The sequence below is a fragment of the Hypomesus nipponensis genome, chromosome 19, assembly GCF_054491055.1.
Source record: "Hypomesus nipponensis isolate SF chromosome 19, ASM5449105v1, whole genome shotgun sequence".
Classification (NCBI taxonomy): Eukaryota; Metazoa; Chordata; class Actinopteri; order Osmeriformes; family Osmeridae; genus Hypomesus; species Hypomesus nipponensis.
The window spans coordinates 1,072,429-1,140,000 of NC_140379.1; the positions used below are offsets into that span (position 1 = coordinate 1,072,429).

General features: G+C 50.5%; 3 protein-coding genes and 1 long non-coding RNA gene across 7 annotated transcripts; all 4 read right to left on the bottom strand.

Moving 5' to 3' along the window:
- Positions 1-8,274: 8,274 nt before the first annotated feature.
- Positions 8,275-9,103, bottom strand: LOC146246489 (uncharacterized). Its single transcript, XR_014732217.1, has 3 exons — positions 8,981-9,103; positions 8,760-8,873; positions 8,275-8,475 (listed from the first exon to the last, which is right to left on the bottom strand). It is a non-coding gene; the product is annotated as an uncharacterized LOC146246489 (long non-coding RNA).
- A 12,614-nt stretch (positions 9,104-21,717) lies between these two features.
- Positions 21,718-46,180, bottom strand: LOC146246490 (uncharacterized). Of its 4 annotated transcripts, none has more exons than XM_084681964.1 (26): positions 46,047-46,180; positions 44,939-44,998; positions 44,670-44,831; positions 44,426-44,551; positions 43,754-43,867; positions 43,235-43,402; positions 42,639-42,818; positions 42,413-42,535; positions 40,811-40,924; positions 40,049-40,322; positions 39,208-39,323; positions 39,000-39,117; positions 38,441-38,532; positions 37,570-37,714; positions 34,603-34,709; positions 33,826-33,907; positions 32,939-33,072; positions 32,023-32,070; positions 30,903-31,012; positions 30,314-30,482; positions 30,098-30,202; positions 24,931-29,976; positions 24,100-24,215; positions 23,762-23,872; positions 23,566-23,668; positions 21,718-23,455 (listed from the first exon to the last, which is right to left on the bottom strand). In XM_084681964.1, exons 2-26 carry the CDS (start codon positions 44,981-44,983, stop codon positions 23,297-23,299), a joined length of 8,067 nt encoding a protein of 2,688 aa, XP_084538090.1. In that variant the 5' UTR covers positions 44,984-44,998; positions 46,047-46,180; the 3' UTR covers positions 21,718-23,296. The 4 variants fall into 4 exon arrangements, with proteins under 4 accessions (XP_084538090.1, XP_084538089.1, XP_084538091.1 ...); XM_084681963.1 differs by having other exon boundaries at positions 33,793-33,907; XM_084681965.1 differs by lacking the exon at positions 32,023-32,070 and having other exon boundaries at positions 33,793-33,907.
- A 573-nt stretch (positions 46,181-46,753) lies between these two features.
- LOC146246491 (guanylyl cyclase-activating protein 2-like) lies at positions 46,754-49,434 on the bottom strand. Its single transcript, XM_084682036.1, has 4 exons — positions 49,138-49,434; positions 48,903-49,052; positions 48,282-48,390; positions 46,754-47,504 (listed from the first exon to the last, which is right to left on the bottom strand). The coding sequence occupies exons 1-4, from the start codon at positions 49,336-49,338 to the stop codon at positions 47,377-47,379; spliced, it is 588 nt and encodes a 195-aa protein (XP_084538162.1). The 5' UTR covers positions 49,339-49,434; the 3' UTR covers positions 46,754-47,376.
- Positions 49,435-51,615: 2,181 nt separating this feature from the next.
- On the bottom strand, positions 51,616-59,777 carry zdhhc13 (zDHHC palmitoyltransferase 13). Its single transcript, XM_084683039.1, has 17 exons — positions 59,624-59,777; positions 58,834-59,054; positions 58,118-58,240; positions 57,577-57,654; positions 57,034-57,178; positions 56,714-56,778; positions 56,142-56,301; positions 55,805-55,930; positions 55,277-55,410; positions 54,523-54,625; positions 53,742-53,864; positions 53,522-53,584; positions 53,314-53,407; positions 53,008-53,091; positions 52,764-52,921; positions 52,542-52,639; positions 51,616-52,332 (listed from the first exon to the last, which is right to left on the bottom strand). The coding sequence occupies exons 1-17, from the start codon at positions 59,645-59,647 to the stop codon at positions 52,200-52,202; spliced, it is 1,932 nt and encodes a 643-aa protein (XP_084539165.1). The 5' UTR covers positions 59,648-59,777; the 3' UTR covers positions 51,616-52,199.
- Between the last annotated feature and the right edge of the window lie 7,795 nt (positions 59,778-67,572).

Sequence of the window (67,572 nt, forward strand, 5' to 3'; positions counted from 1 at the left end):
GGGGGGGATCGTGGCAGGAGGAGGGGGGGTTGATGGGGCCGGAGGAGGAAGGGGGGGGGGGGAGATCGTGGCAGGAGGAGGGGGGGTGATGGGGGCCGGAGGAGGAAGGGGGGGGGGGGGGGGATTGTGGCAGGAGGAGGGGGAGTGATCGTGGCCGGAGCAGGAAGGGGGGGGGGGATCGTGGCAGGAGGAGGGGGGGTGATGGGGGCCGGAGGAGGAAGGGGGGGGGGGGGATCGTGGCAGGAGGAGGGGGGGTGATGGGGGCCGGAGGAGGAAGGGGGGGAGGGGAGATCGTGGCAGGAGGAGGGGGGGTGATGGGGGCCGGAGGAGGAGGGGGGGGGGAAATCGTGGCAGGAGGGGGGGGGGGGTGATGGGGGCCGGAGGAGGAAGGGGGGGGGGGGAAATCGTGGCAGGAGGAGGGGGGGTGATGGGGGCCGGAGGAGGAAGGGGGGGGGGGGATCGTGGCAGGAGGAGGGGGGGTGATGGGGGCCGGAGGAGGAAGGGGGGGGGGGGGAGATCGTGGCAGGAGGAGGGGGGGTGATGGGGGCCGGAGGAGGAAGGGGGGGGGAGAGACCCTGGGGGGGCATGTCTGGGGGGTGAGCAGGTATGATGGCTGTTTTCAGTACAGAACACACGTTCCCTCCTCTCTGAGGTCACATCCCTCATTTTCATCCTCCTCTCTCTCCTTCCATCTCCTCTCTCCCTCCATCTCCTCTCTCCCTCCATCTCCTCCTCTCTCTCCCTCCATCTCCTCCTCTCTCTCCCTCCATCTCCTCCTCTCTCTCTCCCTCCATCTCCTCCTCTCTCTCCCTCCATCTCCTCCTCTCTCTCTCCCTCCATCTCCTCCTCTCTCTCCCTCCATCTCCTCCTCTCTCTCCCTCCATCTCCTCCTCTCTCTCCCTCCATCTCCTCCTCTCTCTCCCTCCATCTCCTCCTCTCTCTCGCTCCATCTCCTCCTCTCTCTCTCTCCATCTCCTCCTCTCTCTCTCCCTCCATCTCCTCCTCTCTCTCCCTCCATCTCCTCCTCTCTCTCCCTCCATCTCCTCCTCTCTCTCCCTCCATCTCCTCCTCTCTCTCCCTCCATCTCCTCCTCTCTCTCCCTCCATCTCCTCCTCTCTCTCTCCCTCCATCTCCTCCTCTCTCTCTCCCTCCATCTCCTCCTCTCTCTCTCCCTCCATCTCCTCCTCTCTCTCTCCCTCCATCTCCTCCTCTCTCTCCCTCCATCTCCTCCTCTCTCCCTCCATCTCCTCCTCTCTCTCCCTCCATCTCCTCCTCTCGCTCCCTCCATCTCCTCCTCTCTCCCTCCATCTCCTCTTCTCTCAATCTCTTGCTGTATCTTCCTTCCTCCCTCTCTCTCCCTCCTTTTCCCTCCCTCCACCCTCTCCTCCCGCTGAGGAGCACTGAGGCTTATAAATATCCTCACAGGGGTCCTTCTCCACACAATCTTTCCCTCTCTCAGTCTGGGGGGTGATTTGAATATTTATCACCTGTAATGACGGTTACCCTCCCATCCCGCCACCTGCTCCCTTCAGCACACACACACATACATACATACACACACCTGCTCCGTTCAGCACACACACACACACACACACACCTGCTCCCTTCAGCACACACACACACACACCTGCTCCGTTCAGCACACACACCACACACACACACACACACACACACACACACATGTATACACACACACACACACACACATCTGCAGACACACGTACACGCACACACACACACACACACAATCACACACTCTCTCTCAGACATCCCAGGTCTCCCTGGTCTGGGCCTCGTCCTCACAGCTTGTTTTGCTGCCCGTTAGCATTTCATAAACCAGGAAGAGAAATTAGGATTCTCTTGATGTGGACTTGCTGTTGGTGCAGCCATCTGTGAGAGGATGTTTATGGCCAAAGAGCGGGGAGAAGCTGGCCTCCGCCCCAAGAACAGGAGAGACACACTGGGCTGTACACACAGTCAGGACGCAAACACAACTTCAGACTGTGAGACCGCACAAAAACACTTGACAGTCGAGCATTTCTTTTACTGTGTGTGCTGTTTTCAAGCCATCAAATGTTTAGTACGTGTGAGGGGTCTTTGGGGAGGGGGGGGGGGTTGCAGAAATCAAATCAAATGTATTTTTATAGCCCATTTTACAAGCAATGTAGCAGAGGGCTTCACATACGCCCTCAACCAACCAAACCCCCATGGAAGACGAGGAACACTCCACAGCCAAACATCAAGAGAAGTGCTCATGGGTGAATCACAGAAATCCAAGGTTCAGCTAATGTTTAAATATCATCAGGCCTCTTTGGAGCTTGTCCTGAACAGCAAACTGCCCACAACCTTCTGCTAACGTCCTCCCAGAGACTGAGGCCCAGAAACGTGAAACACTCTGGACGTTATCTGCATCTCTCAGCAGCTGAGTGGGGGATTTTCACACACTGATATTGTCTCTGTTCAGCTCCTTCCCAGCTCTGGAATAGCGAGGAGTCTTTGTTGTGAAAAGTCTGACATTCTCTCTCCAGCTTGCCTTCCAACTTTCCCTACAACCCACATCTCCCTACGTGTGGAGCTGGGGTGAGGCTTCACAGAGCTGTCTGCCTGGATAACACACTCCACAGCCCGGAGGGAGAGGGGGGAGGAGGGAGACTCACCAAACCTGGACCTGGATCTCTTCTCATCTGTTTAAGATCTGTTTGAACTTTTCTCCTGCCTCTGTCGGCCCCCCCTCCCCCCTCCCAGGGCGACCGACAGCTAGAATGCTAATCGCCCTTTCAAAACACACTGTGCTGGGGATTCACATCCAATAATCAACTGTACTCTGGTTCAGTACGAAGACACCTTTGGAAAATTGGGCCAAACTTTTTCTGAGTTTTCTTGAAGGGTAGATTACAGTGTGAACGTGTGGATGTGTGTGAAAGGGTGAGAAAAAGTGAGAGAATGAGAGAGGAAGAGAGAGAAGGGGAGAGAGAGAGAGGGAGAAGGAAAGAGAGGGATGGAGAGAGACAGAGACAGAGAGAGAGAGAGAAATGGGGAGAGAGTGGCAGAGTGGTTGAGGAGAGGTCACTTGCATAAGCTGAAACAGAGAAGCTCTCTCTCTCGTCCCCTCTCTCTCTCTTCTCCTGTCTCAGGCAGATGACGACCGACCGACCTAACCCCAGAGAAGGTTCCAGGATTCCCAGAGAGGCTCATGGGAAAGAGAGCAAGATGACAGAGAAGAAGGTTAGATCCAAGGAGAGGGGTTTGTCTGTGCAAGGACCACATTACCTTTTATAGAGCAGGTCTACGTCCGTGTGCAGAACCCTTCCTGGTTCTTGGAGACCCTCTCTCGTTAGCCTCTGACAGCTTCTCTGACAGGCTACTCAAGCTTCTCCACGTTAAGAAAAAAATTGTCTTATCTGGACGCAAATACACACAACTGTTAAACCTATCAGCAAATTAAACACATGACTTATTACTATTATTTTATGCAGGCTTATCTCCGGCCACACTCCTGCTTCTCAGACCGACGGGTCCTAATCACCTGGATCTCTGGCGTCTTTAAATGATGTCAGTTCAGCTGTGACATCACAGCCGTGACCAGCCGTGTCCAGGACTTCAGAACTGACCAACTGTGATTACAGAACTGTACAATCCTGACTGAGTGTGCGTGTGTATGTGTTGTGTATGAGAGTATGTGCGTGACAGGGCTTCTGTCTGATGTGCAGCTGTGAGTGTGTTTCAGGAGGGAAATTAAACATAATAGCATGTCCACACACACACCCTTCCCCTGCCATCATGCAGTCCAACAGCGTTCTTCTGGTTCCTTTTCACGCCTGTCTGTGTGTGTGTGTGTGTGTGTGTGTGTGTGTGTGTGTGTGTGTGTGTGTATGCATATCTGTGAGTGGTTAGGGTTAGGGTGTGTGTATCCTGTCCTCTCTGTTTGCTGCTAGAATAATAGAGTGAGAAACCAGGGACCTGTAATCTTCCCAATTAGAAGATAACAGCAGTCCATGTGTGTGTGTGTGTGTGTGTGTGTGTGTGTGTATGTGTGTGTGTCTGAGACAGTGTGTGTGTGTGTGTGTGTGTGTGTCTGAGACAGTGTGTGTGTGTGTGTGTGTGTGTGTCTGAGAAAGACTGTGAAACAGAATGTGTGTGTGTGTCTGAGTGTGCGTGTATGTCTCTGAGTGTGTGTGGGATCAAAACACACAGTTCTGAACTCACATACAAACACACCTCCATAGGTGCCATTAAAGGGGATTTCAACGGTGAATTATGAGATCAAATATGATTGGCTGTGTTGCCGTGTGACGCCTCGTGCCTCATTGATTCAGCCATGGCATCGCAGGACCATCTGTTGCCGTGGTAATTGAAACCATGGGAACAACAAGAAATCAAAGCCTAGTCAGAGATGAACTGGGAGTGTGGTCCAGGCACTGGAACAGGCCTGTCTAACTGGGTTCACCACAGTCAGAGAGAGAGAGAGAGGTGGAAAGGGAGAGGTGGAGAGAGAGAGAGATAGAAGTGGAGAGAGACCAAAGGAGAGAGACCAAGTCGAAGTTGTCTCATTTCAGCACCATGGACAGCAGCTTGTCAGTCTGTGCACAACTTTGGCCTTTAAACTTTCATCAACGCTTTTGAACTGTTCATTTCTGTATTTCTCTCTCTTCTTCTCGCCATCTTTTCTTTATCTCCATCTGTCCATGTGTGTGTGTCTCTCTGAGTGTGTGTGTGTGTGTGTGTCTCCGTGTGTGTCTGATCCATGCTGTCTGCCTCTTCCTCGTTAAATCCCCCCCAACCTTCACCAAGCAACCAGGCATCCCCTGACCTTCCAGAAGCCCCGCCCCCCGCCCCGCCCCGGACCAAGCAGCTACTCTGGTCTGCTCCCCACACCACCACCAGATTGATTAGTCTTGACTGGCTAATAACTCCTCCAGGCACGTCTCAGTGTCTCATCTGTGTGTCTGTGGTCTCGTCTCAGTCTGTAATGACGGCACCCTGAGGTCTGATGAGAACATGAAGCTTTTTATAACATCAAGTCAACAGAACAACACCGGTGATCGTTCAGAGATCACACGCTGTCGTCCTGACAACAAAAACACGACCTGGGGGTTCATGTGTCCTTGTATGCCTTAAACTCCTCAACTGCTAACATCAAGTCGCGCCGCTAACTGCTAACATCAAGTTGCGCTGCTAACATCAAGTCGTGCCTCTAACAGCTAACATCAAGTCGTGCCGCTAACTGCTAACATCAAGTAGTGCCGCTAACTGCTAACATCAAGTTGTGCCGCTAACTGCTAACATCAAGTCGTGCCGCTAACTGCTAAAATCAAGTCGTGCCGCTAACAGCTAACATCAAGTCGTGCCGCTAACAGCTAACATCAACTCATGCCGCTAACAGTTAACACCATCTCACTAAGCTAACAGCTAACAACATCTCATTCATCTACACACACCGGGGATGTCTGGGGAGGATGGAAGAAGACTGGGGTAGGTGGGGGAGAAGAAAGGGGCAGGACCGTAGGGGGGACCGTAGGGGGTCGGTTGACCTTTCTGTGTGAATAAAATCCTTTAGACCAGACACCAATCAATGCTGCTCCCTCGTCCACAAATTGACTGGTCATTCTGCAGAGCAATAGAACATATAGGCTAGGCTAGGGCTACAAAACAGTGGCAGCGGCGGCCATAATAAAATCAGTTGGCACGGCGGCCGAAAGGTTTTTAAATGACATGGCTTACCTTTGATGATCTTTACTTGAAAACGAAGTCTATTCTTATGTCTTTTTGGATGACTTGGTTGATGGCTGGGCCATCAAAGCACAATTGTCAAAAGGGGAGGCATGATTTCTTGATAGTTGTTGGACAGCTTTGGTGTGACTTGGTGTGGTGGTGGTGGTGGTGTGTGTGTGTGTGTGTAGTGTAGGGGGGGGGGGGATTTGAGTTTGTGTTTGTGTGTGTGAGATAGAAAGATGGAGAGAAACAGTAAATAATTGATTTTACAATAGCATATATCTATTTTCTTTGAGGTACAAAACAGAGTATGGTGAACTTGAAATAACCTGACAAAGTTAGCTAAGGAAACTGAGTACAGGTCAGATGAATAGGGAATGAAGAAACAACTCCACAGCTTTCTCTGTTATTACATCCGTTGCATCAGATGCACAAAGCAGTAGAGAACCGTGACTCTTAAACCTTGGCCTTCTGACCCCAATTACTCGTCAGAAAAAAACACGATGCAGCGCGCACACAGCATTAGGCCTACATGAAATTGTGTTGGTCAGTACGCACTATTTGAGCCAGCCCTTGCGTCACTCGTTACGGTAATTGTGCATAATGACGTTGCGTTGGTACATTTAGCCTACAGATTGACCAGTCATTCTGCACAACACTAACATATAGGCTAGGCTAGGGCTACACAACAGTGGCACGGCGGCCGGAAGAAAATCAGTTGGCACGGCGGCCGAAAGGTTTTTAAATAACATGGCCTACCTTTGATGATCTTCTCTTGAAAACAAAGTCCATTCTCCTGTCCTTTTGGATGTTTTGCACACATTTGAGTTTGTGTTTGTGTGTGTAAGATAGAAAGATAGAGAGAAACAGTAAAGAATTGATTTGACAAAAGCACATATCTACTTTCTTTTTCTTTGAGGTACAAAACACAGTAGGGCAAACTTGAGATAACCTGACAAAGTTTGCTAAGGAAACTTTGAGTAAAGGTCAGATGAATCGGGAATGAAGTAACAACGACACAGCTTTCTCTGTTATTACATCCGTTGCATCAGATGCACAAAGCAGTAGAGAACCGTGACTCTTAAACCTTGGCCCTCTGACCCCAAATACTTGTCAGACAAAAAAACACGATGCAGCGCTCACACAGCATTAGTCCTACATGAAATTGTGTTGGTCAGTACGCACTATTTAAGCCAGCCCTTGCGTCACTCGTTACGGTTATTGTGCATAATGACGTTGCGTTAGTACATTTAGCCTACAGATTGACCAGTCATTCTGCACAACACTAACATATAGGCTAGGCTAGGGCTACACAACAGTGGCACGGCGGCCAGAAGAAAATCAGTTGGCACGGCGGCCGAAAGGTTTTTAAATAACATGGCCTACCTTTGTTGATCTTTTCTTGAAAACGAAGTCCATCCTCTTGTCTTTTTGGATGTTTTGCACACATTTGAGTTTGTGTTTGTGTGTGTAAGATAGAAAGATAGAGAGAAACAGTAAAGAATTGATTTGACAAAAGCACATATCTACTTTCTTTTTCTTTGAGGTACAAAACACAGTAGGGCAAACTTGAGATAACCTGACTTTGAGTAAAGGTCAGATGAATCAGGAATGAAGTAACAACGACACAGCTTTCTCTGTTATTACATCCGTTGCATCAGATGCACAAAGCAGTAGGGAACCGTTACTCTTAAACCTTGGCCCTCTGACCCCAAATACTTGTCAGACAAAAAAACACGAAACAGCGCGCACACAGCATTAGGCCTACATGAAATTGTGTTGGTCAGTACGCACTATTTGAGCCAGCCCTTGCGTCACTCGTTACGGTCATTGTGCATAATGACGTTGCGTTGGTACATTTAGCCTACAGATTGACCAGTCATTCTGCACAACACTAACATATAGGCTAGGCTAGGGCTACACAACAGTGGCACGGCGGCCAGAAGAAAATCAGTTGGCACGGCGGCCGAAAGGTTTTTAAATAACATGGCCTACCTTTGTTGATCTTTTCTTGAAAACGAAGTCCATCCTCTTGTCTTTTTGGATGTTTTGCACACATTTGAGTTTGTGTTTGTGTGTGTAAGATAGAAAGATAGAGAGAAACAGTAAAGAATTGATTTGACAAAAGCACATATCCACTTTCTTTTTCTTTGAGGTATAAAACACAGAGTAGGGTGAACTTGAGATAACCTGACAAAGTTTGCTAAGTAAACTTTGAGTACAGGTCAGATGAACAGGGATTAAAGAAACAACGACACAGTTTTCTCTGTTATTACATCCGTTGCATCAGATGCACATAGCAGTAGAGAACCGTTACTCTTAAACCTTGGCCTTCTGACCCCAAATACTTGTCAGACAAAAAAACACGATACAGTGCACACACAGCATTAGGCCTACATGAAATTGTGTTGGTCAGTACGCACTATTTAAGCCAGCCCTTGCGTCACTCGTTACGGTAATTGTGCATAATGACGTTGCGTTGGTACATTTAGCCTACAGATTGACCAGTCATTCTGCACAACACTAACATATAGGCTAGGCTAGGGCTACACAACAGTGGCACGGCGGCCGGAAGAAAATCAGTTGGCACGGCGGCCGAAAGGTTTTTAAATAACATGGCCTACCTTTGATGATCTTCTCTTGAAAACAAAGTCCATCCTCTTGTCTTTTTGGATGACTTGGTTGATGGCTGGGTCAGAGTGGGCCTCATTTTCAATCCTGGAGGTTCATGCCTCAGACAGGTCCACTTTAGTTCACGACTGACTGTATTAAAATATTGTAATTAAACCCTCAGAATACAAGTCTGCAATGGAGCACTGTTCTCTGCAGCCTTGAAATTCATTGAAAACAATTGTCAACATTTATTTCTCACCACAAATCTTCCATTTTTACAAACCTTTCAAGTTAAGTCAGTTTCATTAATGTATTGCTTAATTATCAGGTATCCTTATTATCTCAGGGCATTTTTCATTAAGCAGGTGTACACACCATGCTCTTCATTACTATTAGTTCTTCAAATTCTTATATGTACTCAATGACAATCCTACCTGCCCATTATGGTGTGTTGGGCTCATGACTGGAGCCTGGTAACGTTACTGGGCCTGTGCCTGGGTCTTCACTGTTGGCAGCAAACAGGACTAGAGGCTGTTGCTGCTGAAGAGCTACAAGAAAAAGTTTGATAAATGATCGATGGTTTTAGACGACGTTGTTTTGCACGGACGCTAGCATCTGTACTTGCACTGCTCCCAACTCCCTAACGTTAGCTTACCGTCCGTCTCGTCGTCTTCTTTTGTCTATTTGAGGAAAAATGTACTCAGCTTAGAACATTTGGCCGCGTAAGTTTCTAAATATGTTTTTTTTTTTTTTTTTGCCTTTTCAGCGCCGTCTTTGCGCTTTCTGTTATTTGACGGGGTTTTTTTGAACAAGGTGCGCGCGGTCGGGGGCGGGGCCACGGAGTCGAATGATAACACGTCATCGTTAACCTGCAGGCTGCACTCTGAATGTGGCTGCGAGAAAATAATAAATAAAATAAAAAAATAATGTGGCTGTGGTAAAATAATAAACACAACGAGCGGGGCTGCTGTGAGCGCAGGCAGCCTAGGGACAGCGTCCATGTGTCTACCCAGTGCCATGAGAACACCGGCCCTCGCGGCCAAAAAAAACAGACCGGCCCACCGGGAATTCTTCCGGTGCTCCCGCTTAGCCAATCCGGGCCTGGTCGCCACACACACACAGCCACACACACACAGCCACACACACATAGAGCATTATTCTACAGGTACACTCTTGCACTTTTTAGGTTCATGTTGTTTAATTGTAACTTGTGTGCTGCCTTCGGGTCACATGACCCAAAGGTTCATAACGAACCATCGTTGTGTTGACCCAATTTTACCCATTACAAAAACAAATAATTTTATTTTAACCTTCACAATGTGGGGGGTTTGAGACAGCCCAACGGTTAAAAGAAAATGCTTCACTTTGTTTTTGTATGTGGTAAAGTTGTTGCAATACAATGGTGGGTCACAATGACTGATGGGTCAGAATGACTCAATGATAACACAAGGGTTAACTGCATGTCCTTATGGCGCTTCCCATTGGAACTTTTTTGTTTTTTTACAATGTATGTTTAATGTTTTGGCTACCCGCAATGTTTTGGGGGTTATCTCGTTGTTATGATCCTTGACCTATGCACTTTTGTAAAGCTCTCTCTTGGAAGTCGCTTTGGATAAAAGCGTCTGCTAAATGAATACATGTAAATGATTCAACCATCCACAGATGCACAGCTACAGGTCTGGTAGAGCAGAGCACCACTGACTGGTCCAGATCTGGTAGAGCAGAGCACCACTGACTGGTCCAGGTGTGGTAGAACAGAGCACCACTGACTGGTCCAGGTGTGGTAGAGCAGAGCACCACTGACTGGTCCAGATCTGGTAGAGCAGAGCACCACTGACTGGTCCAGGTGTGGTAGAGCAGAGCACCACTGACTGGTCCAGGTGTGGTAGAGCAGAGCACCACTGACTGGTCCAGATCTGGTAGAGCAGAGCACCACTGACTGGTCCAGGTGTGGTAGAACAGAGCACCACTGACTGGTCCAGATCTGGTAGAGCAGAGCACCACTGACTGGTCCAGGTGTGGTAGAGCAGAGCACCACTGACTGGTCCAGATCTGGTAGAGCAGAGCACCACTGACTGGTCCAGGTGTGGTAGAGCAGAGCACCACTGACTGGTCCAGATCTGGTAGAGCAGAGCACCACTGACTGGTCCAGATCTGGTAGAGCAGAGCACCACTGACTGGTCCAGGTGTGGTAGAGCAGAGCACCACTGACTGGTCCAGGTGTGGTAGAGCAGAGCACCACTGACTGGTCCAGGTGTGGTAGAGCAGAGCACCACTGACTGGTCCAGGTGTGGTAGAGCAGAGCACCACTGACTGGTCCAGGTGTGGTAGAGCAGAGCACCACTGACTGGTCCAGGTGTGGTAGAGCAGAGCACCACTGACTCCAGGCAAGAGAAGAGCTCTCTGTGTTTAAGGGCTGAAAGGAGAAGGTCAAACAAGAACCCCTGAACACAGAAAATCTGACAGTGAGAAGTAGAACAGGAACATGACAGAGAGGGGGAGAGATAAGAGTCTCTCTGCCTCTAGCTTTGGCAAAACGGTTGCTATGACTGTCATGCTAATAAAGCTAAATTGAATTGATAGAGAGAGAGAGAGAGAGAGAGAGAGAGAGAGAGAGAGAAAGGGGGAGAGACAAAGGGAGAGAGAGAGAGGACATAGGGAAATAGGGTAGGACAAGGAAACCTCTTCATCCTGAGTTTCATTTTCCACCATACAATGACAGAGGGAGTTTTGTATGACGTCTGTTACGATCATGAAAGGAGAGTGATGTCTTAGACTGGGACATGGCTGCATTCATCCAGCCAGCTCCTGCCATCTCACAGATTAAATCATGGAGTGACGAATAAAGGACAGCAGACAATGTCTCCAGAAGGAATTAAAGACTCCCCTCTCTGTGGCCTGAACGCAGTCCTCACTCCAACAGAGAGATGACAGGGAGATGGAGAGCTGCATTCACATGTTCTCTCAGTCTTTGTTGAGCAGTGTGTTGTCAGTGTGTGTGAGTGTGTGTTTATGTGTGGGTGGAGATCAGTACCAGACCTCCTACATCTCCTCTCTCCTCCTCTCCCATCCTCCCTCTCTTCTCCTCCTCTCTCCTCCTCTCTCCTCCTTTCCCCTCCTCCCTCTCTCTCCTCCTCTCTCCTCCTCTCCCATCCTCCCCTCTGCTTCCTCTCTCCTCCTCTCTCCTCCTCTCTCCTCTTCCTCTCTCCTCCTCCTCTCTCCTCCTCCTCTCTCCTCCTCTCTCCTCCTCCTCTCTCCTCCTCTCCCATCCTCCGTCTCTCTCCTCCTCCTCTCTCCTCCTCTCCCCTCCTCCCCTCTGCTTCCTCTCTCCTCCTCTCTCCTCCTCTCTCCTCTTCCTCTCTCCTCCTCCTCTCTCCTCCTCCTCTCTCCTCTCTCCTCCTCTCTCCTTCTCTCTCCTCTCTCCTCCTCTCTCCTCCTCCTCTTCCTCCTCTCTCCTCCTCCTCTCCCTCCTCATCCCCCTCTCTCTTCCTGCCCCCTCCTCCTTGTGCTCCTCTCCCTCCTCTTGTTCAGGGAGCCAGAGGCTGGGCTGACTCATGCCAGCAGCCAGAGGCCGGGCTGACTCACGCCAGCAGCCAGAGGCTGCTCCCCTCCAACACACACAGCAACGTCTTAATAAGCCCACTGTTGTCTGAAGGATGACCTTTTCACTGACAACAGCAACAACCTTAACAACAGTGCAATCTGATGTGTGAATGGAAAAAGTCTCTAGTTCAAGGTGTTTGCAGCTCTGGTTCGCAAAGCCTGACGGTTCCGAAGGTATCATTAGTTTGTGTACTATGTGTCTGCCCGTGTGTGAGAGCTCAGTAGAGAACAGTGAACTGTAATCAGGACGCATTCCCTGACTCCATGACAACGAGAGGAGAGAACGTTGTGGATAGGCACAATGTCTACGACGTTCTACGGTTCCAGTGACACCAACTGTTGTTGAAATGCAGTGCGTAATATTCCCATCTTCATCCACTTGCTACTGTCACGAGGACATGACCCCTGACCTCCAGGGGACGGTAAAATCACTACAGACACCCACAGACACCTAGCATCTGTCACCAACAGCTGGGGCTGTAGTCTGAAAGTCTTCCTGGATCAATGATCTCACTGGGCTGGGATTGGCTGTGGGGCTTGGAACTATTCACAGAGCTGGGCTGGGATAGGCTGTGCTGGAATCGGTCTCCTCTGATTAACTGTCTATTCTCCTGTGGATTCGAACATTAGATATCTCCCAATCTAATTAGCAAGTGAATTAAACATCAAATGAGCAACAGCAGCACTAACAAAGTCCTGCCACATTAAGCAGCCAAATGGAAAATCTCCATAAATGAACATCTATAAATGAATGTCTGTGGGATGCACAAGCACCAGAGCAGGACTGATGCTGATGCAAGCTGCAGCTCTACAAGCCAATCATCTATGATCTTCAATGACCACATCCTGTTTACCTGGGGAAGCAGGAAGTAGCATCACAGGGCATGATGCTTTCCTTCTCTTTCTCTTTTCCATGCTCTGTCCCTCACTCTCTACCTCCCTCTCATTCTCTCTCTCTCTTCCACACACACGCTCACACACGCTCACACACACACACAGCCACCCTGTGTTCCAGTGTGTACTGCGTCATGGTGGGTTGTTCGGCAAGGGGCAGGTGGAGGGGGGTGTGCAGGGGGCAGGTGGAGGGGGGTGTGCAGGGGGCGGGTGGAGGGGGGTGTGCAGGGGGCAGGTGGAGGGGGGGTGCAGGGGGCAGGTGGAGGGGGGTGTGCAGGGGGCAGGTGGAGGGGGGTGTGTAGGGGGCAGGTGGAGGGGGTGTGTAGGGGGCAGGTGGAGGGGGGTGTGCAGGGGGCAGGTGGAGGGGGGTGTGCAGGGGGCAGGTGGAGGGGGGGTGTAGGGGGCAGGTGGAGGAGGGTGTGCAGGGGGCAGGTGGAAGGGGGGTGGAGGGGGCAGGTGGAGGGGGGGTGTAGGGGGCAGGTGGAGGAGGGTGTGTGCAGGGGGCAGGTTGAGGGGGGGTGCAGGGGCAGGTGGAGGGGGGGTGTGTGCAGGGGGCAGGTGGAGGGGGGGTGGAGGGGGCAGGTGGAGGGGGGTGTGCAGGGGTCAGGTGGAGGGGGGGTGTAGGGTGCAGGTGGAGGGGGGTGTGCAGGGGTCAGGTGGAGGGGGGGTGTGTAGGGGGCAGGTGGAGGGGGGGTGGAGGGGGCAGGTGGAGGGGGTGTGCAGGGGGCAGGTGGAGGGGGGGTGTGTAGGGGGCAGGTGGAGGGGGGGTGTAGGGGGCAGGTGGAGGGGGTGTGGAGGGGGGGTGTAGGGGGCAGGTGGAGGGGGTGTAGGGGGCAAGTGGAGGGGGGGGGGTGTAGGGGGCAGGTGGAGGGGTGGTGTAGGGGGCAGGTGGAGGGGGGGTGTGCAGGGGGCAGGTGGAGGGGGGGTGTAGGGGGCAGGTGGAGGGGGTGTGCAGGGGGCAGGTGGAGGGGGGGTGTAGGGGGCAGGTGGAGGGGGGGTGTAGGGGGCAGGTGGAGGGGGGGTGTGCAGGGGGCAGGTGGAGGGGGGGGGTGGAGGGGGCAGGTGGAGGGGTGGTGTAGGGGGCAGGTGGAGGGGGTGTGTGCAGGGGGCAGGTGGAGGGGGGGTGTAGGGGGCAGGTGGAGGGGGTGTGCAGGGGGCAGGTGGAGGGGGTATGCAGGGGGCAGGTGGAGGGGGTGTGCAGGTGGAGGGGGTGTGCAGGGGGCAGGTGGAGGGGGTGTGCAGGGGCCAGGTGGGCTCCCCCTCACCTGTCAGCACCTGCCTTTGATATGGAAATGGAGTCAGGAACTTATGAGGGGATGAAGGAATAAATCCCAGGGTTTTTATTCATTCAAAACTGGAGACTGGAAGAGAATTTAGAGAGCAGCAGGGTAAGGAACATCCACAGAGGAGTTTCCCCCTGCCTCCCTCCACTTCCACCCCCCCCCCCCCCCCACAGATTTCATACACAAGGGAAAAGATTCAAACACGACTTATTTATAAATATAGAGGACTTTGATCAGAATAAAAGACCAATTATCTGTTAACACAGGTTTTGTAATGAAGGCTGGCAGCTAACCAGACTCCCTGAACACAAAGCAAACAAAAGACACTTTTTAAAGATCGTTTTTGTCAGTCAAATTGTCTGAAACTCCAAGCTTACCTCTGATGCTTTAATGCTTGGGCTTTGAAAAGTGGAGTAAACCTGTTTGGTGACAGAAGCCAAGACAAGCTTCCAACTACAGCTTGTCAGTGTCCTTCTATGTCTGCCAGCGATAGCTTCCTGTCTGTCTCCATGACTGTCCACTCCCTCCTCCCTCCTCCCTCCTCGCTCCTCCCTCCTCCCTCCTCCCTCCTCCCTCCTCTCTCCTCCCTCCTCTCTCCTCTCTCCTCCCTTCTCCCTCCTACCTCCTCTCTCCTCTCCCCTTCCTCCTCTCTCCTCTTTCCTCCCTCCTCTCTCCTCTCTCCTCCCTCCTCCCTCCTCTCTCCTCCCTCCTCCCTCCTCTTTCCTCCCTCCTCCCCCCTCCCTCCTCCCTCCTCCCTACTCTCTCCTCCCTCCTCCCTCCTCTCTCCTCTCTCCTCTTTCCTCCCTCCTCTCTCCTCCCCCCTCCCTCCTCTCTCCGTCCCTCCTCCCTCCTCCCTCCTCCCTCCTCCCTCCTCCCTCCTCCCTCCTCTCTCCTCCACGCCCTCCTCCTCCTCCTCCAGACATGTGGTGAAGCTACCATGGTGCATCCAGAGGGCGGGCTGTGATTGGTCTGCCTAGCGCGTCCAGAGGGCGGGCTGTGATTGGTCTGACTAACGTGTCCATAGGGAGGGCTGTGATTGGTCTGACTAACGTGTCCATAGGGAGGGCTGTGATTGGTCTGACTAACGTGTCCATAGGGAGGGCTGTGATTGGTCTGACTAACGTGTCCATAGGGAGGGCTGTGATTGGTCTGACTAACGTGTCCATAGGGAGGGCTGTGATTGGTCTGACTAACGTGTCCATAGGGAGGGCTGTGATTGGTCTGACTAACGTGTCCATAGGGAGGGCTGTGATTGGTCTGACTAACGTGTCCAGAGGGAGGGCTGTGATTGGTCTGACTAACGTGTCCATAGGGAGGGCTGTGATTGGTCTGACTAACGTGTCCATAGGGAGGGCTGTGATTGGTCTGACTAACGTGTCCATAGGGAGGGCTGTGATTGGTCTGACTAACGTGTCCATAGGGAGGGCTGTGATTGGTCTGACTAACGTGTCCATAGGGAGGGCTGTGATTGGTCTGACTAACGTGTCCATAGGGAGGGCTGTGATTGGTCTGACTAACGTGTCCATAGGGAGGGCTGTGATTGGTCTGACTAACGTGTCCATAGGGAGGGCTGTGATTGGTCTGACTAACGTGTCCATAGGGAGGGCTGTGATTGGTCTGACTAACGTGTCCATAGGGAGGGCTGTGATTGGTCTGACTAACGTGTCCATAGGGAGGGCTGTGATTGGTCTGACTAACGTGTCCATAGGGAGGGCTGTGATTGGTAGGAAGGAGACTAGCTGCCTCAGACACACTGCCTCAGACACACTGCCTCAGACACACTGCCTCAGACACGCTGACTCAGAGGGAAAGGAATGCTGGGAGGGGAGGAGTGGAGGAGCGTGCGAGGAGAGTGGAATCAATGTAGTGTAAAATTGCTCCTTAATTGATAAATATTTGTATTGACCTGAGCTAAGGCAGGTGGGGAGTGTGTGGTCTCCGTCAGTTTCTGACTAGTTCAGCCTGATGGTGGTGGGGAGCTCTCCAGAGGCCCAGACTGCCCTGAGTGGTGCTGCTCCTCTCACCTGTCTCTCACCTGTCTCTCACCTGCCTCTCACCTGTCTCTCACCTGTCTCTCACCTGTCTCTCACCTGTCTCTCACCTGTCTCTCACCTGTCTCTCACCTGTCTCTCACCTGCCTCTCACCTGTCTCTCACCTGTCTCTCACCTGTCTCTCACCTGCCTCTCACCTGTCTCTCACCTGTCTCTCACCTGTCTCTCACCTGTCTCTCACCTGTCTCTCACCTGTCTCTCACCTGCCTCTCACCTGCCTCTCACCTGTCTCTCACCTGCCTCTCACCTGTCTCTCAACTGCCTCTCACCTGTCTCTCAACTGCCTCTCACCTGTCTCTCACCTGCCTCTCACCTGCCTCTCACCTGTCTCTCACCTGCCTCTCACCTGTCTCTCAACTGCCTCTCACCTGTCTCTCAACTGCCTCTCACCTGTCTCTCACCTGCCTCTCACCTGTCTCTCACCTGCCTCTCACCTGCCTCTCACCTGTCTCTCACCTGTCTCTCACCTGCCTCTCACCTGCCTCTCACCTGCCTCTCACCTGTCTCTCACCTGCCTCTCACCTGCCTCTCACCTGTCTCTCACCTGTCTCTCACCTGTCTCTCACCTGCCTCTCACCTGTCTCTCACCTGTCTCTCACCTGTCTCACCTGCTCTAAGAGGGCTTGTTCTTGAAAGGTAAACCAATCATGTTTCTTCAAACACGTGTGGAAGGCCAGAAAACTGGTGTCAACAACCACACTTGACCTATACAAACATCTTAGGACACGAGACTAAGGAGGGTACGAAGGTGCCCCAATTTAACACCTACTTGTGAAAGACAAGCTGATGTAACTAGCAGCCATCCAAGCGGGATGAGCGCTTGAGCAAATAGTAATCTCAACAAATGTCTTCTTGTTTGATGCAATAAAGATTTGAATTTTGAACTGAACCCAACCTCTCCTGAGCCTTATTCTTAAGAAGCAACCTGTGGAAGCTCAAAACCAGCCTCCCTCAAATGTACTAAGAATAACAGACTGGCATTGTTATTATTTGTCTGAATACAGTGTTACATTCCTGTTCTCATGTTCTGTTCTCCTGAATGTTAGATCTCACCCTCCCTCTCTGACTCCCCCCCCTCACACTCCTTCCTGTGTTCCTGCTGCTGTTCAGGTTTCTCTCCTACAGCATTAGAGGGAGAGAAACTCACTACAGGGAGAGAAAGGAGATCTAGCCAGGCAAGCCTATTACGGGGAGGGCAGTTTCATTGCCATTATTGTTTGTTATTGTCAAAACAAAGTTCGAAAGAGGTCTCGGGTTGGAAAAACGCAATTTCTTATATTCTCTCGTAAAGTACAAAGCCTCTTACAATTGAATTGGTGACTGACCAGGCACCCCACCCAGTTACCATGGAGACCAGACACCCCACCCAGTTACCATGGAGACCAGACACCTCACCAGGTGAGGAGCACAGACATGCTAGAACATAAGAGCATAAACATGGGCTCTCCGTGTCCCAGAGAGGAGCCCCTGGGTGCTCCCAGGTGTGGCTATCTGCAGCTCAGTGGCAGAGCTCTCGCTGCACATCCACACATCACAGGCTCAGATCCCCCCTCCCACTTCCATCTGGATAAAAGCTGTTAAGTGAAATCTCTACATTATTCATTTACCAGTGGGACCCGACTGAGAGCTCTGGGTCCTACTGCCCTCCAGATCTGGTGACGTCTGGGACTTGACTCAGTGTGCTCTGTGTTTGTCAGCTGTCCTGACAGCCGGCCGTCTCCATTAGCTTCATGTACGTGTCGTTCCTGTGGCTCTGCTTCTGCTCTGGATGAGCACTCAGTCAGCCCAGAACTGCTCTCCTGAACACAGGCTGGATAGAGCCAGAGCAGCTCTCCTGAACACAGGCTGGATAGGAGAAGAGGATGTTAGAAAAAGAGAGGAGAGGGGGATAGAAAGCGGGAGTTAAGGGGGATGGTGGGAGAAATAGAGAGGATGATGGAGGGTGAACACTGGAGAGTGCAAGGTGCTGAAGCCTCTTGCTCTATGCTGGGTCTCTGATGGTCTGGTGAATGGATAAGTAGCAGGGCCTGTCATGAGACCTGGCATATCTGATTATCGAAGATAATCTGCTTCTCCAGAGAAGCTTAGAAACAGATAATGATGTATCAATGGACAGGGACAGTGTGTCTACGCAGGTCTCTCCCCCAAATGGGAGTCTGGTGTGTGTGTGTGTGTGTGTGTGCGTGCGTGTGTCGTCACCTGCATGTCTTAGAACCCAGAGTGGGTCTGACAGACTTGTGAGTGAGCTAAGAGTGAATGAACTCTTGATGATGAATAATGATTGGTTCTGCCTGGGGCGCTTTCAGACATGTCATCAGTGTGTGACGTTGATCTGACTCTTTCAGACAAGTCCTGTGTGTGTGTGTGAGACAGAGAGAGAAGAGATCGAGGAAGATAAAGAGAGAAAGACTTTGTAATGAGTAGGAGGGTTTGGGTGGAGGGGGGGGTGTAGGGGTGGTGGAGAGGGGGGGTGTAGGGGTTGTGGAGAGGGGGGGGTGGAGGGGGGAGGTGTACGGGTGGTGGATAGGGGGGGGGGTGTAGGGGTGGTGGAGAGGGGGGGTGTAGGGGTTGTGGAGAGGGGGGGTCGGAGGGGGGAGGTGTACGGGTGGTGGATAGGGGGGGTGTAGGGGTGTTGGGAAGGGGGGTGGAGAGGGGGGGTGTAGGGGTGGTGGAGAGGGGGGGTGGAGGGGGGAGGTGTACGGGTGGTGGATAGGGGGGGGTGTAGGGGTGTTGGGAAGGGGGGTGGAGAGGGGGGGTGTAGGGGTGGTGGAGAGGGGGGGTGGAGGGGGGAGGTGTACGGGTGGTGGATAGGGGGGGGGGTGTAGGGGTGGTGGGAAGGGGGGTGTAGGGGTGTTGGGAAGGGGGGTGGAGAGGGGGGGTGGAGAGGGGGGGGGGGGTGGAGGGGGGGGGTGGAGGGGGGGGTGGAAGCTTTTTCTGGAATCACAGACGAGGGTTTTATTAGAGACGGCCAGGTGTGTCATCCATTAAGGGAGTGAGTCTGATGGATGACCTGGCTGGGAGCTGCCTGTTCTGACACACAGATGTCCTGCACTTTAATAGAGCTCAGCCAGGCGTTAGGACAGACATGGGGATTAAAGCCACAGACAGACGCTTCATGTAACCAGACCGGTCTACTCTGGACACCCACTGAGCAGACAGCCAGCTGGTCTCCTTCCTACTCTCCTCTCTCCTCCAGACAGCGCGTCTCCTTCCTGCTCTCCTCTCTCCTCCAGACAGCTCGTCTCCTCTTCCTGCTCTCCTCTCTCCTCCAGACAGCGCGTCTCCTTCCTGCTCTCCTCTCTCCTCCAGACAGCGCGTCTCCTTCCTGCTCTCCTCTCTCCTCCAGACAGCGCGTCTCCTTCCTGCTCTCCTCTCTCCTCCAGACAGCTCGTCTCCTTCCTGCTCTCCTCTCTCCTCCAGACAGCTGGTCTCCTTCCTGCTCTCCTCTCTCCTCCAGACAGCGCGTCTCCTTCCTGCTCTCCTCTCTCCTCCAGACAGCGCGTCTCCTTCCTGCTCTCCTCTCTCCTCCAGACAGCGCGTCTCCTTCCTGCTCTCCTCTCTCCTCCAGACAGCTCGTCTCCTTCCTGCTCTCCTCTCTCCTCCAGACAGCGTGTCTCCTTCCTGCTCTCCTCTCTCCTCCAGACAGCTGGTCTCCTTCCTGCTCTCCTCTCTCCTCCAGACAGCGCGTTTCCTTCCTGCTCTCCTCTCTCCTCCAGACAGCGCGTCTCCTTCCTGCTCTCCTCTCTCCTCCAGACAGCGCGTCTCCTTCCTGCTCTCCTCTCTCCTCCAGACAGCGCGTCTCCTTCCTGCTCTCCTCTCTCCTCCAGACAGCGCGTCTCCTTCCTGCTCTCCTCTCTCCTCCAGACAGCGCGTCTCCTTCCTGCTCTCCTCTCTCCTCCAGACAGCGCGTCTCCTTCCTGCTCTCCTCTCTCCTCCAGACAGCGCGTCTCCTTCCTGCTCTCCTCTCTCCTCCAGACAGCGCGTCTCCTTCCTGCTCTCCTTTCTCCTCCAGACAGCTCGTCTCCTTCCTGCTCTCCTCTCTCCTCCAGACAGCGTGTCTCCTTCCTGCTCTCCTCTCTCCTCCAGACAGCTGGTCTCCTTCCTGCTCTCCTCTCTCCTCCAGACAGCGCGTCTCCTTCCTGCTCTCCTCTCTCCTCCAGACAGCGTGTCTCCTTCCTGCTCTCCTCTCTCCTCCAGACAGCGCGTCTCCTTCCTGCTCTCCTCTCTCCTCCAGACAGCGCGTCTCCTTCCTGCTCTCCTCTCTCCTCCAGACAGCGCGTCTCCTTCCTGCTCTCCTCTCTCCTCCAGACAGCGCGTCTCCTTCCTGCTCTCCTCTCTCCTCCAGACAGCGTGTCTCCTTCCTGCTCTCCTCTCTCCTCCAGACAGCGCGTCTCCTTCCTGCTCTCCTCTCTCCTCCAGACAGCGCGTCTCCTTCCTGCTCTCCTCTCTCCTCCAGACAGCGCGTCTCCTTCCTGCTCTCCTCTCTCCTCCAGACAGCTCGTCTCCTCTCCTCTAATGACAACCTGACAGGATCCCTTCAGAGGAGCTGGCGGGTCCAACTGATGGATATGACTGGCCACAGTCCCCTCACCTCCACACTACCAAACACTGTCGGTTTGAATTCTTACTCCATCTGGAAGCCATATCATGCCACTCAACATCAGTTGAATAAATCCTGCATTAATGTTCCAACCAGGGGCACAGGGGGGCCCTAGGCCCCCCCAACCCCCTCGTGGCTGTGCCCCTGGTTTCTGATGGCAGTGAGTCACTCCCAACCTTCCACCTCTCCAAAACAGAAATCTGGCCTCGCTACTGGATGCAGCATGTACTCAAGACCTTTTGAAAAGCAGAATTCTACCTAAGCTAAACTCACTACGGATATGAGAATGAAATTCATGGCAAATGTATTCAACATGCTCCTCTCCAACCTCAAAAGAAGAGACGCCAAAAGGAAGGAGCGCCTGAACACCAGCGTTAGTGAACAGCGACACCTAGTTGTCAGAACGGCCTACTGCAGGACGTTCAATCAGTCTGCAACAGATGTGATCAAATATATACAGAACTTTGTCATTTTTATAAGGCAAATATGCATGAATTAAGGATGTAGGGGAAACGGCTATAGTGTCTCATTGATTTATAGCTGAATTGGGGTTGGTTGTTCAAGTCGTACACAGCAGTGCCAACGTTCCCACAACAGTCAACCTTCCGTCTGGATAATAAAGTTGTTCTGGTTCTTGTTTGTTCTGTTCTATGGCTGGTTCTCCATCCTGGGTTCTCCATCCTGGGTTCTCCATCCTGGGTCCTCCATCCTGGGTCCTCCATCCTGGGTCCTCCATCCTGGGTCCTCCATCCTGGGTCCTCCATCCTGGGTTCTCCATCCTGGGTCCTCCATCCTGGGTCCTCCATCCTGGGTCCTCCATCCTGGGTCCTCCATCCTGGGTCCTCCATCCTGGGTTCTCCATCCTGGGTTCTCCATCCTGGGTTCTCATCTGCCATTCAACCAAACTAAGACAGTGGAATTGTTCTTGCTTTAACAAAACCATCTATCGAGCCAGAAAAATCAGATTCAATTTTTTTATTATTATGTTTTTCTAAGATTGCAAAGTACATCCGAAAAACACCCCCAGCCCAGTATTGCACATACTCACAGCTCGACGTCATAACCAAAAGGTTTGAAAAGTATTTAACTGTTCCTTAATGATTTGAAGAAAAAAATAGATCCTGTTTAAAAAACGAAATCTTATATTTGTGCAATAATTACACATTTTTATAAATACATTATTTTTAATCACACCATATATACAGATTTGTAGGCTTGTGGTGATGTACCTCTCAAAACATTTGAACAGGGAGAACATTTCACAAAGTAGGGTCAATAAATTGTCCCCTTTCTAACGTACTGAAACACCTAGTCCAGCACATAAATAACACACTCAGTGCTTTGACTATCATTACAAATTCAAACATTCAACCACTTCCAGAATTTCAGTTTCACCATATTGTAATAAACATTTTAATTTGTTACATAGCTTTGGGAAACGCCCTCTTAGTTACTAGTGTTCTTAATCGTGTGACGTTTACATGTAAACAGTCAACAGGTGGATTAAAGTGACCTCACAGACAAACCCATATCCCGGAGATAAAAACAGAAACTCTTCCAGGAAGCACAACAAACCACATCATTCTGAATCATAAAGAATCCCTCGCAGCTTCTCTGCTGCTCTGCTTAGCAGCTTTCACAGGGTCCGTGTCATCAACAGACACACATCCCTCCCCGACGTTCAGTTCCAGCCCTCCAGTGTTATGGATTTATAAAATATCAATATCTGAATGGCATGAACATCCAGAGTGCATATACAGTGTTGGGTGTGAATAGCATGGCTTCAGCTGTCCCACAGGCTCACCCACACAACAGCAGCTTCGCAGGAGGCTCAGCGGAGACTCAGGAAGTACATTAGCATGTTAGCATGTAGCATGTTGGCATGTAGCATGTTAGCATGTAGCATGCTTGCAGTACTGCATCCTCACATCATCTCCTCTTCTCTGCGTCAGTTTTAGAAAACACAAGACATGGACCAAGTCTGCCACAGCAGTCAGTCTACCTCAACAGCCTGGCAACAAACCTTCAGTAGTTTCTTGTTCCATAGTTAGATGTGAAGTTCCTGGCTGACTGGAGCTTCTTTGGGAAACTTGGGCGTGGTTAAAGTGCAGGTGGAAGTTGTGTTGTCGAATTTAAATCAACGTCAACATCAGTTAATACCTCTATCTGTCTCTCTTGTATACAGAATAACATATACGAGAAACAGGGAGAGAAAATATATTTCTGATGCACACACTTCAAAATCGAATGCTTTTCAGTGTCATACATCCTCTGTTCACATCACTGCTGAATAACAGTGTTTCATTTCAGCACAAAATGAGATTATTTTCCTGTGAAGAAGCCTTGTGTTTCTTTAGAAGTTTGGGGGCGTGTTGACCATGTTGGTGATGGGGTGTGGGTGTAGGTGTGTGTGTGTTGGGTATATAGGGGAGTGTGTGTGTTGGGTATCTGGGGTGTGTGTGTTGGGTATCTAGGGGTGTGTGTGTGTGTGTTGGGTATCTAGGGGTGTGTGTGTGTGTGTGTGTGTTGGCAGTGCTGACTACAGCACCCCTGTCAGGCACAGCAGGAGCACCAGGTGCAGGGTCACCAGGTAGGAGAGGAACAGGTACCGCGAACGCCCCCGTGTCCTCAACAGCTTGGAGCAGTACAGGCTCCGCCCTCGCAGCCAACGTCGCCATGCCAACACCCCGCCTCGCACCTAGAACAGCAGGGGTCACGGGGTCAGGGAAGTTAATCTGCTTCTTCACTTCCAGTTGAAGGAGAAGAAAGTCAGGGTCAACACACAGGATGTGTGTGTGTGTGTCTGACCTTGCGTGTCAAAAGAGGCTCGTTGGGATCCAGAACCAGACCCTCCCATTCGTCTTCTGTCTCCATCTGAATACTGACGTCTCTCTGGGGCGAACCAGACTCACTGGACACACACACACACACACACACACACACAACACAATTACAGCATGGACACACGACACACACCATTCCAGCCTGGAGACACAACACACACCTGAATCTGTCCTCTGCCAGCTGGAGAGCTTCCTCCACAGCCGCCCTCCTGCTCCTCTCCTCAGAGACGGTCTGGTTCAGCTGGTCCACCCTCCGCTGGAGCTCACCCAGCCTGGAGCACACACACACACACACACACACACACACACACCATTATACACCACACACCAGAAGTACTGGGCCACCTGATAACTCCATATGAAGGATTCTGGAATAAGAGGTTCAACACCTGTCCACATATCACAAAAGCTTTTAGTGCACATTCACACACACGCACGCATGCACACTCCCTCTCTCTCTGTCTCACACACGTCTCTTGGGTCTCTTGGGTGGAGGTACCTCTCACGGAGCTGGCTGTCTGCCAGGGTGTTGATCATGTCTGCAGCACTGCTCCTCTCCTGGGGAGCCCCTGGGGCCTCCTCCACAGACAGCACCTCCTGCTGGATGGAGGACCGCTGCAGGGAAACACACACACAGCACCACAGGTAAACACACACACAGCACCACAGGGAAACACACACACACACACACACACACACAGCACCACAGGGAAACACACACACACACAGCACCACAGGGAAACACACACACACACACACACACACACAGCACCACAGGGAAACACACACACACACAGCACCACAGGGAAACACACACACAGCACCACAGGGAAACACACACACAGCACCACAGGGAAACACACACACAGCACCACAGGGAAACACACACACAGCACCACAGGGAAACACACACACAGCACCACAGGGAAACACACACACAGCACCACAGGGAAACACGCCATTTCACCAGGAGGTATATGCGAGGGAACCCGCGAGCATCCTGATTTACAACAGCTTTTAAGAGGCGCAGAATTTTCAGCGCAAAATAGAGGCGCACTTTCACGGGCGTTTTTTGTACATACCGAGGAATACATAATTAGGTGCACTTTACCCATGCCCACCCATCTCTTTATGGGAAACTCCCACTTTACATTTTCAGTCCCCGCGACGGCTAGTCTGCGCTTTTACCTCAGTGCGGCATGTTCGTACATACCTCGACATGCTTTTACGCGCAAATTGCGAAATAAATATGCCTGAAGTATGCGCAAAAGCGTTAGTACATCAGGCCCTGAGTGTTTAGACCAGGGATGTGCACGCTTCTCACACTCACCTCGCTCTGTAGCTTCTCCTCGCTGGCGGACATTTTCTCTGATGCTTCCTTCCCGCCGCTCGACAGCAGCAGGAGCTGTTCCTGCTTCTGGTGAGTTCTGACCTCCTCTCTCTTCTGCCAGCTCCGTGCCTCGTCCCTCTCCACCACCACGGCCCACATCTCTCTCTGCAGCTGGGCCTTTTCTTTAAGGACAGCATCTAGCTGCTGCTGGCCGTCCTGTTTGGTCAGAGCCGCCTCCCCCTCTAGCTCCTTGTTCTCATCCTCCAGTCTCTTCATTTGGGAGGTCAGGTGCTCAGTGTGTTTTACCAGGGAAACATACTGGCTGTTCACAGACTGAACAGCAGTCTCTTTCTGCTGTAGCTGTTCCGTCAGGACCTGCACCTGAGCTGCTGAGTGGAAACACTGGGACTTGAACATCTCCACCTCAGCCGTTAGCGCTGAGGTGATGCTGTGATGCGCGGCGAGGGAGTCTTCGTGTTGCTCTGAGAGGCTGACATTGATCGTCTGGAGTCTCTGCAGCTCCTGGCGAAGGAGGAGAGACTCGTTCTTCAGGGTTTCCGAGGCGGACTCTGCAGTCTGGACTTCGGCCGTACGGTCGTCAAGGGTCCCGCGAAGAGCGTAAAGTTCCTCGGCCTTCTGAGAGAGAGCTTTCCTGGCATCCTGGAGCTCCTCCAGCAGAGCTGTGTATTTCTCCTGAAGGTTGACGAAGGCACTCTGGTTGTCTTCCACCGTCCTACTCAGTTTCACAGACTGGGCGGAGAGTACCTGAAGTTGACTCTGCAGCTGCACCGCCAGCTGTGTCCGCTCGGCTAGCTGGGCGTTGAGGCGGGCAGCTTCCTCAGCTCCTGCCTGCAGGGCGTGGAGCTCCACAGCCTGGCTCTGCAAGGACTCCTTCAGAGAAGCCGTTTCTGAGGCCTGAGAGAGAAGATTATGGTTGAGATTTGAGATTAACTCCTGAAGGCCAGACGCTTCCCCTCTCAGACTCTCACATTCGGACTCTTTGGCTTGGAGGTTTAAATGTAAACGTTTTATTTCGGTTGAGGACAATCTCTTGTGGTCCTCGATGGCTTGCTCTCTGTCTTTCAGAGAATCCTTCAGGTGGGAGGAGTCAGCCGTGAGGCTGTCGAGCGAACCCCTCAGCTGTGAGGTCACATCCTCCAGCTCTGAAACACGAGTCTTTATCCGGATGCTTCCGTCCACCACTTGTTTCAGCTGCATGTCCCGCTCCGTCAGGTCGCCGCACATCCGGAGGTTTTCCTCCTTCAGACGAGTCAGCTCACTCTGGAGATGTTTGGTCGTTTCTATGCTAGAATGGAGCTGCACCCTGAGGCTCTCAGAGTCTGTGAGGTTCCGAGTCTCCGAGCTTCTGAGTTGTTCCTCCAGCACACTCCGCTCTTTCTCAGAGTCGCACAACGACTCGTCTCTGTCAACGATCGTTTCCTGAAGATGACGGACTTGGGCCTGCAGCTCCGTGATGGTCTCCACCTTCTGGCCTGTCTCACCTTTGACCTCTTCTAACATGGCTTTTAACTTCTTCACTAACACCTGCTGCAGTCTTATCTTCTTGTCTTTCTGCTGTAAGGTCGACTCTAAGCTGTCTTTGTGAGTGCATACTGCGTTGAGCTGTTCTGTCAGTTTACTAATCTGGCCATCCCTTGTCATGTTTTCACTCCTGACGACTGAAGTTTCTTCAAGAGACTTTGAGGCCTCTGTGACAACTCTTTGAAGTTCTGAGTTTAAACTAATATTCTGCTCGTTGAGTGACTGCATCTTTTCTCTAAGATCCACCACTTCCTTCTGTTTCTGGGCCACATCTTGCCTCAATCTGGCATTTTCTGAAGCGTGGGTTTCCAAAGCTGTCCTCAGTTGGGTAACTTCCACCTCAAGCTTCTCCTTGTTTTCCTTCATGGCACCAAGCTGACCGCCCAGTGACCTCACAGTCTCGTTCCTCTGATCGAGCTCATTCTTGGAATTCTGAAATTCTCCTGTCGTGCGTTTCAGAGTCTCCTCTTTCTCCTCCAGACGACGTTTGAGTTCCAACGCTTCTCCCCTGAGAGTTTCTGCCTCCAGCTGCAGCTTGGACAAGCCGTCTCTCTGCATCTCAGCCTCCTGCCGTAAGGAGCCACACTCCTCGGTTGACTGCAGCAGCGCGGCGCTCTTCTCCAGAAGGCCGGCCTTCAAGGCAGCGCCCTGTTCCTGCAGCAGAGACAACGTTTCCTGCAGCTGAGACAGTTGTTCCCGTTGGGTGTTTATTTGCAAGCTTTGTTCCGTCAACGCTTGTTGTTTCTCCTGTATGTGGTTGTGTAGTTGATGGATTTGTGAGTTCAGACTGTCGATATTCTCCTGTAGGCGACCTGCTGTCTCGTCCTTCTCTCTGACAGCTCTGGAGAGTTCGCTACATTCCTGTGTCTTCTCCCGCAAACTCTCTGATAACGAATGTTTATTTTGTTCCAGAACTTTATTCAGGTCTTCGTTGAGTGACTGCATCTTATCTCTAAGATCCACCACTTCCTTCTGTTTCTGGGCCACATCTTGCCTCAATCTGGCATTTTCTGAAGCGTGGGTTTCCAAAGCTGTCCTCAGTTGGGTAACTTCCACCTCAAGCTTCTCCTTGTTTTCCTTCATGGCACCAAGCTGACCGCCCAGTGACCTCACAGTCTCGTTCCTCTGATCGAGCTCATTCTTGGAATTCTGAAATTCTCCTGTCGTGCGTTTCAGAGTCTCCTCTTTCTCCTCCAGACGACGTTTGAGTTCCAACGCTTCTCCCCTGAGAGTTTCTGCCTCCAGCTGCAGCTTGGACAAGCCGTCTCTCTGCATCTCAGCCTCCTGCCGTAAGGAGCCACACTCCTCGGTTGACTGCAGCAGCGCGGCGCTCTTCTCCAGAAGGCCGGCCTTCAAGGCAGCGCCCTGTTCCTGCAGCAGAGACAACGTTTCCTGCAGCTGAGACAGTTGTTCCCGTTGGGTGTTTATTTGCAAGCTTTGTTCCGTCAACGCTTGTTGTTTCTCCTGTATGTGGTTGTGTAGTTGATGGATTTGTGAGTTCAGACTGTCGATATTCTCCTGTAGGCGACCTGCTGTCTCGTCCTTCTCTCTGACAGCTCTGGAGAGTTCGCTACATTCCTGTGTCTTCTCCCGCAAACTCTCTGATAACAAATGTTTATTTTCTTCCAGAACTTTATTCAGGTCTTCAGTTGCTACTCTGAGGTCCTCCTTCTCTTTCAGTAAACCTTCGATGATTTTGTGGTTTTCGGCATGTTGCATTTTGAGGCTGGAAATCATCTCTTGCAGAGAACTATTGTCTGTGTTGAGTTTGGTTATGATTTTCTCCTTCGTAGCGACTTCCTGTTGCAGTTTCTGATTCTGCTCAGTCAGGTTGTTGAGCTGCGAACCCATAACTGAACTTTGCTCAAGGGTCACGGTGACCTTGCTGTCGAGTTCAGAAGCGACTCGTTTCTGTTGAGAAAGCTCCTTCTCTCTGATCTCGGAGGCAGCGTGGAGACGCTGCCTCTCCTCAGTTAGGGACTGCATGTGGCTTTGGAGGCTCTCCACTGCAGCCTGCCTCTGTTCCACTTCCTGCCTCAACTTGACGTTATCGGCTGCCTCGTTCTCTAGAGTTGCAAGTTGACATCTAAGGTGCAACACAGTCTTCTCCTTCTCGTCCACGTTGTCGCGGAGTTGTTGAAGTTGGGTGTTTAGGCTGTCAGCCTGTTCCTGCAGAGCTGCAGCTGCAGCTTCAGAGGCACTGAGCATTGTTGTCATGTTTGTACATTCATTTGTTTTCTCCTGCAGCATCTCGGAGAAGGATTGTTTGTTTTGTTCGAGGACCTCGTTCAGTTTGTGAACTCTAACACTAAGGTCCTCTTTGTCTTTTTGTAGCCCTTGGATAATTTCATTACTTCCTGACTTCTGTAATTCAAATACAGATATGTGACCTTGCAAGTCACTGTTCTCATTTAACAGTTCTGAATTGGATTTTGTCAAATCAGCTAGTTCCGTTTGCAGACTCAAATTATTCTCAGTAAGGCTGTTAACTTGAGTTTTCAGTTGTGCGTTCTGGTCAACAGCACCTTTAAGTTTTTTACTTAACCCGTCCACGTGTTTCTTTTGGGACTTTAGTTTCTCAGCAGTTCCTCTAACATCACTTTGCAGTCGCTTATTTTCAGTCTCTGTGCTTTTCAACAGCTCCTCCATTTTAGAGACGTTTTCAGACTTCTCCTCCAGCTGTTTGGATAAAGTCTGTAATTCGAGGTTGAGCTTATCCAACTCTGCCAGAAGCTTGTTTCGTTCCTCCTTGAAGGATTTCAGCTCATTCTCGTACGTCTGCTCCTTGTCTAGCATTTGGTGTTTGAGTTCTTCACTGGAGGCGTCACTTTCCTTCAGCTGGGAGATGAGACTGTTGGACTCCTGCAGTTTCTGTGAGGAGGTCGTAACCTGATCTTTCAGCGACACGATCTGAGCTTGGCACTCTGACAGATGATTAGAATGAAGAACATTCTGCTTCTGGATGTCCCTGTGGAGGTCCTGTATGGTCCGCTTGTCCTCCTGGATGTGCTTGGTCAGCTCCTGGACCTCCCCCGCCCTCGCCTCCCTCTCCTCTCTGAGCCGGCTCAGCTCCTCCTCCCTCTCCTCTTTGAGCCGGCTCAGCTCCTCCTCCCTCTCCTGCAGCTTTCCTGCCAGCTCCACCATCCTGGCGTTCAGCGAGCGCTGGTCTGAGTCCTGAGAGTCCCGGAGGATCTGCGTCTCTCGCTCCGCTTTGGTCAGAGAACCTTCCGAGAGAACCAGCTGTTCCTCCTTGAGCTTGATCTCCCGGGTGAGTTTGGAGATCTGCTCCCCGTGTTGGAGCATGCTGCCCTGCAGGGCGGCCATGTCCCGGTCCCGCTCCTGGATGACGTCCTTCAGGTGGTCCATCTCCCGCTCGCAGGTCTGCAGGTCGTGGATCAGCTGAGCTCGCTCTTCCAGGTGGGCCGTGTTGATCTTGTCCAGCTCCTCTGTCGCCTGATCCAAGTCGCTCTGCAGAGTTTCTATAGTCGCTTCCTGCTTCTGAGTCTGTCGGTCGAGAAACACATTTAACATTCAGACGAATCCGTGAAAGATTAACTATCAAAAGCGACTACAAACAAGATCATTTGCAGATTATATCAGCAGATTAGTTTAAACTAAATGTTACCTTCTCTTTGAGCTCACTGAGTTTCTGGGCCAGATCAGCCTCTGAGGTCTTTAGCTCAGAACACTGTTTTTCAAAGGACTTGCAATCCTCTGAAACCTTGATGAGCTGAGAAAAGATGATATTATTTGTATCCATTCGAAACACAACTTAACTAACAATTTGAAAACTTTCTGAGACCGAATGTGACGACATAAGGACTAGACGGTCCAGTCTTACTCTGTGCTGTGCTTGCTGCAGCTTGTCAGACAGCTCTCTGTGCTGAGCGTCTTTGCTCCTGCTGGAGTCCCTGAGCTCCTCCAGCAGCTCCTGTGTGTGGGCTGTCTGGTCCAGGCGGGCCTCCTTCTCCAGCAGAGAGCTCTCCAGGCACTCCTGGGTCTCACTCAGCCTGGAACACAACCAGGCCAGGGTCACTAGAGGACCAGGCCAGGGTCACTCAGGGACCAGGCCAGGGTCACTCAGGGACCAGGCCAGGGTCACTCAGGGACCAGGCCAGGGTCACTCAGGGACCAGGCCAGGGTCACTCAGGGACCAGGGTCACTCATGGACCAGGCCAGGGTCACCCATGGACCAGGCCAGGGTCACTCAGGGACCAGGCCAGGGTCACTAGAGGACCAGGCCAGGGTCACTCAGGGACCAGGCCAGGGTCTAGACCGTTTCAACTGGGGGGGCCAAGCTGGGGCCAGTTGTACTGTTAGAGGGGCCAGTTACATTAAACGTTTTTTTTGTCATACAGGTTTCTTCACTGGATTGCAGTCAAACAAGCAAAATAGCATGTTTTTAATAATTCAGACTCGTGTAGGGCTACCCTTTGATCTGCTCGTTCAGGCTGGCGACCAGGAGATGATGTTTCTCTGCGTCTCTGCTCTGCTGGTTCCGCAGACTGGCCAGCTGGCTCTGCAGTCTGCCTGAGTCGCTCTGTTCAGGGAGACGGACAGAAAGAGTCACACACCAAGTCCCTGAAACACACTCCATCTCACTGCAAGTCCCTGAAACACACTCCATCTCACTGCAAGTCCCTGAAACACACTCCATCTCACTGCAAGTCCCTTAAACACACTCCATCTCACTGCAAGTCCCTTAAACACACTCCATCTCACTGCAAGTCCCTGAAACACACACCATCTCACTGCAAGTCCCTGAAACACACTCCATCTCACTGCAAGTACCTGAAACACACTCCATCTCACTGCAAGTCCCTGAAACACACTCTATCTCACTGCAAGTCCCTTAAACACACTCCATCTCACTGCAAGTCCCTTAAACACACTCCATCTCACTGCAAGTCCCTGAAACACACCATCTCACTGCAAGTCCCTGAAACACACCATCTCACTGCAAGTCCCTTAAACACACCATCTCACTGCAAGTCCCTGAAACACACTCCATCTCACTGCAAGTCCCTGAAACACACTCCATCTCACTGCAAGTCCCTTAAACACACTCCATCTCACTGCAAGTCCCTTAAACACACTCCATCTCACTGCAAGTCCCTGAAACACACTCCATCTCACTGCAAGTCCCTGAAACACACTCCATCTCACTGCAAGTCCCTGAAACACACCATCTCACTGCAAGCAATAAGCATCAACAGCTGTCCTGAATCTACAGCACACCATAAACAGGAGAAAAGTAGCAGAGAAATACATTGAGAGTTATGACAGTGATATTACTCCAACATGAAAATATTTCACCTGCTTGTTTTAAAATTACTGACTACATTACCCATGACAGTGATTTTATACACCAAGTGAATTTATGAGAAAAACGCTTAATGTGTTAAATCTCTTATCACTGCTGATGAAGCCGAAACACAACACAGTGGTTTAAAACAAGCACAGCAAACAGATTAGTCTTCACCGTAAGGTGCATTCTGACATACACCCCTGAGAGACCCAAAATGGCTGCTTTCTAGCACACAGACAAACCTGAGAGACCCAAAAAGGCTGCCTTTCTTCATTTACATCAAAGGTCACCTGTATTAGAGGGGCTTGTGTTACAGTCCTAGTATTCATAAAAAAAATAAAAAAACATGCAGTAAACCAAATATATAAAACAGCCAGAGGTTGTATTCTAAGTATATAACATTGATGCATTTTGATATTAGGCAGAACAAGACAAAACGTTTTTAGTGCGCAACATTTTAGGTCTCTCCAAGGCTTTCTCAGCAACAAGTTACCCAGATGCAAATGGACCAGAAGAGTGTAGGAAAAAAGTTTGAACCTTGAAGTTTCCCAACCCAAGCTCTGCTACTGTCTGGCCCCCCAATGGTGGAATCACCTCCCCACCTCCATCAGGGACACTGACTGTCTCCCCACCTTCAAGAGAAGGCTAAAGACGCACTTGTTCCAGGAGTACAACGGTACTTAGGAATGACTTGCCGGACCTGATGTTAGTTTCCTTCAGGATCACAATGACTCTTATTCAGGGACTTGTTGCTCTTGTTGGGTAGTTGTAACTGATTTAACTTATTGTACTCGCTGTGAATTATATTATTGTTACTTGCTTATCTATAGGTACACTCTTGCACTTTTGAGGTTCATGTTGTTTAATTCTCACTTGTTTAACTACATGCTCTTATGTTTCTTCTCATTGGCACTTATTTGCTTTTCACAATGTATGCTTCATGTTTTGGCTACCCGCAATGTTTTGGGGCTATGTCGTTGTTTATGATCATTGACCTATGCACTTTTGTAAAGCTCTCATGTAAATGCAAAATGTAAGTTTGAAAGAAAAAGAAAAAAACTTCCACCCCCCAGCAAGCTCCGCCCTCCCCCCAGTAGGCTCCGCCCCCCACCAGGCTCCGCCCCCACATCAGGCTCCGCCCCCCAGCAGCAGGGTTACCTGCAGGGTCTCGATGCGTGTCTGCATCTGCAGCCTGTCCTCCAGCTCCCCGCAGCGTTCCTCCAGGAGAACCATCTGCTCCTGCAGCTGGTTCCTCTCCTGCTCCAGGTCCTCCACCACCGAGCGTAGGCCTTCTGCAGGGGGCGGGGGGGCAGGGGGGGTGTGTGTGGGTGCAGGGGTGTGTGTGTGGGTGCAGGGGTGTGTGAGTGGGTGCAGGGGTGTGTGAGTGTGTGTGTGTGCAGGGGTGTGTGTGTGGGTGCAGGGGTGTGTGTGGCGATGTGTGTGTGGGTGCAGGGGTGTGGGTGTCAGATGGTAAGTTGGTACAGGAGGGGAAAAAACGTATTCAGCTGTAAATTCAGATGTCATGTATCCACCACCATCCTCATCAGCCACACATCGTATTATACATAAGGATGTAGAACTGTGGAGCAAGTACGTTCACCAACATAGACATCGATATGCTTCATGCTTGAACATGAGATGGAATGTCATCAAAGACACACTGACCACACCACATTCACTGATCTGAGCTTTGAAGAGTCCACAATACTCAAGACAGATACTAGCCAGTACAACCAACGAGCACAGAGATCAAACCAAAAAATACTCTGGATAACAAACCAACTCTCAACATGGTTGAAATGTTCAGGCTGAATGTTGAACGTGATACGACTGAAAAAACAACCACACAGTAAACTCACGAGCGGCGACAGAATGTTAGATGACAAAAGGCGGCAAAAACAAACCGAATGGAAAAACCACACCCCCAAAACATGACGAGTGGGGTTGGGGCTGAGGTAGCGACCGAAAGGTTTGGGCGTGCATGCTAGCGTAGCGTCTGTCTGGCGTCACACCTGTGCTGGGGGAAGTGTACTGTGGCCACCAACCTCCCATGTTCTCCCCCTCCAGCTGGGTGCTGCTCTCTGACTGGTCTGGGAAACCATGGTGACCGTCAAACTCAAACTCCTCCTGAGGGGACACACACACACCATCCTCCATGACGACACTGTCTCCATGACGACACTGTACTACAGTCCTTCATACTTATAGAATTAGACTTGTATAACATGGTATAATAACATCATTCAACATTGATAATCCTCTGATGTTGACGACATCATATTACGATAAACAGAGGCTGTCTGAGGACTGCTGCAGCACGGGGAAAGAATAACAATTATGATAAAAAGGCCAAAATGTTCAAATATTTTGGGAAAGGCAAGGGTTTTCATGGGGTTTACTTACATTTACACTTCACTAAAAGACAAACACAACAGACATTACCATAGCTATCTTAACCCTTGTGCTGCCACCGTTAAAATGCATTTTCTTTTAACCTTTGCGATGTGGGGGGTCTGAGACAGCCATATGTTTACAAGCAAATGCTTCACTTTTTGTTTTTGTTGCGGTAAAGTTGTCGCAATACAACGGTGGGTCACAATGACTGATGGGTCAGAATGACCCGAAGAGAACACAAGGGTTAAAAAAGGTTACCAAATATATTATGAATGAAGATCGTATAGATTAAAAAGTATATGGGATGTCATAAAAGCTCCTGTAGGTTGTATCTGTAGGTGTCCCAAAACGTCTGTCTATAGAGTGTATATGTGTATATATCGTGTATATACATGTGTATATTTACAGTACGCTTGCTGCCCTCCTACCTCCAGGCTGCGCCGGTCCGGGCCACCGGGCCTCCTGCCTCGGCCCACCTCGAGGGCTCGTGCCTGGGCCAACTCCCCCTCCATCCCCTGCTGCTGGCCTGCCAGCACTGGATCAGAGCAGCCAGGAAAGAACCAGTCATCCTCAATCAGTTTTGTGCCACAGGGAGGGGGGGGGGGGTACATGTAGATGGGTTCAGGTGAAGAGGGGGGAAACTAGTGATGTGAGGAGGCATGGATGAGTCACAGGAGGGAGGGATGAGGATGAGAGATGGAGGAAGGAGAGGTGGGACAGAGGGGAGGGATGGCTGGAGAGACAGAGAGGATGGACCAGAGAGGAAGAGCACTCGCTATGTCACCAAGCAACCTCCTCCCAGGTGGGAAAGACGACACGTCACAGCACGACTCAGAAGAGCAGGTCAGAAGAGAGGATGGGAGAGAGCTAACAGGACTCGGCGCTCTGCGCGTCTTCCTGTACAGAGGCAGCATGTCTGCCTGCATGCTGTGGGACTGACGCATGTGAGAAGCAGTGTCCTGGTGGCAGGAACAGACAGGAAAAAGAGGCCATACAGGAGGCACAGACAGGAAGAAGAGTCTTTACAGGAAGAAAAGACAGGAAGAAGGGGCCATACAGGAGGAACAGACAGGAAGAAGAGGAACAGACAGGAAGAAGAGGCTGTACAGGAGGCACAGACAGGAAGAAGAGTCTCTACAGGAGGAACAGACAGGAAGAAGAGTCTCTACAGGAGGAACAGACAGGAAGAAGAGTCTCTACAGGAGGAACAGACAGGAAGAAGAGTCTCTACAGGAGGAACAGACAGGAAGAAGAGGAACAGACAGGAAGAAGAGTCTCTACAGGAGGAACAGACAGGAAGAAGAGTCTCTCCAGGAGGAACAGACAGGAAAAAGAGGAACAGACAGGAAGAAGAGGCTTTACAAGACAAACAGGAGGCCGAGACATGAGAGGTGCCGTTTCTAGGATACGAGGAAAGCTTTGGGAAATTCATGATTCATATTCTGACGGATGAAGGTGTCTGGACATAGAGGTCTTCCAGACTCGGCCCAGTGTATCTAGAAACACCAGCACTGTGCCCAGTGTATCTAGAAACACCAGCACTGTGCCCAGTGTATCTAGAAACACCAGCACTGTGCCCAGTGTATCTAGAAACACCAGCACTGTGCCCAGTGAATCTAGAAACACCAGCACTGTGCCCAGTGAATCTAGAAACACCAGCACTGTGCCCAGTGTATCTAGAAACACCAGCACTGTGCCCAGTGTATCTAGAAACACCAGCACTGTGCCCAGTGTATCTAGAAACACCAGCACGGTGCCCAGTGTATCTAGAAACACCAGCACTGTGCCCAGTGAATCTAGAAACACCAGCACTGTGCCCAGTGAATCTAGAAACACCAGCACTGTGCCCAGTGTATCTAGAAACACCAGCACTGTGCCCAGTGTATCTAGAAACACCAGCACTGTGCCCAGTGTATCTAGAAACACCAGCACTGTGCCCAGTGAATCTAGAAACACCAGCACTGTGCCCAGTGTATCTAGAAACACCAGCACTGTGCCCAGTGAATCTAGAAACACCTGGAACCAGTATATCTAGAACCACCCTAGACCAGTGTATCTAGAAACAGCAACGTTGGTTCAGCAGACTAGGGAATGCGGGGTGAGAGAAAGGGCCTACTGCAGGGCATGAATTAAAAAGGTCAAATAGCATAAAACACATTCCCATCTGTTTTGTGGTGTCAGGGGGGGGGGGCAAGTGCAAGGGGGAGGGAGGGGGACAGACAAGGGATAAGATGCACCAAAGTCAATGTATGAGAGACCAGGACAATGGCATGGTGCAGATACTATTTGGATTGACAAATTACTGATTACAATACAAAAATGTCAAACGTGACATAAAAAAGGACAGCTGGTAGATGTAGCACTTTGGCTCAAAGATTCTGTGATCTACTGAACCTGCTGGAGATCTCTCACACATTGACCAGTGATAGGATTCTTGAATTTAAAAAGTACGCAAAACTAGGAGGTAAAATATTGAAACAGACTTGACTGTTTGGACCAATCAGACCACATTGTGAGGAGTTAATGGAACCGTAGGAATGTTTAGTTTGGTTTTCGCCACACAGAGACAAACACACACCACTATGTAGTTACAAGGTAGCACTTGAGCAACAGATTTCATCCTGGGTTAAACCCTAGACTGAGCTAATCACATGACGATTCCCAGTGTTAATATCCACCAAGTCATCCTGCCTACAGAAACTGTGTTACTGTTTGTTCTCCTCTATTCCCCCAAAGGATCCTGTTCCACTACAATGATCCACAGAAAGGTAAGGAGGAAAAAGGAGAGGGAAAAAAGAGAGGGAAAGAGGGAGGGAAACTAAGGAAGCAAACAGAAGATGGAAACAGAGAGGTGTGGAGCCCAGGCGGAGTCTGTACTGCCAGGGGCTCGCCCCGGTGGAAGCTAGGACCCAGGGGAGCAGCGGGCAGTACAGGAAGGACCGCCTGAGGAGGGGAGAAGCCTGCATGCACAAAACTGATGGGAAACTCATTCTCATTGGCTGCCACTGTCCCAGGAGCAGGGGGGGGGAGGGGCCAGAGCAGAACCAATGCTCGTGAGGAGAGGTGGAGGGAAAAACAAAAAGATACTTCATAAGAAAGGCTGCGGGAGGGCAGTGTTTTTAGATATTGTTGAACACTTTTCTTTTGCTTAAACAGATGCTTGAAGGCATTTCAACAATGTTCTGTTTTGGAGTTGGATTACTGTAAATACTGACACCAAGATTTTAATGCAAATGTAAAAGTTCCAAATATCGGTTATCGATCTCCTTGATTACTAATAATCGGTATCATATCGGCCCTGAACAAAACATATCGGTGGACCCCTTTTCCATTCTCCAGTACAACAACTCCAGGTCCCCTCCAGCAGTACACCACAGGGCTGGAGGTGCTCTTACCCTCTCTGTCCTCATCCATGTTGGCCATGCGCAGCCCCAGGGGGGTCTTGTCTTCGCGGCCTCGGGTCCTCGTAGCCCCGCCCTCAGACAGCATCTCCTGCCACTCCAGCAGCTGGCCGTCTTCAGCACTGCCCGACTCACTGGCCTGCACCACAGCAAGCACACACTCACTGGCCTGCACCACAGCAAGCACACACTCACTGGCCTGCACCACAGCAAGCACACACTCACTGGCCTGCACCACGGCAACCACACACTCACTGGCCTGCACCACGGCAACCACACACTCACTGGCCTGCACCACGGCAACCACACACTCACTGGCCTGCACCACGGCAACCACACACTCACTGGCCTGCACCACAGCAAGCACACACTCACTGGCCTGCACCACAGCAACCACACACTCACTGGCCTGCACCACAGCAACCACACACTCACTGGCCTGCACCACGGCAACCACACACTCACTGGCCTGCACCACGGCAACCACACACTCACTGGCCTGCACCACAGCAACCACACACTCACTGGCCTGCACCACAGCAACCACACACTCACTGGCCTGCACCACAGCAACCACACACTCACTGGCCTGCACCACGGCAACCACACACTCACATTTCCCCCATGGGAAAATGTGTCCAAACTTTGGACTCGTACTGTATTTATTTAATTATATTGTAAAAAATGGGCTGAGGGGTGAGAGGAGAGGGGTGAGAAGAGAGGGGTCAGAGGGGTGAGAGGAGAGGGGTCAGAGGGGTGAGAGGAGAGGGGTCAGAGGGGTGAGAGGAGAGGGGTCAGAGGGGTGAGAGGAGAGGGGTGAGAGGAGAGGAGTCAGAGGAGAGGGGTCAGAGGGGTGAGAGCTGACCTGAGAGGCAGCTCTCTTGGTGACCTGCTCCAGGTCACACTGCATCTTCCTCTGCTGTTCCTCGTACAATATCAGCTTTGCCTGCAGCACATCTGCCAGCACACAGAACACACCAAGATCATCCATGTATACAGAACACACCAAGATCATCCATGTAGACAGAACACACCAAGATCATCCATGTAGACAGAACACACCAAGATCATCCATGTATACAGTACACACCAAGATCATCCATGTATACAATACACACCAAGATCATCCATGTATACAGTACACACCAAGATCATCCATGTATACAGTACACACCAAGATCATCCATGTATACAGTACACACCAAGATCATCCATGTAGACAGAACACACCAAGATCATCCATGTATACAGTACACACCAAGATCATCCATGTATACAGTACACACCAAGATCATCCATGTATACAATACACACCAAGATCATCCATGTATACAGTACACACCAAGATCCTATACTTGAATATACACAGCATCCATCCATCCTCTCATACACACCCCATGACTGGACTAGAGAGAGGTGGTTACCGTTCTGGGCCTTGACAAGGTGGTACTGCTCCAGCCTCCAGCTGTCCTCTTCCCGCTCCTCCTCCAGCTCAGACACGCGCCTGCGCAGGGCCGAGAGGTCCGGGCCCACACCCCCTCCCTGGAGGACACACACAGGGTCACATCTGCTACCTGCTCAGCTCACTGGATGAGGGAGAATAGTGTTGAGCTGTAATATCTGGGCGCTCACCTGGCCCTTCCTGAGCTCCTCCTCCAGCTGTCTGATCCGAGACTTGGACCACGCCTTCATCTTCAGGAACTTGGCTTCTGATTTATTGGCTTCCTCCGTTTTTAACTTGGCTTGTGCTGCAGAAGACAGAGAGGGAGCATGTGAGTGTGTTGGGGGGGTGCAGGTAGCTAGTGAGTTGACTGGAAACAGGATCACATTGGTCTAGGTATGTGAACGCCCCCCAAATCCCCCCCTCCTCCAGGTGTGTCTGCCTACCCTCCAGCTCTGCCCCCCCCCCCCCCCCCTCCCCCAGGTGTGTCTGCCTACCCTCCAGCTCTGCCTCCCCCCCCCCCCCCTCCCCCAGGTGTGTCTGCCTACCCTCCAGCTCTGCCCCCCCCCCCCCCCCCTCCCCCAGGTGTGTCTGCCTACCCTCCAGCTCTGCCTCCTCCCCTCCCTCCCCCAGGTGTGGCTGCCTACCCTCCAGCTCTGCCTCCTCCCCTCCCTCCCCCAGGTGTGGCTGCCTACCCTCCAGCTCTGCCTCCCCCCCCCCCCTCCCCCAGGTGTGGCTGCCTACCCTCCAGCTCTGCCTCCTCCCCTCCCTCCCCCAGGTGTGGCTGCCTACCCTCCAGCTCTGCTTCCTCCCCTCCCTCCTCCAGGTGTGGCTGCCTACCCTCCAGCTCTGCTTCCTCCCCTCCCTCCTCCAGGTGTGTCTGCCTACCCTCCAGCTCTGCTTCCTCCCCTCCCTCCTCCAGGTGTGGCTGCCTACCCTCCAGCTCTGCTTCCTCCCCTCCCTCCTCCAGGTGTGTCTGCCTACCCTCCAGCTCTGCCTCCTCCCCTCCCTCCCCCAGGTGTGGCTGCCTACCCTCCAGCTCTGCTACCCTACAGGCTGCGTCCTCCCCCACTCCCGCCAGTGGGGGGGCTGGCGTTGACGTTGTCATGGCGGCCGCCTGCTCCGCCCCGGCCTGCTCCGCCCCCGCCAGCTCGGCACGGTGCTCCTCCTCCAGGCGCCGCAGCTCCGCCTCGTGGCTCTGCATACGGTCCCGCAGCTGGGCACGCATCACGTGCTTCTCAGCCTCCATCTGGGAGCGCAGGTTCTCACGCTCCACCTGTAGACGCCGAGCACGCTCAGACAGGTCCTGCGGGAGGAGGAGAGAGGTGGAGGAGGAGAGGTGGAGGAGGAGAGGTGGAGAGAAGAGAGGAGAGAGGTGGAGGAGAGATGTGGAGGAGAGAGGTGGAGGAGGAGAGAGGTGGAGGAGGAGAGAGGTGGAGGAGGACAGGTGGATAGAAGAGAGAGAGGTGGAGGAGAGAGGTGGAGAGAAGAGATGTGGAGGAGAAAGGTGGAGAGAAGAGAGAGAGGTGGAGGAGAGGTGGAGAGAAGAGAGGAGAAAGGAGGAGGAGAGGGGTGGAGGAGAGTGGTAGGAAGGATAGAAGTAGGGGAGATTTTAAGTTACGTTTTTGTCTGCCAAACTTACTCTTTGTTGAAGACTAACGTTTAAATGAATCCAAAGAACATGTTCAACGTGCTTTTAAGCCTGTAGATGTAGCTTCTGCAGTAAAGACAGGAAGCAGATCTAGTTGTAGTTCCCAGAGACAGGAAACAGATGAAGATGTAGAGGAGGAGTACCTGTATCTGCTGGTCTCTCCCATCCAGTTCCTCCTGCAGAACAGAGATCACCTGGTTCTTCCCCTGGAGAACCTCCTCCTTCTCATGCAGCTTCTGCTTCAGAGCCTTGAGGAGCTGGGGGAGACAGGACTGTTTAACTCTGGGGGAAACAGGCCTGTTTAACTCTGGGGGAAACAGGCCTGTTTAACTCTGGGGGAAACAGGCCTGTTTAACTCTGGGGGAAACAGGCCTGTTTAACTCTGGGGGAAACAGGCCTGTTTAACTCTGGGGGAAACAGGCCTGTTTAACTCTGGGGGAAACAGGCCTGTTTAACTCTGGGGGAGACAGGCCTGTTTAACTCTGGGGGAGACAGGCCTGTTTAACTCTGGGGGAGACAGGCCTGTTTAACTCTGGGGGAGACAGGCCTGTTTAACTCTGGGGGAGACAGGCCTGTTTAACTCTGGGGGAGACAGGCCTGTTTAACTATGGGGGAGACAGGCCTGTTTAACTCTGGGGGAGACAGGCCTGTTTAACTCTGGGGAGACAGGCCTGTTTAACTATGGGGAGACAGGCCTGTTTAACTCTGGGGTCAGTACTGGAATGCTGCCACCGTTAGACCACTTCACTAATAACATGCCAGTGTCAACATAAAGTGACTAACAGTGAGATTTAAGAGGGTTGTCCACGTTTTTAATTAAACAATAAAAATAATTAAAGCAAGTGTTTTAACTAGTGCTGTCAGTTTAACGCGTTATTAACGGCGTTAACGCAAACCCAAATTAACGGCGTCAATTATTTTATCGCGCGATTAACGCTCTTTTTGGCCTTGCAAACTTTGTAGTTTTTTTCACATGCTGTTGCAACAACTACCGACGTTAGAAAAACTACAACACCACACCGGATCTAGCTAGACCGGAAACAAAACAACAGGCACGCCAAACACTCGTTTGGCTTGCGAGCTGGCTAAAGAGTAGTAGCAGAGCCCGTTTACGGATATTAGACATTCTCTGGTAGTAGGCTAACGTTAAGTTTTGAGTGGATGACGAGCGCGAGATGCCGAAATGGATGCCAATAAGATTCTGAATGGAAAGTTTGCTTTTAAAAAGTTGCCAAATGGTTCTATTGACAAGACCAGTGATCTGTGTGTTTTGTCGTTGTAAACTGAGCTATCATCGCAGCACGTCCAGTCTGAAATACCACTTGATGGCCAAGCACACAGCTGATGCAAATTCTCTGCCCCCTCGTCAAAGCCAGGCGATTGCAATGTTGTTTTCAATTAAAAAAAAATTTGCACAAAGCAATCCGAACCACTTTTCTATGTTGATAAGAGCATTAAAATTTGAAAAAAGATTGGGACAAAAAGAAATCAGGGACATTTAAAATAGATAAAAATGTGCGATTAATTGTGATTAATCGCGAGTTAACTATGACATTAATGCGATTAATCGCGATTAAATATTTTAATCGTTTGACAGCACTAGTTTTAACACTTAAAACAAAACAAAAAAAGTAAGATTGTTATGAAAATGTTTTACTTAGACATCTATAATGCAAAGAAACCTTGTGCTGCTGTGTCCTGTCACAATAAGCCCAGTCTGTAAAGCCCTCAGAGGTTTGGGTTACCTGCTCCAGGTCAGAGCTTGCATCTTGTTTAGCCACCATCTTGAACAGTTCCTGTTCATGCTTCTGGTTCACCTCAGCTAGAACACCGTCTTTCTGCTGGATGATGTCCTTAAACGTCTGGATCTGGGGGGGAGACACACAGACAGCTACAACAGAGCAGCTTCATGGTAGTTACTGTAACCTGCATGGAAAGTGGCTCCAGAAGCTGCTTCGCTAGAGGACGTACATTCTGCTTGTACATGTTCTCCTTCTCCTCGTGCTGGGTTCTCTCAGAGAGCAGCAGGTTCTTCAGGCTGTGGTTCTGCTCCTCCAGCAAGCTGCAGCGCTCCTCTCCCTCCCCCACCCTCCTGGTCAGGTTCTGCACCTGCAGCTCCAGCAGGGCAGCACCCTCCTCTGGACACGCCAGCTGCCAACACAACAGAGATCACGTGACCAAACATGCAGAGTGACTGGGCAGTGAAACCCTCCAGGAGGAACAGCAGTCGTTAGTGCAGAAGAAGAGCTTGACAGCTTAGGATGAAGCGAGGCTGTTTTAGTACCAACCCCCTCACAACTCTGTTAGATAACAGATAACAGGGGGCTCCCAGCCTGTTTCTGGAGAGCTACCTTCTGGTTTTCACTCCAACACGAATCTACCACACCTGCTTCTAATAACTAGCTGGTTGATGTGTTGAATCAGGTTAGTTACAACTGTGGTTAGAGCAAAACGTTCATTCCAGGAACAGAATTGGAGACCCCTGAGTTAGACAAACGTTACCCCACCGTTAAACAAGTGTGGTCGTGGTGGTTTCTCCAAGGTGGTCTGAAGGCAGGTGTGTGTACCTGCTCTCCAGGCGTCAGTGCCAGGGCGGTGGGCACGGGCGCGGGTCCTGCCAGGGCGGTCTGCAGGTGGACGATGTAGGCCTCCTTCTCCAGCAGGCGGCGCTCTCTGTCCTGCAGCATGGTGTCCATGTGCTCCCCTCGCTGCTGCTGTGACGACAGTGCCTGCGTCTGGGACACAGTGTTGACAAAATCACGATGGGCTCTCTGAAAACACTGGACATCTTTTCAACCTTTCCAATATTTTTTTATTTATTTTATCAAAAATATTTTTCAGGCCTTTTTTGAAATACTTTCAAAAACTAACACACTTCAAAATACATATATTTTTAAAACCTTTCGAAACTTTTTCTTTTGAATTTTTCCACAACACAATATATGTCATGTGCTGATACTGTGGTAACACAGTCACACACAGGAAGAATAATCTGTAACTATCTGATGCTTCACACACATCTCAAAGCCAAATGAAGACTGAGATGCAAGTTTCCAAGCAACTTCAGACATCAGGAAGTGTCATACCTTGGCCTCCAATTCCTCATCTTTTCTGGAAAGTTGGTGCTCCAACTCCTCCACCCTCTTCCTAAGGAGAAGAACCTTCCCCCTGCTCGCCTGGTCGCCTGCCTCACTTCCACCCTGCAGGGGTCACAGTCACAACGTTAACCCCAACCCTGCAGGGGGTCACAGTCACAACGTTAACCCCAACCCTGCAGGGGGTCACAGTCACAACGTTAACCCCAACCCTGCAGGGGGTCACAGTCACAACGTTAACCCCAACCCTGCAGGGGGTCACAGTCACAACGTTAACCCCAACCCTGCAGGGGGTCACACAGTCACAACGTTAACCCCAACCCTGCAGGGGGTCACAGTCACAACGTTAACCCCAACCCTGCAGGGGGTCACAGTCACAACGTTAACCCCAACCCTGCAGGGGGTCACAGTCACAACGTTAACCCCAACCCTGCAGGGGGTCACAGTCACAACGTTAACCCCAACCCTGCAGGGGGTCACAGTCACAACGTTAACCCCAACCCTGCAGGGGGTCACAGTCACAACGTTAACCCCAACCCTGCAGGGGGTCACAGTCACAACGTTAACCCCAACCCTGCAGGGGGTCACACAGTCACAACGTTAACCCCAACCCTGCAGGGGGTCACACAGTCACAACAAGTCTGTATGTGTGTGGTCTCTCACCTTCCTAGAGTGGGCAGGTGAGCCCTCGTCGAGGTTCTCCTTCCTCAGGTCCTCCAGCTGGGCACTGAGAGACGTGATTTTGGCCTTGTGCTGCAGGCGCATCTTGGAGAGCTTGGCATCGCTCGCCTGGAAGACACACCGTCATCAAGAGGGATGACTAGCCGACATCTGCTTGTACCCTTCCGTGTGAACGTGTGTGAGCAGAGACGAGGTTAAGCACTTCTCCGCTGCTCTGCAGCCTCACCTTCAGCTGCTGGTCTCTGGTCTGCAGGGCGGCCTCCTTCTCTCTGATCAGCTCCTTCAGCTGGGAGAGCAGCTGCTCCGTCTGGCTGAGCCGCTCCTGGAGCTCTGTTGGGTCTGGCTGCCGGCCAGGCCCCTCTGCTGCCCCAGGGGGAGAGCCTGGGGCCTGGGGGGAGAGATGGGTCATGGCTCTGGGTCCCTCGCTAAATCTAGTCCACTTTAAAAGGTAATTGAAAGAGAATCGACCCCAGACCCTGTAAGACGTGTACTCACAGCCAGGTCAGGACCGCCCTCATCATTGGAGAACCACTTCAGCATGGTTTCAGCTTATATCTGGAAGCAGACAGAGACGTTAAGGAATTCAACAATGTCAAGCTGTTGTACTGGCATGGGGCCTCTGACCCTGGCGCCAACTGCACACCAGGGTGAGACGGCTTAGTTTGCTTGAGATGCTCAACAAGCAGGTCTGTTTAGGGAGCGGGTGCCCACATACTTTTTGACATGACCACTGACCACCGAAATAGTGTTAACAGAAGGCACATCTAATCTTTCTATATGAAGCATTTGTGAATTATTTTGGATCTAAGTTGGTTGCACACTTACTGTAAGTCGCTCTGGATAAGAATGTCTGCTAAATGACTACATGTAGAAGTATGTTGACAAGCTAGCTGAGTAACCTACTAGCAACGAACAGCTCGCTCAGCAATACAAGAGGCCTTAGTCTAATCCTCGAGTCCTTAATTATCATGGAGGACGTCACATGGTTTTGATATTCAGCAGTTTGACAGACTATTTGACGAACCAGCAAGTTAACTGTGTGCACAAATGCTGTTTAGATTGTCTTTCAAAAAACAATCTCACGTAACAAATGGCCGAAAAAGTGCACAGCATGACCTGTTACAGCTGCCGAATGATCCTCTCTGCTCGCTCATTTTCCCCAAAACTTTATTAACAGTTCATCAAAAACCTTCAGTTGTGAAATCAATAAGCTACTGACTCGAATAGAGCAAATCCAGTCTGGTCCCTTTAACCAGCCTCATCATATGGTAAACTGAATGTCGCCGTCCTTTTAAAATTGCTAATGCTACCTGGCTAACTAGCCCATTGGCTGTTAGCTGCGCCATTAGCCCTCTGGTTTACAATCTTAATGCTAGCTAAGTAGCAGGTGATAACTAACTGTAATCAGCTAGTTGGTAAGAAGCCTGTTTTAATATACTAGCCAGGTTTCGAATAGAGTATCCGTCAGTGTAGCTGACCATGATTAACTCAGACCCGGACGGCGAGGTGGCTACTGTAGCTACAAGCTAGCGGTACAAGACACCTCGAAACTCAGGCAGAAGCTGTTTGCTTGTGCTAGTAAAACTACATTGCATGATCCTACCTGATTTACCCTTTCATAAAGACGATAGTTGATACAGCTCACAAGGAAACCTTTAGAAACGCTTATTATGGCGTTTTATGTACAGTGCTATTCTCATGTGACACAGTTGAGTTGAACTAGGCGAGGACACCATAGGAGGACACTGTCAACACAGACCGATGAACACCACTTGCGCATGCGTGTATTGAAGGCTGGCCTTACTGTTCACACCAGTTTAAGCAAATTATTCGCACAAGTGAAGCGAATCTTTAGCTTCGCGTTCATTTGTGTTTATTCGTACCTATCGCTAGGAACAACCGTTTTTTTTCGTCTGCAACCATGTCCAAAATGACAACTGTAAACAAATACGAAAACGTCAGTGACATCTCATCATTGATAAACTTTCGTGACACGTAGCCTACAGTTAAGTGTTTCTCAAACCTGGTCCTCAGGGACCCCTGCCCTGCATGTTTTAGATGTTTCCCTCTTCCAACACACCTGATTCAAACGAATGGGTCGTTATTAGGTTTCTGCAGAGCTTGATGACGACCCGTTCGTTTGAATCGTTGGAGAGTGAAAAATAAACTCTTCAAGCTCCAGGAACTATAGGGAGACCATGTTAAAACTCAACTAAGATCAGTAATACATGACCCCCTTTTATCCAAATACAGTAGGCCTATGTGGTAGGAAGATCAAATAAGGTAAATTCATAGACTTAATAGGCTACATGGTATTTATTGGCAATGCAAACACACATAATATGGATAATAATAAAGCAAAAACAATAGTTCAAAGTTAAAGCATTAAATTAGCATGGGACTCCTGTTAATATAGGCTACTGTATTGTATACAGTACATAATACATAAAGTATTCTGAAATGCACATTGAGTTGTATTTATAGACATGAATAAACAGAAAAAATGTAACTAATGCATCCGATTGCAGAGGAAACAAACTGAAATTGTCCCACTAACCCTCACTTAGCAGAATGGATGGGTTAGGCTACATCATTCAGTAAAATACTTGGATGTGTGCAAACTTTTGCCCTAAGCAACGAACTGTACAAAAGTGAATATTTAGTGCATCAGATAATCCGAAACTAGAAGCGCACAGCTGAGACTGTGTTTATGTGGTCCACAAACTTAAACAACTTCAGAAGAATAAGGCAAAGCAATGTCCCTTTACAATAACTGATTCTGAGTTTCAGTGTTTTAAAAGATAACATCAAACAGAACCAAATGTCAGTGTAGCCTACAGTTTGTGATTCAGCGTTAAACCTGGCCCAGCGATCAGAATACTTAAGCAAGGCACTGTGTGCAGCGAGGCTTTGAGCAAGACGCTAGGGTCAGGTCAGAAGAACGCGCTCTTCCTCCTCTGTTCCAGCACCCAGCCGTATGGGTTCATGTCCAGCTTCAGCATGTTCAGTATCCAGGGGTCCTGCTGGGCGCCCGCTATGAACTCCTCCAGAGTGATGTGACCTGAGACCCACAGGAGAACCGTGTTAGAACCGTAGCTGAAACCAAATCCTTCTGTCTGTCCGGATAAGTCTTAGATGTGATCATGATGTTACGGCCATGGCCTGGTTCCTGTCCCTTTTACACCCCCTGCTGGTTCACCTGGATTATAGTATGCCTTCTTCAACCCGGCTTTCCAACCACTCCTCGTCAGATTGTTGTCACAGCTACTGTTGTAGTATGCGCTTTTGACCCTCAAGCATTGCTTGATTCGCTTGCCTTGCCTTTTATAACCCGTTTTCTTTGTGTCCAGGACCATCATCCGAGAACCCAGTCCCTGTCTGCCTGCTGACCCGCTGATTCATCTAACCAGACCAGAACTCAGGACTACATCCAATAAAACCCCTACTTATAACTGTGCTGCGTTTGGGTCCACTCTGTACCACACCGTAACACATGAGGAATTGGTGAGAGTAAATATGCAGTATGGTTCTGCATCTTGCATCACTGTAAAATGTGTAACTATAAGCCCCTAAATATGTTATAACAGTAGTAGAGGAAGCAGGGGTGTGAGGGGGAGTGGAACTGAGTTTGGTAGGGGGGGGACTGAGTTTGGTTGGGAGAGGCACAAAAAACTTGGAATGAACATTTGTTGAATGAAAAAACGGATTTAACAAAAATGGGAGGGATGGAGGGGAGAGGGTTTTATGGGGGGGGGGGGGGGGGGGGGGGGGCAGGAGGCGATTTGCAATCTCTTCATGGGGCATCATTTGTATTGAGTGGAAGTGAAGTGTGACGCACCATCTCCATCCACGTCCACGCTCCTCAGGATCCTCTCACACACCTCGTCCACGCTCAGCTGCGGCTCGCCCTGGTTCCTCATCGAGGTCTTCTTAATCCGGTAGATGCTCTGAAAGACCCCACAGAAACAACTCCGTCGGATGACGTTCTTGGATAACATGATAACGTTTGTCAGTCATCACAACTCATGTGTGACCAAATGGACCTGGCCTACACAACACCACTCCCTGGGAGCCCACACGTTTTCACAACTAACGCTAGGTTACTTACTTGACATTTCCATTCCGTTATACCTAATTTCCATGACGAAGACATTCTAAATTTCGTGACATTTCTGCATGTACATCGTAAAGGTGAGGATAAAATGTGGGAATATTTATAACTGTGGGCCTCATACAGGTTAACTGTGTGTAGATTCTTTTTACATGACCTATCCATGACGTGAACAAGTTCAAATGCAAACTTAACGTTAATAATATTTCAAACCGTATTTTACAACTGTTGATATTTCCTTTCCTGCGTCTTCTTGAGTGGAAGTTAAACCCTCATCCTAAAGACCCGTCTTAACCCGTGCCCCCGTTTATTAAGCTGAAACACCAACAAGGATGTCAGTTTACTTACATCAATGATCGCCCGCAGTTCCTTTCTGTCCACATAGCCGTTTCCATCTTTATCATAAACCTTAAACGACCAGCGTAGTTTGTGTTCCAAGTCCCCACGAAAAACTAGATTCAACGCAGCCACAAACTCCAGGAAATCAATGGTGTTATCCTGCAAGAACATTCAATACATGAAACATCCAAGCAAAATATCTCACTTTAATGTTTTCTCCTTTAAAAATACTACATCATCTCACCCCGTTTTTGTCGAAAGCTCTGAACATGCTCTCCGCATACTCTGAAACTTCCCCCGTGGGGTCCACGCCAAAAAAACGCTTGAACTCGTGAAGAAACAGAACCCCACTCGGACATTCCGTCACAAACTTTTTGTACATATCCTGAAGAGCTTTCACCTCGATCTCCTGCTCATTCTGCTCCGTTGGCTGTGTTTGCCCCATGTTCGGCAGGCCGGCAGTCCTGCTGGCCCGGGCAGACTCTCTCCTGTGGGCTGAATGAGAGAACGGTATTACATCATGGTAGGACCTCCACCGCTACAGCAGTCATCAGGAAAGCTTCACATATAAGGCAGGTGATTACAGTAACTCCAGGACTTAAGTTTATTTGTGTTCTCGGTGTTTGGCGCCCTGCCTGGTGATGTGCTGGTGAGCCTGGTGTCTTAAGAGAGATGTAGGCCTAGTTGGAAGCATCCTGGAGGTAAAACCATTTCAGGTAACATGAGTAATGATACAACATGCAGTATTCTTTTTACTTCAGAGACGGTATTGATAGTAGATTGTTTTGGTGCTGCTTTTAATTGTTAAATGACATGCGTATTAATATGTATTTATTATTTAAATGAATTAATATCTGTAAATAATGTCAGATAGGCCTACAAAGATTTTGTCCTGCCTATAACATTGCTAATATAACCTTCCAAGCACACCTCAATTACTTTTCTAATAATTTCATGTATCTGTAATTGGTTCAGCTGGGTCTGATATGGAGACTTCTGCAAACACACTTTGTAAGAGAATTAGACATAATAATGCTTCAGTTAATACCATCTCCCTGGTTTGAGTCACCTGTGAGGGGTTGAGGTGTGTACCTGCTCCTGGTGTCCGTTCCTCCTGGTTTTCTGTCGTGTCACTTGTTCTGTACTAGTTTCCAGGTCGTTAGGGCAACAGGTTAATGGATTCCTTAAGTATAAGATCAAGATCAGGAGAAAACCTTCAAAACAAATAGAGAAACTGTACGATATGGCATCGCACCGCTTCTCATTCTCAGTGCAGTTTGGTCAGCATAAAAAGTACTAAGTATTTTCTCTTCTCTGCAGTCTGCCTGGTTAGAGTGGTGTCCTCCTTTAGCCCTGCCCCCCCTCCCCCCCTGATCCCAGACTTAGTTAAGAAGATCTTTATAACTTTAAATCTCCAGAGTTGGTATATCAAGGTCACTTAATAGGATTGCTCCAACGCCAGGATAATGAGCTCAACCTGGTTTGGGGCGAGGCACAACCAGGACACCTCTTAGCTGTCTGCCTGATATCTGCCTTTAATCATGTAATAATAATAATCATAATGTTAAATCATGTATGTGCTTATGCTCATGTTAAACTACATGGGTGGGTAGTGGTTAATCTGTGACCTCTAGATCTCTGATCTAGTGCCCTGCCCCAACCCCAACTGATAGGATTTACTGGTTCTGTTTGCAACACAAACTTGATTGTTCAACTACAGACTCTATTTATAGTGTGGTCAGGCCTCCCTTCCTCTAATCCAGACCTGTGGTCAGTTACCAGTAAATACTGTGTGAATACTGTAGACATACACATCATAAAGGGTTTGGTAGGATAGGCAGTCACAAGTGGAGTAAGGAGATGTCTTTATAGTGAGCTTGAAGGATATTCATATACTTACACTTCTGGAATTAATACAATTCCATATATACTTATACATGTAGTTAATATTATTCCATAGGTATTTACACTTCTGTTCGCCTGTGTAACACCATGTTAGCTGTAGAATCTAATTAGTAATTTTTTAGGGGTGGGAATCTTTTGGTACCTCTTGATTCGATTCTTGGGGTCATGAATCAATAAAAAATCGATTCACAAAGTTTTGCTAAATTATGTTTTTATATTTAAAAAAAAACATTACAAAAATAAATAATAAATAAAATCTTTATTTTACATTTGTGAATCGATGTGAATTGCTAGAAGACTGAATCGCGATTCAAATGTGTATCAATTTGTCCCCCATCCCTATCCTTTTTTTAGTACCACCGAAATAAAACAGTTGAGGATTAAATATGATGTTGCTAAAGAGCATACAAGCCACTGGTTCATGGGATTTCAGTTTGATGTTTGTGGACTTTTATTTTGAAATGGGAAGCAATTGAAAACTGTCTTCCTGTCATGAATGTTGAAGACCAATGTAACCGTTACAGACGGATCTTTTACACAAAATACACGCCTGGAAGTGTGGTCTAACGAGACAGACAAGGACTCATGTCTCCATGACAACGTGGACGTCTACATGACAACATGGACGTCTCCATGACAACGTGGACGTGTCCAGACCACATTCACCACGAGGGCAAAATAAAACACTTCTTGACACCAACAGGAAATGAACAAGCATCGCTTCATTCAAGTAACCAGAGCAACCAGGTTAAACATGTCTCCTGCTTCCCAGTGGCCACCCCCCCCCTCCACGCTTCCCCCCCCCCCCTCCTCCCCTTCTCGCTTCCCCCCGCCCGACCTCCCCACATGGTTTCAGACAGACACACCAGCGCTAGGCAGCTGCATAACAGCAGTGGTTCCAGGCGACCAGAGCATTGTGACCTGGACATCCATGTATGACTCCAGTATAACAGTTGAAGAGATGGGCAGAGCTTGGTTTTACATGGCTACAGTGTTGGTCATTCAATGCGAAACACATGCCTGTTTTACAAAAGCTGAAAAACATACAATTTAAAAGATTCTCATAACAAAACATTGGCTTTAAAAATAGACCATTATACACACACACACACACACACTTCACATACAATTTAGGCCATTTTTAAGGTTGATTCAACTTCAACCAATGATACACCCCTCTTTAAGGCAGCCTGAGTCCGTAGAAAAAAAAGATCAAAAACCTCAAAAGAACATGACAGGTGAGTCAGTCCAGCCCCTCGTTTCCCTTTATAATAGTGCTCCTTCTCAAAACAAATACTAAATAAAAACACCTTTAAAAGACTCAGATATAAATAAGCTTCAAATCGTTGGTCCAAAACCAGATAGTAGCTGCATGGTTTCAACTGTCCCCTGACCCCAAGGTCAGACGACGTCTGGGCGGCTGAACAGGTCCCGTCCAGGGAGGTGCTGCTGGCTCCAGTCGCCCTGGGGGGTCTTGACAAGCCCACAGCAGCGCAGTTGGAAGAAGGAGGCCAGGTTCCTCCACACCCCCTGACTGCAGAGGGGGGAGGACAGACACACAGACACACATACTCGTTTTTCAAAACAGCAAATATGTCCCCCGCCTACATTTCATTAAGAAAATGACATTTAAAGGCCACCTCCAAACAGCCCCCCCACCCACATCTGAAAACAACCCTCCGCTTCTGGAGGGACGAGTGGGCAGGTTGGAAACCCCCTGGGACCCTGACTGAGAAGACGTACTTGTAGGGGTTCTGCCTGAGAGAGATGGGATGTGGGACTTTCTTCTGGTAGAACATGAGGTTGGTCCTTTCTGCTGTGGTCAGGCCGTAGAACGCTATCTGGTCGGAGGAAGACACAGACACGCCCATTCAAAGACCTGACGCATAACTGTGCCTCACACACTCTCCACACACACACTCCACAACAAACACCTCCCACACACCCCCCCTCTCCCACTCCCACCTGGTGCAGCTGCAGCAGCAGGGTGATGGAGGCCCAGGTGGTGTGGAACAGAGCCAGGCAGCCGACCCCCAGCACCCAGGGAGAGCAGCTCAGCAGCCGGGCGGCAGCGCTCCACAGCCCTGCCTCCTGGTAGTGCAGGGGACAGTGCGTCCTCCAGTCTGCAGGACACAAACACATGACCATGTAGGTTAGGGCTGGGCGGTCTGGCCTGGAACAGACCTCACGGGACCAGCGAGTCACTCACAGGACAGACAGCCGTAGCACATCCAGACTCCCAGCAGCGTGAGGGAGAGGAGGAAGAGGAGGAAGAAGTGATGGTTCCTGGCACCTGAGCAGACAGACATGGACATGTCATCAACTGGACCCAAGAGACTAAAGCTCAACCGTTCAGGACAATGACTGATTCATGTGACCAGCATGACCCCTGACCCCTGATTCATGTGACCAGCATGACCCCTGACCCCTGATTCATGTGACCAGCATGACCCCTGACCCCTGATTCATGTGACCAGCATGACCCCTGACCCATGTGACCAGCATGACCCCTGACCTATGCAGCCGTTGATCCACACAGAGTGGTGGTCCTGCCTCGCCACACACGCATCACAGTAGTGGCAGTGATTGGCTCTCACGGGCTTCTTGATCTGCACATGACACACAACCGACCAGTCAGCTGTCATGTATGTGGAGTTGTATCTGGCTCATGCTTCACAGATTGCAGACGCGCCACGCACAGGTGACAGCGTAGGGATACTTACCATACAGGAAGTGCAGAATATTCTGGGATCCAAGCAGCCTGCCTCCGCCAGAACTACTATATTCTGTGTGCACAGATCTGGCCAATCAGATGCTTCCACGTAGCAAATTAACATATTCACACAAGGACTACTAGCTTGGCTGTAGTTAGAACTATAATCTATAAAACATTATAGATGGACCCCTCCCTCCCTCCCAACCCTTATCCATCCATCCCCTCACCATCTTCTTCTCCTCCTCGGTGGCTCTGACGGTTCCAGGGTCGGTCCTGCAGGAGCGGAGGTAGTAGTACAGCAGTGCTGTGGCGTTCAGCGTGAACAGCACCTGCACCCCGGCACTAGGACCATGTGGACGCCAGGGGTCAAGGAGCAGCACACACTATCACCGCAGCAACAACCCCTCAACTAACATTACCATGAGTCACACATGAAGAAATAACCGTGTCATTCGTCTCGTAACAAGCTAACTATCCGATCACTCGTGTCGGTGGAGTTTAACAATATAACTGTTTCACCAGTCCTGTTAAGCCTTTGGTAAGCTAACATGCTATACCGTTGGTAAGCTACCATGTCATACTGTTGCTAAGCTACCATGTCATACTGCTGTTGAGATGGCTTGGCACTGACATACTGTTTGTCCCGGATAAAGGTGTCAGCTGAATGAATGAAGAGCCAGTGTGAGGAGCAGGAGGAGGAACAGGAGGAGGAGGAAGGAGGAGCAAGGAGGAGGAGCAGGAGGAGGAGGAAGGAGGAGCAAGGAGGAGGAGCAGGAGCAGGAGGAAGGAGGAGCAAGGAGGAGAAGGAGCAAGGAGGAGGAGCAAGGAGGAGGAGCAGGAGGAGGAGCAAGGAGGAGGAGCAGGAGGAGGAGGAAGGAGGAGCAAGGAGGAGGAGGAAGGAGGAGCAAGGAGGAGGAGCAGGAGGAGGAGGAAGGAGGAGCGAGGAGGAGCAAGGAGGAGCAAGGAGGAGCAGCAGGAGGAGGAAGGAGGAGGAGCAGGAGGAAGGATATCAGGCAGGAACCACAGGCACCAGGTCACCAGCATCCAGAACACAGACGCCATGAGAGACGCCGCAGGAATCAAGGACAGCATGGTGTGGTTCATCACCTTCCTGCTCACACACACACACACACACACACACACACACACACACACACACACACACACACACACACACACACACACACGGAAAACAAAGTAATCTACTATTGGCTTCCACTGTTCTCCTGCGTTCCAACAAGCCTGGTCTTATTTACACTCGGCTTATGTCAAATGTAATAAATTACTCAAGAATTCCTTAAGTAAATTAACTATTCAGGTATTATCAAGGTAAATGACGTATCCAGGTGTGGCAGTACTGTGAGAGGGGACAGGTGTGGCAGTACTGTGAGAGGGGCCAGGTGTGGCAGTATTGTGAGAGGGGACAGGTGTGGCAGTACTGTGAGAGGGGCCAGGTGTGGCAGTACTGTGAGAGGGGACAGGTGTGGCAGTACTGTGAGAGGGGCCAGGTGTGGCAGTATTGTGAGAGGGGACAGGTGTGGCAGTATTGTGAGAGGGGACAGGTGTGGCAGTACTGTGAGAGGGGACAGGTGTGGCAGTACTGTGAGAGGGGACAGGTGTGGCAGTATTGTGAGAGGGGACAGGTGTGGCAGTACTGTGAGAGGGGACAGGTGTGGCAGTATTGTGAGAGGGGACAGGTGTGGCAGTATTGTGAGAGGGGACAGGTGTGGCAGTACTGTGAGAGGGGACAGGTGTGTGGTACCTGCAGAACAGGTTGACCCCGGCCAGCACACAGCCCAGCAGGAGACTCTTGAGCAGCCAGGAGTCAGAGCTCCAGTCCAGGATGACGCCCACACAGCCCAACACCACCACACACAGCAGGAACTGCACACACACCTGGGGAGGAGGAGGAGGTTATACACACTGCACACACCTGGGGAGGAGGAGGAGGTTATACACACTGCACACACCTGGGGAGGAGGAGGAGGTTATACACACTGCACACACACCTGGGGAGGAGGAGGAGGTTATACACACTGCACACACCTGGGGAGGAGGAGGAGGTTATACACACTGCACACACACCTGGGGAGGAGGAGGAGGTTATACACACTGCACACACCTGGGGAGGAGGAGGAGGTTATACACACTGCACACACACCTGGGGAGGAGGAGGAGGGGGGGAGGAGGGATGATACAGTATTTATCAGATTATCAATGGGGTGAGTGTGAGGGTGTGTGTGTGTGAGGGTGTGTAGCCTGTATCTGGTGTGTGTGTGTGAGTGTGTACCCTGTATCTGAGAAGCAGGCGGAGACAGCGGGAGCTGGAGCGGAGGCGGTCCAGTCTGACGAGGTTCAGGGTGTGGACCAGCAGGGGGCTGTTCACCTGGTGGGCCAGCTGCAGCGGGCTGTGGCCCTACACACACACACACACACACACACACACACACACACACACACACACACACACACACACACACACACACACACACACACACATGAAACAGAATGTGTAGTGTATGTGTGAGAAAGAAGGAAAGTTTGTCTGTGTGAGAGAAATACAGTGCGTGTGTGTACGAGTGTGTCTGTGTGTGAGAGAGAGGTGTGTGTGTGTGTGTTCCACTAACGTTGCTGTTCTCTGCGTCCACGCTGGCCCCGGCCTCCAGCAGGACATGTGCTGCGTCCATGTTCCCTGCCAGCACGGCGCAGTGCAGCGCCGTGTTCCTGCTCTGGTCCACCGCGCTCACCGACGCGTTACACTTCACCAGGAAGCTGCTGGGCTCGGGCCTGCCACACCACACAGGTTCAACACAGTACAACTTTATTATCCAAACAGGACGGACGCATTACACATTACACTGCCCGCCAAAAAGATTACGTTATTATGTTCCGTACATTCTTCATTCACTAAAGAGGTTCTAGATTTATGTTGTACACTCACAAAAGGTTTTCTACATTCATTTAGTATATTCACTAAAACCTTAAATGGTATTAATACATTCACCATCCAGTCCTTCCAACACACTAATCTAACGGAGGTTTGATCACGTCTTGGTGAAGCGACTGTGGAGGGATTTCAAACCAAGCTTTACCTTAACCCTAAGTGTTCTATCCCAGACACATGCCCAGGGAAGAGAAAGGGTACTCTTTAACAGCAGAGTGTGTTGTCTCTCTGTGATGTGACAGATGAAAACGTTACCCGATGATCTTCTGTGCTGCCAGCATCAGTGGTGTCTGTCCGCTGGTGTCAGGCAGGTCCACCTCCTGCAACCCCACAGAAACATGATCCTCGTCAACGACAGCTCCACTCCAGGAGGGTGTTAGAGAACATCCAAATGTATCCACTGGCTCGACCTCTGTAGACCTCCACACAGGTCACAGACCAGGTCACAGATACAGGTGGAGCTCAGTATCATTGAACTGCAGGTCAAGAGGTCTCTGGTTCAAACCCCACCCCTGCAGCCCTCCCTACATCTCTTTGGATGAATCACACATCAATGTAAATGTTGTGTGACCGACCTGTCCCTTGGCCATGAGGTAGGCAGCGATGGGCATGTGCTGGAAGAGGATGGCCAGGTGGAGGCTTCGGTAGCCCTCGCCGTCCGGCAGCAAGGGGTCGGCGCCGTAACGCAGCAGCTGGATCACCATGGAGAGGTGACCCTGCCTGGAGACACACACAGGACAACGTCGTCAAGGAGACCACGCCGTTGTCAAGGAGACCACGCCGTTGTCAAGGAGACCACGCCGTCGTCAAGGACACCACGCCGTCGTCAAGGACACCACGCTGTCTGTAATCAGACTCTGCTCTACATACTGTGTCTCTTTAACAAGCATGCGTTTAACAAGTGTTTCCTAACTGAAAATACTAATGTAACACTGAAAAGGAGACTATGTATACAATTATCCTCTAACCATTCCAAATAACATCGTACTTACGTTTCTGAGAATCAACATGAAGTGTAAAAGCACCCATAAATCATGTAAAAATGCCAACTGAATGATAAGTAATGTAAACACTGCATACCCCTACCCCCCAACCCAACACCAGTGTTAGGTTGTCACCTTATGGCCCAGTGCAGTGGTGTGGAGTTCAGGTCACCACCAAGCTGGTCTATGACAGCGCCTTTAGACATGTAGTACCTTCATAGAAACACAAGATAACATCTAACAAAGAACATCACAATAATGACTCGTGTTCATAATGCTGACATCATATCCTCTAAACTTGCTCAACCAGTGTGACAACATCCAGTATGATAAATAAAGACATGAACATTTGCACTACGAGATTTGCTGAGCTGAGCGAAAACCTGAGGACGATGTCAAGTGTGTTAGTGTTGAGGTGCTAGCTGCTAGCTCCTGATCCAGGTGTGTGTTAGTGTTGAGGTGCTAGCTGCTAGCTCCTGATCCAGGTGTGTGTTAGTGTTGAGGTGCTAGCTGCTAGCTCCTGATCCAGGTGTATGTTAGTGTTGAGGTGCTAGCTGCTAGCTCCTGATCCAGGTGTGTGTTAGTGTTGAGGTGCTAGCTGCTAGCTCCTGATCCAGGTGTGTGTTAGTGTTGAGGTGCTAGCTGCTAGCTCCTGATCCAGGTGTGTGCTCCTTACTTGACCACTTCAGTTCGGTTGTTGATGGCAGCCCAGTGCAGCAGGGACACGTTCTCCTTGTCTGGCTGCCTGACGTCATACCCAGCCTCCACCAGCTCCTTACAGCGCTCCAGGATCCCAAACCTGCACAGGGCCAATCCAGCAGTAGCTCAGTGGTACAGTAACTGAGTGGAGATTGTAAAATTGCAGGTTCGAATCTCCCCCACCACCACCACCACCTGTATGTCGCTTTGAATGAAAGTCAAAGTGTCTGCTCAAATCAACATTGTCATTATCATCATTATCTGTGAAACTGCCAGGTGTTCTCTAACGCATTAAGAAGAGTGTTTGGCTGACATTCTGTTTTGACAGTTTAGAAATGTGTTCCCGTTTCATAAAGCATTCCACTGCATCGCTTTGTGTGAACTGGCAGTGGGACTACATCAACCACATTCTGCATGACCCCTTTACATCACAAGGAGTTTGAACTCTTCCCTACTACAGCCCAGGTTTTTACTGACATGGAGCAAACATGCATACACATACCTAGGATATACCCATGTTGGGAAACTAGTGACCTCACCACAGATAGCGTATGTGTTGCTTGTCATTTGAGTACCGCTCAATAAAGGGTATGGCTGCAGATAAAGTTCAAATCCCCCTGTGCGTTGCTTTGGATAAAGGTGTTACTGATTATATGACTTTACGACGGCATTACAGAAGTAAATCAAACCTACTGTGTAGCTTTCACAATATCCCAGCTGCTGCTCTCGTCCATGTGTGACCGTTTCTTGGGTTGTTGCGTCGGGTCCATCATCTGGTCTGCCCTGGCACCAAACTGACCGTGGAACCCCGGCATTAGCCCGTGTGTCGGCCCACTAAACCCCTGCATCTTGGGCCCGTGGCTGTGCCCCCCATGTCCGTGGCAACTTTCACCCATGTGGCTGTGCGAATGGCCCTGTGTGGCACACAACGGAACACGAGCATTATTCTACACAACCGCTAAATTCTGCCTATTCCTTCTATTCTATTTACAGAATCTGCGTGGAAGGAATATTCTATTTACAGAATCTGCGTGTCGCTTAGCATAAAAGCGTCTGTTAATAGAATTCAATTTCCCGAGATTAACTAATTCCCAAGCCTAGCAGTACACGTCCTGGTGAAAGTTAGTTTATTTGATCAAACGTAGATGTTATTAAAGTGAGGATCGACGAGCTAGCTGCCACACCAAGTTTCGTACTGTGTTGCAGGGCCGTCATCCTGGGAGGCTGTTGGGTTAGTAATTCTTTGCACCTTGGCTCGACTAATTATAATGTTAGCATTATCGATACTACCAGCAGTGCCAAGGGTTGTGTGCAGCTAACTAACAATAACGATGTTAGTGATGTCTACAGTACTAGCAGGATTGTATACACCAAGCTGGTAGCTTTCACCTTTTTCGCTGTTAGCTTGGCTAGTGCTAGCTACTGTACCGTTTATTTTGTTTCAAAAATATACGCATACTAAGATAATGTAAAGGAAACTTACAACGTTGTCTCCTCTCCAATCCATGTTGACAGAAACGAAACCGATGTACTCCTTCTTGGTCCAGTAGCTCACCAGCTAACTGATTCCACTTCCTTCTTAAATTCAACTTCCTGGTTGGGCAGGAATGGATTTGATTGGCTCAACACAGTTTGCCCCACCCCTATGACCTCCTTTAAAAACAATTTAGTATTTTTTAAATGTTCTGTTCTATTTTCTGTCTGTGTCCCGCTTTGGAAGTAGGGCTAAGGCCGATATACTTCTATAATGTAGTTGGTCAAAATGTTTTTGTTAAGCTATCGTAGCCTAGGTAATCAGGGCCTTATGTTATTACACGTTACAACTGTTTTGATTGCAGTCATAGCAAATGAACGGCAAGCTAAATCAAGTCTGATAGTAGACCGACCGACATAATATGACTTAACTTTAGAGCTTTTTGGGGTTAAAACAAAGTTAATAAAGTAATACATTGGAATGATATAACATAATTGAATTGGCCTACGTCATGTAGGATGTGATAGTAGCCTAGGCTATTGCAAACAACTCCATGTAAATTCCTTGTAAACATTCTTCACAGGTAGCTAATGTTTCTAGTTGCAATCCGTCCCACCCCTATTTTGAGCAGCAATCAAGAGAAACCTGAAAGGTAGGCCTAATCACCTCCAAAGTGGGTGAACGTGAGCCCGCCATTTCACCTGACAGTGCACCTGCGCCCTCCCTGAAATCTAGGTCTACAGAGATGCTAATAGATGAATCAATTAATGTCAAACACAAGATGCTGGCTGATGGCCGTGTAAACAATTTGTTGTTGTTTTATTCAGGTGGTAAATATTTCCGATGTGACTTGGAAATTAGTGTGAGCCACGCCAGGGATCTTTAGTCCAGAAAAATGGAAGACTAAGGCAATATGGAAATTAAGTTGCAATCGCTACGGAACCTGTTGGGCTCCCCAGTTTTCCAAGTTGGAGTTTCTGTTAAATGGTATTATAGATATACGTTTAAGAATAGGAATTGTACTTACTACATCTACAGATCAAAATAGATTTTGATGTTTTGGCGACAATGTGTGACTAGGCTATAGGTGGAAAGCAGCTCTTGTGGGCGTGTGCTTCTGCGGGATTGATGGCCTACCTTACCGGACAAAGGTTTAACTGATCAGTTTTTTTAAAGGCCCACGATCCTCACAATATTGCAACAGTGGATCCGGTGAGATGTGGAATATATGATAAATAGCGCCACGGTAGCTAACCTCATTTAAAGGATTACGGAATAGCAAGAGGCGCAGCTGCCTCTCTGAATCTCTTTCTCTCCATCAACAGCACCCTCAACCTCGCACCCACACAGTAGGTTGCCCACACGGAAAATAAGAATGGATCAATATTTCGCTCAGGGGATGGGTACCGCTAAGTGTTAAAGCATTTCACTGTAGACCAAAAGGTCGCTGGTTCACAAACCGCCGGTAATACACATTATTACGTTACATTTTTATCAACTCAAATGGCACCTGGAGGAATCTAGAGTGGTGCTGTTCTGGGACACCACCACTAGATGGCGCCATCGCATAAATATTGAGGAAATGGAGACGCAACGTCTTTGCTGTCAGTACCCTACTTCTGATTTTGTGGTAAAATCAATATAATTTTATACAGGCTGTATGTTTCCATCTAAACAGTCATAATAACTTACAAGGCTTACGTTACCACACAACTTTACTACCTGTCACCGTTTATATTTACAGGAATGTATTGTGGCTTGAACCAAGGCCGTAATCATAATAGCCTACATACTGGGGGGACGCCCCCCCCCCCCCTTATATTCAAATCTGGTCAAAATGTCCCACCCAATATATTAATATAGAAATGGCTTCAGACTGTGACCCCCCTGGATAGTGGATGTAGATGCTGGGTTGCAGGGTCGCAGGTTCATTCCACACCAACCACACCTGGGAATCAAGAACGGGTAGAAAGACAAAAGAGAGTTGTAAAATCATACGAGGCCAGAGCCTTATTTGTAGAAAGACTACATTACCCATGAAGCATCACAACACACTGTGTGACATGAAATCAATATACCTGTACAGCGTTTGTCAACGTTTATTGTGAACAAAAACAGGTACAAGTTCCAATCAGAAACTCATTTATTGTTCCGTTGTAAATAAACTACATTCTGCAGTTACCACAGAGTGTCAGCATTGTGTTCACTCCAGTTTCAACTCAACAGCGCACTGCGTGTAAACTACAGATGAATCTGGAGGGCGTCACTACGAATGTCACACCATATTAGCATCCATACATAGTACTTACTTGTCATTCATGTATGTATGTGTCTCCAAAGTGCAAATTATTCGGATGGATTATCAGTAGTAGCTAATATTTAACACTTTATTGTACAATAAACTCCTTAGTTAAGTTTAAGCGTATATATTAGGCTATATTACCACTAGAAAATGTTTGCTGGCTTATACAATAAATTAAATGAAAAGTTAAATATACTTGCTCTGCAGAGGTGGTAATTTGTGTGTGTTTACAAGCACAAGTTGGCTCACCTGAAGGGGTTTGTTTCATTAGAAACTTGAACAAATGAAGAAGTGGAAGGAGGGAGTGAGTGAGCCCATCAATGTGAAAGACTGAACAACACTCGTCCTTTTTCATTTGTCTTTCTCATCATCCACAGAAATTCTGTTATTTTACCTAGCCAATAAAACATCTTCCTCACATCAATTCAATCCTCTCTTGATATCTCACACCAGGGACAAGATACATGTTCCCCTGCTCATCTCCAGGTTTGATCATCCCCACAGAAACAGATCCACACTGTAATCCAGTTACTCTCTGAATATGCGCTACTTCTTTAGTAATTAATCTTCTTTACCCAGAAATGCCAGATATTCGGTCTGGAAACATAACTCTTTATCACCTCAGCCATGGGACCTAGCTGGGTGTGTTACAGTCATGGTGGGGTTGGAGGGAGAGGATTGGAGTGTGTGTGGTGGTGTTGGGGGGGGTGGGGGGGTGGAGACCTGGAGTGTGCTTCTGGGCTACTGCAGCCCCCCCCGCCCCCCTCTCTCCTCCCGCCTCCCCCCCTCAACCCCCCCCTTCAGCCCCCCTCGCGGCCCCCCTCTCAGCCCCCCTCCAGGCCCCCCCTCCCCCAGTCTCTCCAGAGAAGCTTCTGGAGAGGAATTTGAGGAGGCCCCTGCTGATCGAGAAGTTAATTACGTTAATGAAAAGTTTGCGTGGCGATTGAGATCCCAGCGGAGCGCTGCTCTGGATGCAGCTCCTGTATGAGGAGGGGGGGTGGAGCCAAGCTGCTCCACCTGTATAAAGAGAGGGGGGGTGGAGCCAAGCTGCTCCACCTGTATAAAGAGAGGGGGTGGAGCCAAGCTGCTCCACCTGTATGAAGAGGGGGGGTGGAGCCAAGCTGCTCCACCTGTATAAAGAAGAGGGGTGGAGCCAAGCTGCTCCACCTGTATGAAGAAGAGGGGTGGAGCCAAGCTGCTCCACCTGTATAAAGATGGGGGGTGGAGCCAAGCTGCTCCACCTGTATAAAGAGGGGGGGTGGAGCCAAGCTGCTCCACCTGTATAAAGAGGGGGGGTGGAGCCAAGCTGCTCCACCTGTATGAAGAAGAGGGGTGGAGCCAAGCTGCTCCACCTGTATGAAGAAGAGGGGTGGAGCCAAGCTGCTCCACCTGTATAAAGAGGGGGGTGGAGCCAAGCTGCTCCACCTGTATGAAGAAGAGGGGTGGAGCCAAGCTGCTCCACCTGTATAAAGAGGGGGGGTGGAGCCAAGCTGCTCCACCTGTATGAAGAAGAGGGGTGGAGCCAAGCTGCTCCACCTGTATGAAGAGGGGGGGTGGAGCCAAGCTGTTCCACCTGTATGAGGAAGGGGGGGTGGAGCCAAGCTGCTCCACCTGCATGAGGAGGGGGGGTGGAGCCAAGCTGCTCCACCTGTATGAAGAGGAGGGGTGGGGCCAAGCTGCTCCACCCACCACACTAGCTCTCGGCTAGTGCCAGGAGAACGCTGCCCATCTTACTCTCATATTTTACAATTGATTATTAAATCTTTCATCTGATGCAGCAGGCACGAGCGGTGCATGGTTGATCGTGGATGTTGTTGAGGATTGGGGGCATCAGGGTTTGAAACCTGACCCCTGATGTGACCCCCTGACCCACCCTCTCGTGGTCTTGATGACCATGTTGGAGGTTTTTTCCTCCGAAGGTGAAATCTCCAGACCAACACATTAGACGGCCACTTGAACACACCCCCTAACATGGAGCCCAGCTCTCCAGAAAATGAGAGATGGAGGACAACAAAAGAGGAGGTTCAAATCGCCTCCCTCCCTCCCTCCTCCCCCTCCCAAAGGTCAATGGCAGGGTCACGGTTAGCATTTGAACTTCTCGACCAACGGAATCCAGGGTCAGAGGTTGGCCCCAGCCACCCCAGACAGTGGGATGAGGTCAGGGGTCACAGACAAACACCCTGCTTGACCTCTTCAGAATGACAAAGTAGGGGCGTAGAAAGAGATGAAGAGAGAGAGGGAGAGAGACAGAGAGGGAGGAAGAACAAACGGTCATCCTATTGTGTGTCTCTCAGAGTTTTAATAAAAAAGGGCTCTAGGTGGTTTGGCATCTGTCTCTGACAAGCATTACTTTAACTTGAGTTGACCGCAGCAGTGACTGTTTGACATGAACACATTCCTGAGTTTCTCCAGTCCCCTGGTGTGTGTGTGTGTGTGTGAAAAAGAGGGAGTCTGTGACTCAAATAATTCAGGTATGACAGGAGGAAAAGCACCAGCTATGTAGTGTAACATGTCTAGATGGTTCTAAGCCTGAGAGAGCTTCCCTCCACCCAGGGACGGTGTTTGCTCTAGGTGAACTAGGCAGCCGCCTAGGAGAAGAGGGCGGGCCAAATTCCGAATTCCGTCCATTAATTAACCATCCCGCACCAGCAGCAGTGCACCTCCTTCTGGTGCCCCTGCCCCTGCCCCTGCCTTGCCCTGCCCCTGCCCCTGCCCCTGCCCCTGCCCCTGCCCCTGCCCCTGCCCCTGCCCCTGCCCCTGCCCCTGCCCCTGCCCCTGCCCCTGCCCCTGCCCCTGCCCCTGCCCCTGCCCCTGCCCCTGCCCCTGCCTCTGCCCCTGCCTCTGCCTCTGCCCCTGCCCTGCCCCAACTGTACTCTACATCCTCCTGGTCTCCAGCTCTGCTCTGCCTCATCCTGTTAGCTCCTAATCACCATGCAGAATGGTGCAACAGTCTGTTTCTTTGATGCTTGTGTGTGTGTGTGTGTGTGTGTGTGTGTGGGGGGGGGGTGATAGGGAGAGAGTGTGTGTGTGTCTGTGCTCAAACTGCATTTTGTGAGTGTGTAGGGGGGGTGATAGGGAGAGAGAAGAAAAGTGTGTGTGAGTGTGTGTATGTCTATCATCCTCTGGCAGAGACCCAGAGCTTGGCTTGGATGGTTAACAAGGTCAGTGTGTGTGGTGCGTCCCCGCTGTGTGTGTGGTGTGTGTGTGTGGTGTGTGTGTGTGTGGTGTGTGTGTGTGTGGTGTGTGTGTGTGGTGTGTGTGTGTGGTGTGTGTGTGTGGTGTGTGTGTGTCTGCCATGCACTATGCTGTGTCTATGTGGGGCAAGGAGGGATTTTCTGGGCTCTACTTTCCTGTGTCCAGGCCAGAGTGCCAACCAGAGATCAGGGGGGGGAGGGGGGAGGGGGGAGGGGGGAGGGGGGAGGGGGACATCAAAACAAAAAGGGCAGTGGGGGTGATAATCCTGCCTAATACCCCCTGTCTGCCCTGTCTGCCCTGTCTGCCCCCACGCTCCTGTGAGTGGCAGAATGAGGGCAGGCATGCGAGAGGTTAGCTGCTGGTTGGAGTGCAGCACTCAGGGGAACAGCCACTCTCCAGCCCCCCTGGTCAGCCTCCCTTCAGCCCCCCTGTCCAGCCTCCCTTCCAGCCCCCCTTTCCAGCCTCCCTTCCAGCCCCCCTGGTCAGCCTCCCTTCAGCCCCCCTGTCCAGCCTCCCTTCAGCCCCCCTTTCCAGCCTCCCTTCAGCCCCCCTGTCCAGCCTCCCTTCAGCCCCCCTGGTCAGCCTCTCTTCAGCCCCCCTGTCCAGCCTCCCTTCAGCCCCCCTGTCCAGCCTCCCTTCCAGCCCCCCTGTCCAGCCTCCCTTCCAGCCCCCCTGTCCAGCCTCCCCTTCAGCCCCCCTGTCCAGCCTCCCTTCAGCCCCCCTGTCCAGCCTCCCTTCCAGCCCCCCTGTCCAGCCTCCCCTTCAGCCCCCCTGTCCAGCCTCCCTTCAGCCCCCCTGTCCAGCCTCCCCTTCAGCCCCCCTGGTCAGCCTCTCTTCAGCCCCCCTGTCCAGCCTCCCTTCAGCCCCCCTTTCCAGCCTCCCTTCAGCCCCCCTGTCCAGCCTCCCTTCAGCCCCCCTGGTCAGCCTCTCTTCAGCCCCCCTGTCCAGCCTCCCTTCAGCCCCCCTGTCCAGCCTCCCTTCAGCCCCCCTGTCCAGCCTCCCTTCCAGCCCCCCTGGTCAGCCTCCCTTCAGCCCCCCTGTCCAGCCTCCCCTTCAGCCCCCCTGTCCAGCCTCCCTTCAGCCCCCTCAGCCAGTAATCCCTCCACTTGAAAGAGAAAAAGAGGGAGAGGGCAAGAGGAACAGAGGAAGAGAGAGGGAGAGAGAGAAAAGGAGAGAGGGGGAGGAGAGAGAGAGGGAGACATTGTTGGTGCTGATTCAGCAAGTCTATGGTCTATATCCCCTCTCATGCATTATGTAATGGATCTGTGTTGACTGGACTGGACGGAGGTGGGGGTGGAGGGGGGTGAACAGTGGGATGCCCAGGAAAGATGCTCAGAGACTGGGCCTTTCTCCCTCTCTCCTTCCAGACCTCCTTCTGTATCATCTGTTCCACATGAAGCCATGGATGGCGGCTTGGCCTCGCGCTGTTTCCCGTGCTGAGAGCCTGTATCAGGGATGCAAATGATGCAGACTTAAGATGACAGGACAGTCAGGAGCAGCACAACATGGACGGTAGCCATCACTGTGTGGTATTAAAACACAGTGATCATTTGAGTAGTGTTCTGTGAAAGGTCTTTGTTTTTGTTCCTGTTCTGTTCGCGTCTTTCCCTGATCTGTTAGTGCTTTCAGTTCCGCTCCATTTAACAGTCTGACACCTGAAAGTGGATGGTCACACTCTTGCCTATGGAGGCATCCTGTATGTGCCTGACAAAAACCAGCCCTCATTGAGATAAACTCTCACCTTGAAAAGGGGTTATGAGCAGAGTCTGGCAACCATGCCTAGATCTCAGGGCTTCCAGACTGAGAAGCCGTCATTTGATCGAGGCAAGGTGCTCAAGGTGTCATGTCTGTCTGCTGCTCTCTGGAGGGAGGGAATAGATTGTGACTGGAAAGATGACTGTGACTTTGGGTCGTAACTCTCCAGAACAGGGCTGGTGGAAAGCAGCACCGGTGTCCTTGATAACAGCTCGTTTCCTCCCCGCACACCTCTCCTGGCACCGTGGCTGTTTACGGCGGATCGAAGCTGCTGGTTTCTGTGTGTGAGGCTGCCCTGATAAATCAGGAGGGCAGAGCGCAGGAGGGATGAGACACAGCGATCGATACCCAGGCAGGCCGCTTGACCTGCTCTGGGAGGTGACAAACCCTCACACTGAATCAGAGAGATGTCGCTTGTGTCTCAGCCAATAAGGGGGGGGTGGAGGGGAGAGAGAGAGGGAGGAAGAGGGGAAGAGGGAAGAAGAGGAGGAGGAAGAGGGGGAGAAGAAGAGGAAGAGGGGGAGAGGGGGAGGAAGAGGAGGTCAACAGCGTGGTGACAGTGACATGGCAGCAGCGCTCCCTTCTGTACCGCGTCTGTGGTCGTGTGTGGTCGTGTGTGGTCGTCTGTGGTCGTGTGTGGTCATCTGTGGTCGTGTGTGGTCGTCTGTGGTCGTGTGTGGGGAAAGGTGGGGGGAGAGGAGGGAAG

Coding starts and splice junctions, on each gene's coding strand:
- LOC146246490 (XM_084681963.1), bottom strand. CDS start 44,983: ATGCTGAAGTGGTTCTCCAATGATGAGGGCGGTCCTGACCTGGCT. Junction 44,552..44,669: donor CCAGAGACCAGCAGCTGAAG/GTGAGGCTGCAG, acceptor TGTGTCTTCCAG/GCGAGCGATGCCAAGCTCTC. Junction 30,483..30,902: donor CTGAACGAGCAGATCAAAGG/GTAGCCCTACAC, acceptor GTTGTGTTCCAG/GCTGAGTGAGACCCAGGAGT.
- LOC146246491 (XM_084682036.1), bottom strand. CDS start 49,338: ATGGGGCAAACACAGCCAACGGAGCAGAATGAGCAGGAGATCGAGGTG. Junction 48,391..48,902: donor AACTGCGGGCGATCATTGAT/GTAAGTAAACTG, acceptor GGGGTCTTTCAG/AGCATCTACCGGATTAAGAA. Junction 47,505..48,281: donor CGTGGACGTGGATGGAGATG/GTGCGTCACACT, acceptor TGTGGGTCTCAG/GTCACATCACTCTGGAGGAG.
- zdhhc13 (XM_084683039.1), bottom strand. CDS start 59,647: ATGGATTGGAGAGGAGACAACGTT. Junction 57,179..57,576: donor CCACTGCACTGGGCCATAAG/GTGACAACCTAA, acceptor GTGTGTCTCCAG/GCAGGGTCACCTCTCCATGG. Junction 55,931..56,141: donor TGGACGCAGAGAACAGCAAC/GTTAGTGGAACA, acceptor GTGTGTGTGTAG/GGCCACAGCCCGCTGCAGCT.